Raw genomic sequence first — 72089 nt, 5'->3', positions numbered from 1 at the left:
AACCCTCAACCCCTCCCATCTATCTCTTAACACCATCCAGTCCCATCCTTCAGCTACCCTCAACCCCTCCCATCTATCTCTCAACACCATCCAGTCCCTTCAGCTACCCTCAACCCCTCCCATCTATCTCTTAACACCATCCAGTCCCTTCAGCTACCCTCAACCCCTCCCATCTATCTCTTAACATCATCCAGTCCCTTCAGCTACCCTCAACCCCTCCCATCTATCTCTTAACACCATCCAGTCCCATCCTTCAGCTACCCTCAACCCCTCCCATCTATCTCTCAACACCATCCAGTCCCATCCTTCAGCTACCCTCAACCCCTCCCATCTATCTCTCAACACCATCCAGTCCCTTCAGCTACCCTCAACCCCTCCCATCTATCTCTTAACACCATCCAGTCCCTTCAGCAACCCTCAACCCCTCCCATCTATCTCTTAACACCATCCAGTCCCTTCAGCTACCCTCAACCCCTCCCATCTATCTCTTAACATCATCCAGTCCCTTCAGCTACCCTCAACCCCTCCCATCTATCTCTTAACACCATCCATATTGGATTTCTATTTGCCATATATTTTTCAACTGTACTGTGATGTTTCACAAACGTTCTGAACCTTTCTATTCTCATAGTTTCTACAGATTGTAAATGAATGATACACATTTTTTGCTGCAATTATTATTATGTTATTGATCGATTTGACTATGACTTTTCACATCACCAAGCAGCAGTGCTATTTGCTGAGTTATCCCCAGGTAAATGTTGCCATAGCAAAGGAGTTGAATACTTATTGACAAGGCATTTCAGTTTTTAATTCATTTTAAAAAAACATTTCGAAAAACGTCATTCCAATGTCACATTATGGGGTATTGTGTGGAGGAGGCCAGTGACAAAACTATTCTAAATCGAAACCATTTTAAATTCAAGATCAAACAACAAAATGTGGAAAACAATCAAAGGGTCTGAATACTTTCTGAAGGTTCTGTATGTATCTGATATATATATGACAGAATGTACAGAGAGAGACAGACAGTACAGAGACACACAGAGACACAGAGACACACAGAGACACAGAGACACACAGAGACACAGAGACAGACAGTACAGAGACACACAGAGACACAGAGACAGACAGTACAGAGACACACAGAGACACAGAGACACACAGAGACACAGAGACAGACAGTACAGAGACACACAGAGACACAGAGACAGACAGTACAGAGAGAGACAGAGACACAGAGACAGACAGTACAGAGACACACAGAGACACAGAGACAGACAGTACAGAGAGAGACAGAGACACAGAGACAGACAGTACAGAGACACACAGAGACACAGAGACAGACAGTACAGAGACACACAGAGACACAGAGACAGACAGTACAGAGAGAGACAGAGACACAGAGACAGACAGTACAGAGACACACAGAGACACAGAGACAGACAGTACAGAGAGAGACAGAGACACAGAGACAGACAGACAGACAGACAGTACAGAGACACACAGAGACACAGAGACAGACAGTACAGAGACACACAGAGACACAGAGACAGACAGTACAGAGACACACAGAGACACAGAGACAGACAGTACAGAGAGAGACAGACAGTACAGAGACACACAGAGACACAGAGACAGACAGTACAGAGACACACAGAGACACAGAGACAGACAGTACAGAGACACACAGAGACACAGAGACAGACAGTACATACAGACAGTACAGAGACACACAGAGACACAGAGACAGACAGTACAGAGACACACAGAGACACAGAGACACACAGAGACACAGAGACACACAGAGACACAGAGACAGACAGTACAGAGACACACAGAGACACAGAGACAGACAGTACAGAGACACACAGAGACACAGAGACACAGAGACAGACAGTACAGAGACACACAGAGACACAGAGACAGACAGTACAGAGAGAGACAGAGACACAGAGACAGACAGTACAGAGACACACAGAGACACAGAGACAGACAGTACAGAGAGAGACAGAGACACAGAGACAGACAGTACAGAGACACACAGAGACACAGAGACAGACAGTACAGAGACACACAGAGACACAGAGACAGACAGTACAGAGAGAGACAGAGACACAGAGACAGACAGTACAGAGACACACAGAGACACAGAGACAGACAGTACAGAGAGAGACAGAGACACAGAGACAGACAGACAGACAGACAGTACAGAGACACACAGAGACACAGAGACAGACAGTACAGAGACACACAGAGACACAGAGACAGACAGTACAGAGACACACAGAGACACAGAGACAGACAGTACAGAGAGAGACAGACAGTACAGAGACACACAGAGACACAGAGACAGACAGTACAGAGACACACAGAGACACAGAGACAGACAGTACAGAGACACACAGAGACACAGAGACAGACAGTACATACAGACAGTACAGAGACACACAGAGACACAGAGACAGACAGTACAGAGACACACAGAGACACAGAGACAGACAGTACATACAGACAGTACAGAGACACAGAGACACAGAGACAGACAGTACATACAGACAGTACAGAGACACAGAGACACAGAGACACAGAAACAGACAGTACATACAGACAGTACAGAGACACAGAGATACAGAGACACAGAGACACACAGAGACACAGAGACACAGAGACAGACAGACAGTACAGACAGATAGACAGTACAGACAGACAGACAGACAGACAGACAGACAGACAGACAGACAGACAGACAGTAATGAATCATACAGACAGACAGACAGACAGACAGACAGACAGACAGACAGACAGTACAGAGACAGACAGACAGACAGACAGACAGACAGACAGACAGACAGACAGACAGACAGACAGACAGTAATGAATCATACAGACAGTCAGACAGACAGACAGACAGTACAGAGACAGACAGACAGACAGACAGACAGACAGACAGACAGACAGACAGACAGACAGTAATGAATCATACAGACAGACAGACATGAATCATACAGACAGACAGACAGATGGACCACAGCGGTGTATGAAGGGTTTCTACACAAAGATACACTGAGGATAATGAACGCATGATCTCATGCTCAAACAATTACCTCTATCTAACCGAAAGAAAATATTAAAAGCATCTATCAATGGTTTGAAAAAAGCTATGCAACGCAAACAATGTCACAGCATGAATGCAATGCAAACATATGTAAGAATCTATAGATGGTTCACCTTTCCCCTGCTAGCAGCAGACTGCTGTGGTTCCGTCCCCTTAATGTAGATCGACCAACCAGAAATCAGACCAGATTTAGATTACGAATGCCGAGAGGATCTGGTCCCGAACGAACGAGGGAGTGATGGAGAAATAGACCATTTGAAAAGCGAGACTCTCTGTTTCTCTCCGTGGAATGATGGAGGCTGGATGAACAACATCATGCACAGGCCCAAACCATCAGCATCAGGGAGAGATTATCTCCGTCACGAACGGAAAGAGGAGAGCAGGGAGGGGAGGGGGGTTAGACACAGACTGGAAAGGAGGGAGAGCTAGAGAGGCTGAGAGAGGCAGGACAGGATGGAAGGTTGGGAAGGGAGGGGGGGGGGTAAAAGTGAGTGGGAGGGAGAGGCATTGAGAGTGTGTCATAGTGGTTCTGTTGGGGGATGGGTTTCCTCTTTTACAGAATGCTGCAGCAATGAGCACTGAAGCAGAATGACCACAGAGAGACAGAGGAGAGGCAGAGAGATAGATAGACAGCCAGAGGAGGCAGACAGAGGAGACAGTCAGAGGAGAGACAGGGAGACAGATAGACAGAGAGGAGGCAGACAGAGGCGAGAGACAGAGGAGAGAGGCAGAGGAGAGAGGCAGAGGAGAGAGACAGAGGAGAGAGGCAGAGGAGAGAGGCAGAGGAGAGAGGCAGAGGAGAGAGACAGAGGAGAGAGGCAGAGGAGAGAGGCAGAGGAGAGAGGCAGAGGAGAGAGGCAGAGGAGAGAGGCAGAGGGAGCTAGAAGTAGAAAATGTGATTTTTCCCTGTCTTCTTAGATACAGAACCAGGAGAAAGGAAGGGAGACATTAGATTTGAAAAAAAGATGAGCGATTTATGTGTGTAAATCACTGTGTTGAGAGTATAAAACACTCCTTAATTTCTTCATTATTCTGTCCATCTTTTGGCTGAAGAGCGAGAGTGGTTAACTGTCCTGTGATGGATCATCGATCACACACTGTGATGACACACACGCACTGCTGTGACCTTGGATGAGCCGGCCCTGAGGACAGAATTCTAATTAGGATTCAGGTCTGTCCCTGGTTACCACACAGGGAGAATGAGCACAGACTGTGCTGTCTCCTCTTTATCTTGATATATGTTGTCAAAAATGACAACCTCGTCAACCTTGAACCAGCACTGTGAGTGGGTGTGTGATGTGGGGGGGGGGGGGGGGGGAAGCAGGGATGAGATGGAGGGAGGAGAGATGAGATGGAGAGAGGGAGGAGCGATGAGATGGAGGGTGGAGAGATGAGATGGAGGGAGGGAGGAGAGATGAGATGGAGGGAAAAGGAAGCAGAGATGAGATGGAGGGAGGAGAGATGAGATGGAGAGAGGGAGGAGCGATGAGATGGAGGGAGGGAGGAGAGATGAGATGGAGGGAGGGAGGAGAGATGAGATGGAGGAGAGATGAGAAGGAGGGAGGGAGGAGAGATGAGATGGAGGGAGGGAGGAGAGATGAAATGGAGGGAGAAGGAAGCAGAGATGAGATTCAGGGAGGAGGAAGCAGAGATGAGATGGAGGGAGGAGAGATGAGATGGAGAGAGGGAGGAGCGATGAGATGCAGGTAGGGAGGAGAGATGAGATGGAGGGAGGGAGGAGAGATGAGATGGAGGAGAGAAGAGAAGGAGGGAGGGAGGAGAGATGAGGAGGGAGGGAGGAGAGATGAGATAGAGGGAGGGTGGAGAGATGAGATGGAGGAGAGATGAGAAGGAGGGAGGGAGGAGAGATGAGAAGGAGGTAGGGAGGAGAGATGAGAAGGAGGGAGGGAGGAGAGATGAGATAGAGGGAGGGTGGAGAGATGAGATGGAGGAGAGATGAGAAGGAGGGAGGGAGGGAGGAGAGATGAGATGGAGGAGAGAGGAGAAGGAGGGAGGGAGGAGAGATGAGAAGGAGGGAGGGAGGAGAGATGAGAAGGAGGGAGGGAGGAGAGATGAGATGGAGGAGAGATGAGGAGGGAGGGAGGAGAGATGAGAAGGAGGGAGAGAGGAGAGATGAGAAGGAGGGAGGGAGGAGAGATGAGATAGAGGGAGGGAGGAGAGATGAGATAGAGGGAGGGAGGAGAGATGAGATGGAGGAGAGATGAGAAGGAGGGAGGGAGGAGAGATGAGAAGGAGGGAGGGAGGAGAGATGAGAAGGAGGGAGAAGAGGTGAGATGAGATAGAGGGAGGAGAGATGAGATAGAGGGAGGGAGGAGAGATGAGAAGGAGGGAGAAGAGGTGAGATGAGATAGAGGGAGGGAGGAGAGATGAGATAGAGGGAGGGAGGAGAGATGAGAAGGAGGGAGGGAGGAGAGATGAGATGGAGGAGAGATGAGAAGGAGGGAGGGAGGAGAGATAAGAAGGAGGGAGAAGAGGTGAGATGAGATAGAGGGAGGGAGGAGAGATGAGATAGAGGGAGGGAGGAGAGATGAGATAGAGGGAGAAGGAAGCAGAGATGAGATGGAGGGAGAAGGAAGGAAAGGGTACCTAGTTAGTTGTACAGCTGATTGCATGCAACCAAATTGTGTACTCCACATTTAACCCAACCCTTCTGAATAAGAGAGGTGGATGCAGGATTAATCTGATTACTGGAGGGCACAGAGTTACATAACCACATTGAGATCTAAGGAGGGAGATGCATCAATGGTCAGTTTGTGTCACGAGGGAGGAGAAAAATTAGAATGTTCCCAGCTTTCCTCCTCTAATACTCTCCAACTCCTCTAATAATACTATCCACCTCCTCTAACAATACTCTCCACCTTCTCTAATAATACTCTCCAACTCCTCTAATAATACTCTCCTTCTCCTCTAATAATACTCTCCACCTCCTCTAATAATGCTCTCCACCTCCTCTAATAATACTCTCCATCTCCTCTAATAATACTCTCCATCTCCTCTAATAATGCTCTCCTTCTCCTCTAATAATACTCTCCACCTCCTCTAATAATGCTCTCCACCTCCTCTAATAATACTCTCCATCTCCTCTAATAATACTCTCCACCTCCTCTAATAATGCTCTCCACCTCCTCTAATAATACTCTCCACCTCCTCTAATAATGCTCTCCACCTCCTCTAATAATACTCTCCATCTCCTCTAATAATACTCTCCACCTCCTCTAATAATGCTCTCCACCTCCTCTAATAATACTCTCCACCTCCTCTAATAATACTCTCCACCTCCTCTAATAATACTCCCCACCTCCTCTAATAATACTCTCCAACTCCTCTAATAATACTCTCCACCTCCTCTAATAATACTCTCCAACTCCTCTTATAATACTCTCCACCTCCTCTAATAATACTCTCCACCTCCTCTAATAATACTCTCCACCTCCTCTAATAATACTCTCCATCTTCTCTATCAAAACTCTCCATCGTTCCTCTAACAATACTGTCCATCTCCTTTAAAGAAGCAATAATACTGTCCTTCATTAAACTAGTTGAGTATCTGGAGTATCAGCATTTGTGGGTTCAATTACAGGCTCAAAATGGCCAGAAACAATTAACTTTCTTCTGAAACTCGTCAGTCTATTCTTGTTCTGAGAAATGAAGGCTATTCCATGCGAGACATTGCCAACTAAAGATCTCGTACAACGCTGTGCACTACTCTCTTCACAGAACAGCGCAACCTGTCTCTAACCAGAACAGAAAGAGGCCAAGTACCTTAGAGTGTCTAGTTTGAGAAACAGATGCCTCACAAGTCCTCAACTGGCAGATTTATTAAATAGTACCCGCAAAACTCCAGTCTCAACGTCAACAGTGAAGAAGCGACTCTGGGATGCTGCCCTTCTAGGCAAAGTTCCTCTGTCCAGTGTCTGTGTTCTTTTGTCCATCTTAATATTTTATTTTTATTGGCCAGTCTGAGATATTACCTTTTCTTTGCAACTCTGCCTAGAAGGCCAGCATTAATTCTGGTTAGAGCCAGTTTGCGCTGTTCTGTGAATCCGGCCGGTCAAACCCTCCCCTAACCTGAATGACGCTGGGCCAAACCCTTCCCTAACCTGGACGACGCTGGGCCAAACCCTCCCCTAACCCGGACGACGCTGGGCCAAACCCTCCCCTAACCTGGACGACGCTGGGCCAAACCCTCCCCTAACCCGGACGATGCTGGGCCAAACCCTTCCCTAACCTGGACGACGCTGGGCCAAACCCTCCCCTAACCCGGACGACGCTGGGCCAAACCCTCCCCTAAACTGGACGACGCTGGGCCAAACCCTCCCCTAACCCGGACGATGCTGGGCCAAACCCTCCCCTAACCTGGACGACGCTGGGCCAAACCCCCCCTAACCTGGACGACACTGGGCCAAACCCTCGCCTAACCTGGACGACGCTGGGCCAAACCCTCCCCTAACCCGGACGACGCTGGGCCAAACCCTTCCCTAACCTGGACGACGCTGGGCCAAACCCTCCCCTAACCCGGACGATGCTGGGCCAAACCCTCCCCTAACCTGGACGACGCTGGGCCAAACCCTCCCCTAACCTGGACAACGCTGGACCAAACCCTCCCCTAACCCGGACGACGCTGGGACATTTGTGCGCCGCCTCATGGGTCTTCCTGTCGCGGCCAGCTGTGACACAGCCTTGGATTGAACCCGAGTCTGTAGTGACACCTCACTGCGCCACTCGGGAGGCCCCACCATGTTTCACTTTAATATCTGTTGTTGTAAATTGGAGATATAATCAATTATATACTTCTGGGTTGCAAGCCCACCATTAAAATATGAAATAGAACATTGTTCAGGCTCGACTTAGATTCAGGTGAATACTTTAGGAACGCTGAGTCATTGACTGCCTGGCTGAACCAGATGGGTTTCTTTTGACAATGAAGCAGTGGACTACAGACATATTGTCCCAGATTTCCTTTGATATCGCTTTGAACCTAGAAGAAGAACTATAGACGGGAAAAGGCGAGAAGGAGTCCACCGAGATTGGTTAAAGTAATGTCTAGTTGGTCCGAAAAGTATGGCAAGTTACCTTGTGAGTGTCTTTTCATAACTGCCTAGTTGGTTAGCTAGTTAGCGGCGTTTTACACAGCTGCTAAACTGCAATTATCATAAACCATCATTATCTAGCTAGCTAGCTAATGGCATTTAAAAAAAAGATCTACTTTATCAATCAGATGGATAGCTAACGTTATTCATGTTCAACTTTCATCTAAAACCGCCTGATACAGCCAGTTGCTAGTAAAGTAAGATGAATAAGTCAGAAGCCAGCTAAAAAAAAGATTAATAAGATTGTTGCTTTTTACCACCACACATCACGTACACGTAGAAAAGAGACAATCACCTTCAAGCAGATCATGTTAGTTTTCAGGCCGAGGAGTGATAGCAGTTACTTGTTTGTAGAACCGCTGTCTTCGCCAGATGTTGTCCTCGGTCAGCTCCAGAGTCGTCACCTGAACGAACGTCACAGGCAAATGATTTGGAGTCTGTATGTAGGCAGCAACCTCTCTGTACTAGGGATGGCAGTTAACAGTCTGATGGCCTTGAGATAGAAGCTGATTTTCTCGGTCCCAGATTTGATGCACCTGTACTGACCTCGCCTTCTGGACGATAGTGGGGTGAACAGGCAGTGGCTCGGGTGGTTGTAGTCCTTTACGATCTTTTTGGCCTTCCTGTGACATCGGGTGCTGTAGGTATCTTGGAGGGCAGGTACAATTTTGCACGCCCAATTTTTCAGTTTTTGATTTGTTAAAAAAGTTTGAAATATCCAATAAATGTCGTTCCACTTCATGATTGTGTCCCACTTGTTGTTGATTCTTCACAAAAAAAAACAGTTTTATATCTTTATGTTTGAAGCCTGAAATGTGGCAAAAGGTCGCAAAGTTCAAGGGGGCCGAATACTTTCGCAAGGCACTGTAGTTTGCCTCAGGTGATGTTTTTTGCAGGCCGCACCACCCTCTGGAGAGCCCTGCGGTTGTGGGCTGTGCAGTTGTCATACCCGGCAGGATGCTCTCAATTGTGCGTCTGTAATAGTTTGTGAGTGTTTTAGGTGGCAAACCAAATTTCTTCAGCCCCCTGAGGTTGAAGAGGCGCTGTTGCACCTTCTTCACCACACTGTCTGTGTGAGTGGACCATTTCAGTTTGTCTGTGATGTGAACTCCGAGGAACTTAAAACTTTCCACCTTCTCCACTGCTGTCCCGTCGATGTAGATAGGGGGGTTTTCCCTCTACTGTTTCCTTAAGTCCACGATCATCTCCTTTGTTTTGTTGATGTTGAGTGAGAGGTTATCTTCCTGACACCACACTCCGAGAGCCCTCATCTCCTCCCTGTAGGTGTTGGTAATCAAGCCTACTACTGTTGTGTCTTCTGCAAACTTGATGATTGAGTACAGGAGGGGGCTGAGCACACACCCTTGTGCCCCCGCTGTTGAGGATCAGCGAAGTGGAGAGTCCATGACCCATTTGCACAGGGCGGGGATTTGAGACCCTTGAGCTTGAAAGGTACTATGGTGTTGAATGCTGAGCTATAGTCAATGAACAGCAGTCTTACATGGGTATTCCTCTTGTCCAGATGGGATAGGGCAGTGTGCAGTGTGATGGCGATTGCATCGTCTGTGAACCTATTGGGGCGGTAAGCAAATTGAAGTGGGTTTAGTGTGACAGGTAAGGTGGAGGTGAAATGATCCTTGACTAGTCTCTCAAAGCACTTTAGGATGACAGATGTGAGTGCTACAGGGCCATATTCATTTAGTTCAGTTACCTTTGCATTCTGTGTACAGGAACAATGGCGGCCATCTTGAAGCATGTGGGTACAACAGAATGGGATAGGGAGAGATTGAATATGTCTATAAACACACGAGCCAGCTGGTCTGTGCATGCTCTGAGGACGTGGCTAGGGATGCCGCCTGGGCAGCCTTGCGAGGGTTAACACGGTTAAATATCTTCCTAACGTCGGCCATGGAGGAGGAGAGTCCACAGTCTTTGGTAGCGGGCTGCGTCGGTGGCACTATATCATCGTCAATGCGGGCAAAGAAGGTGTTTAGTTTGTCTGGATGCAAGACGTCGGTGTCCGTGACGTGGCTGGTTTTCTGTTTGTAGTCCGTGATTGTCTGTAGACCCTGCCACATACGTCTCGTGTCTGAGCCGTTGAATTGTGACTCTACTTTGTCTCTATACTGACATTTTGCCTGTTTGATTGCCTTGCAGAGGGAAGAAATGCTCTGTTTGTATTAGGCCATATTCCCAGCCTTGCCATGATAAAATACAATGGTATGCGCTTTCAGTTTTGTTCAAATGCTACCATCTTTCCAAGGTTTCTGGTTAGGGTAGGTTTTAATAGTCACAGTGGGTACAACATCTCCTATACACTTCCAGGTAAACTCACTCACCGAATCACTCACCGAATCAGCATATATTATCGATATTATTCTCTGAGGCTGCACGGGAACATATCCCAGTCCACGTGATCAAAACAATCTTGAAGCATGGATTCCAAATGGTCAGACCAGCGTTGAATAGTCCTAGGAAAGGGAGGAGAAAAATTTAGTATTGGTCAGAGTTGCCAAAATCAAGGGCGGGGGAGGGCCTTCTATGCATCGCGGAAGTTAGTGTAACAATGGTCCAGTGTTTTTCCAGCGCGAGTGCTACAGTCGATATACTGATAGAATTTCTCAAATGAGCTTTGTTAAAATCTCCAGCTACAATAAATGCAGCCTCAGGATATGTGGTTTCCAGTTTGCATAAAGTCCAGTGTAGTTCCTAGAGGGCCATCTTGGTATCCGCTTGCAGGGGGATATACACAGCAGTGACAATAACCAAAGATAATTCTCTTGGGAGATAATACGGTCGGCATTTGATTGTGAGGAAATCTAGATCAGGTGTACAAAAGGACTTGAGTTTCTGTATGTTGTTACAATTACACTGTGAGTTGTTAATCATTATACATACACCTTCCTGGAAAGGAGTTTATTCATGTCAGCGCGATGCACTGAGAATCCAGGTGGCTGTACCAACTCCGACAGCGTATCCCGAGAGAGCCATGTTTCCATCAAACAGAGTATGTTACAATCCCTGATGTCTCTCTCAAGCAACCCTTGCCTGATTTCGTTGACTTTGTTATCTAGGGACTGGACATTAGCGAGTAATATACTCGGAAGCGGTGGGTGGTATGCGCATCTCTGAAGTCTGACTAGAAGACCGCTCCAGCTCCTCTCTCCACCGGCGGCGTTGTTTTAGGTCGGCCTCTGGAATCAGTTCAAATGCCCTGGGAGGTGCGGACAAAGGAACAACTTTGGGAAAGTTGTATTCCTGCTCGTAGTGCTGGTAAGTTGACGTCACTCTGTTATCCAATAGTTCTCCCTGGCTGTATGTAATAACACTTAATGATCTGTTTATGTTTCCAGAATCACTTTTGGTAAGCCATAAATGTAACAGCAAAACTTCTCCCACCCAACGACTAACCCTATGCTCTCCTTTTCTATTGAACACAACAGTCATAAAGCCACAGGCTTCTACATACCTACATACCATCTACATACCTACATACCATCTACATACCTACATACCTTCTACATACCTTCTACATACCTACATACCTTCTACATACCTACATACCATCTACATACCTACATACCTTCTACAAACCTACATACCATCTACATACCTACATACCTTCTACATACCTACATTCCATCTACATACCTACATACCTTCTACATACCTACATACCATCTACATACCTACATACCTTCTACATACCTACATACCTTCTACATACCTACATACCTTCTACATACCTATACACCTACATACCTTTGACATACCTACATGCCGTCTACATACCTACATACCTTCTACATACCTACATACCTTCTACATACCTACATACCTTCTACATACCTACATACCTTCTACATACCTACACACCTACATACCTTTGACATACCTACATGCCGTCTACATACCTACATACCTTCTACATACCTACATACCTTATACATACCTACATACCTTCTACATACCTACATACCTTGACGCTCCTGAAGCAGCTTGGAGGCTGCTTAGTTCAAGTTGAGCGCTTTTCCCCCCCCGCTTTTTCTCTGTTCCATGAAAACTCTGTCTTGTCCTGAAGGAGTGTCCATTCACTGTTGTAGCTGACAGGTTTGTTTTGTTTTAATTCCCTAAAAAAATAGTTGCATGTCTCCTCCACATTGCCCACAAAACAAATCACTTTGTTCGTCCTCCTCCATTTCAATGGTGGGAACACTTTGTCTCCTAACACATTTCCCCCCCCAAAAAAATTCCTTTGCACTTAACGTAATTTTCCAAAGGCAGGCACTTCCTGTCCTGGTGCCACACCTAATAAAGTCATATTGTTTGTTGACCCTTTGGGAAAAGTCATTTTGCGGCCCCTTGTGTCCTTGTCCACAGAATCCACTGCTGTGTGCGTTCCACCTCCATTGCAGTGTTTGCTGGGGTGAAACTAAAGGTTTTAACATGCAACTGTGTCAGCGTATTAGCCTGACATACACTACAAAACTATGTGGACATCTGCTCATCCATCTCATTATAAAATCATGGGTATTAATATGGAGTTGGTCCCCTTTGCTGCTATAAGAGCCTCCGCTCTTCTATAAAGGCTTTCCCGTAGATGTTGGAACATTGATGCGGGGACTTGCTTCCATTCAGCCACAAGAGCATAAGTGAGGTCGACCACTGCTGTTGGGTGATTAGGCCTGGCTCGCAGTCTGCATTCCAATTCATTCCAAAGGTGTTCGATGAGGTTGAGATCAGGGCTCTGTGCAGGCAAGTCAAGTTCTTCCACACAGATCTCGATGAAACATTTATGTATGGACCTTGCTTTGTGCACGGGGTCATTGTCATTCTGAAACAGGAAAGGGCCTTCCCAAAACTGTTGCCACAAAGTTGGAGGCACAGAATTATCTAGAATGCCATTGCATGCTGTAGCAATAAGATTTCCCATCACTGGAACTAGGGGGCCTAGCCCGAACATTGAAAAACAGCCCATGACCATTATTCCTCCTCCACCAAACTTTAGAGTTGGCACTATGCATTGGGGCAGGTAGTGTTCTCCTGGCATCCGCCAAACCCAGATTTATCCGTCAGACTGCCAGATGGTAAAGCGTGATTCATCACTCCAGAGAATACATTTCTATTGCTCCAGAGTCCAATGGCGGTGAGCTTTACACCACTCCAGCCGACGCTTGACATTGCGCAAGGCTTGTGTGCGGCTGCTCGGCCGTGGAAACCCATTCATGAGGTGTCCAACGAACAGTTATTGTGCTGACGTTGCTTTTTGGAACTCAGTAGTGAGTGTTGCAACGAAGACAGATGAGTTTTACGTGCTTCAACACTCGGCGGTCCCGTTCTGTGAGCTTGTGTGGCCTACCACTTTGCAGATGAGCCGTTGTTGCTCTTAGACGTTTCCACTTCACAATAAACAGCACTTACAGTTGACCGGGGAAGCTCTAGCAGGGCAGAAATTTTACGAATTGACTTGTTGCATCCTACGATGGTGCCACGTTGAAAGTCACTGAACTCTTCAGTATGGCCCATTCTACTGCCAATGTTTGTCTATGGAGATTGCATGGCTGTGTGCTCATTTTTTTTTTACACCTGTCAGCAACGACTGAAATAACCAAATCCACTAATTTGATGGGGTGTGTATATTTACTGCAGTGTCCAAATCAGTGGAGGCTCCTCAGAGGAGGAAGGGGAGGACCATTCTTCTCAGTGAATTTCAGAAAAATAAATATAGTGAATCATTACAATAAGAAGTTATCCTGTTTAGATAAAACTATAGTAGATATATTCATGTCACCAAATAATTGATTAAAACACACTGTTTTGCAATGAAGGTCTACAGTAGCCTCAACAGCACTCTGTAGGGTAGCACCATGGTGTAGCAGGAGGACAGCTAGCTTCCGTCCTCCACTGGGTACATTGACTTCAATACAAAACCTAGGAGGCTCTTGGTTCTCACCCCCTTCCATAGACTTACACAGTAATTATGACAACTTCCGGAGGACGTCCTCTGACCTATCAGAGTTCTTGCAGCATGAACTGGCATGTCGTCCACCCAATCAAAGAATCAGAGGATTAATTTAGTACTGTAAGGATAAGCAACAGCTAGCTAGCAGTGCATAAAATGTGGTGAGTTGTTGACTCAAAGAGAAAGGCAATAGTTGAACAGTTTTGAACAGGTTAATTTTTACAAAAATGAACGAGAACCAAGAGAGAGAGAGAGAGAGAGAGAGAGAGAGAGATATGTTGTTAAAAAAATGTTCACTTAGCTAGCAAACACCCAGGTCAAACAGAGAGGGATGCTATGTTAGCTAGCTGGCTATGGCTATCCAACAGAGAGGGATGCTATGTTAGCTAGCTGGCTATGGCTATACAAAACTGGAACTCTTCCAAGTCAAGGTAACCTTTAACTTGTATTAATTTATTGCAACCGGGGCTCACCGGGCTCAACTGCTAAACTGCTTGCTGTTGACTGTACACTGTACTGCATGATTGTAGCATGTTTACTAACTCGTTAGTTCTAGTAGCTATAACATTAATATGGTGACAACGATACGGGCAATGTGTAGCGGTTAACAGTTATGATATGAAGGTTTGCCTTTTTCGTCGGGTCACAGACAGCTGATGTTTAGTACACTGAATTCCACAAATTAAGGGAAAAGGTGAGAGGAGGAGAGCATGTAGATGCGAGAAGGAATTGTACAAGGATCAAAAGGGATCACATGTTTTATATGTGGCTGCTATGAAAGCGACCTGTGTTTTTATTTATTTATTATATAATTTGTGTGAGATTGAGGGCATCTAGTATTTATTTTACCAGGGGTGTATTCATTCTGCCAATTCTGTTGAAAAATGTTTCTTAAATGGAAGCAAACGGAACAAAACGGGAATAGACATACCTGAATTTGTCCAATAGAAACTCTCATTTGCAACTGTTGGACTAATGATTACACCCTATATCAACTAGATGCAGGCAAGAGTGTGCAAGGCGCTATTGAATGTGTCAATGTCTGTTACCTTGATTACTGTCACGCCTTCTCCTGCTCCCTCCCTTCGGCGCTCGATGTCACCGTCTACTAACCACCACACCTGGCAACCATCATTGCGCACACCTGGCAAGCATTATTGCATACACCTGGCAACCGTCATTGCGCACACCTGGCAACCATCATTGCGCACACCTGGCAACCATCATTACATACACCTGGCAACCATCAGTACATACACCTGGCAACCATTATTACATACACCTGGCAACCATCATTACATACACCTGGCAAACATCATTACATACACCTGGCAACCATCATTAAATACACCTGGCAACCATCATTGCATACACCTGGCAACCATCATTGCGCACACCTGGTGTAACAGATGTGAAACGGCTAGCTTAGTTAGCGGTGCGCGCTAAATAGCGTTTCAATCGGTGACGTCACTTGCTCTGAGACCTTGAAGTAGTAGTTCCCCTTGCTCTGCAAGGGCCGCGGCTTTTGTGGAGCGATGGGTAACGATGCTTCGAGGGGTGACTGTTGTTGATGTGTGCAGAGGGTCCCTGGTTCGCGCCCGGGTATGGGCGAGGGGACGGTCTAAAGTTATACTGTTACACTGGCAACCATCATTGCGCACACCTGGCAACCATCATTACATACACCTGGCAACCATCATTACATACACCTGGCAACCATCATTGCGCATACCTGGCAACCATCATTACATACACCTGGCAACCATCATTGCGCACACCTGGCAACCATCATTGCATACACCTGGCAACCATCATTACATACACCTGGCAACCATCATTGCGCACACCTGGCAACCATCATTACATACACCTGGCAACCATCATTACATACACCTGGCAACCATCATTGCGCATACCTAGCAACCATCATTACATACACCTGGCAACCATCATTACATACACTTGGCAACCATCATTACATACACCTGGCAACCATGATTGCATACACCTGGCAACCATCATTACATACACTTGGCAACCATCATTACATACACCTGGCAACCATGATTGCATACACCTGGCAACCATCATTGCGCACACCAGGCAACCATCATTACATACACCTGGCAACCATCATTACATACACCTGCTCCCCATCATTAAGCACACCACCCTGATTACTCTCCTTTCATATAGCTCTCACCAACCTCAGGCAGTATTGGTTCTGTTTTCATGTCCAGACGCTTCTCTTGTTTTTTGTAACTCTCCATCTCCTTTGTTATTAAACTCACCATCTGCACTTACTCCCGGATTCTTTGCTGCCCTTCTTGACACCAGGCCATCCTCCAAAAGTCTTCGCCTCACTGTGCGTGCAGATGCACTCACGCCTGCCTGCTGCCATTCCTGAGCAAGCTCTGTACGTGTGGTGCCCCGATCCCGCAGCTGAATCAACTCTAGGAGACGTCCTGGCGCTTGCTGGACTTTCTTGGGCGCCCTGAAGCCTTCACAACAATTGAACCGCTCTCCTTGAAGTTCTTGATGATCCGATAAATGGTTGATTTAGGTGCAATCTTACTGGCAGCAATATCCTTGCCTGTGAAGCCCTTTTTGTGCAAAGCAATGATGACGGCACGTGTTTCCTTGCAGGTAACCATGGTTGACAGAGGAAGAACAATGATTCCAAGCACCACCCTCCTTTTGTAGCTTCCAGTCTATTATTCAAACTCAATCAGCATGACAGAGTGATCTCCAGCCTTGTCCTCGTCAACACTCACACCTGTGTTAACGAAAGAATCACTGACATGATGTCAGCTGGTCCTTTAGAGGCAAAGCTGAAATGCAGTGGAAATGATTTTTGGGGGATTCAGTTCATTTGCATGGCAAAGAGGGACTTTGCAATTAATTGCAATTCATCTGATCACTCTTCATAACATTCTGGAGTATATGCAAATTGCCATCATACAAACTAAGGCAGCAGACTTTGTGAAAATTAATATTTGTGCCATACTCAAAACTTTTGGCCACAACTGTACACCACAGGTGTTGTAAAAGGGTGCCGTGAAACATTGCTCAAAACCACATCGACACTTGTTTACTAAATATTCTGGAGAATTTGGCTACAATAGCAGTACAAAAGTATTAAATTAATTGCGATAGATTTTGAGTACCAGCCGCGCACGGTGCGGGCCACGGTCCTGCCAAGGAGGCTCAGAAGAAGAAGTGAAATTAGAAAACCATGACAACCGTGCCCATGATAACATCCTCTTTATTGACAGTTTTCCCCCACATGGATTCCATAGAAGAAGACAACAGATTTCATGGTCATTTTGGTCAACCTGTTGTTTAGCCATAAGTAACCATTGTTGTCAACATCATCATCAATGCTAAATATATATATATCATACACAATAAATACAGCACAACCCAAGGCATTGAGACAAGACACATCAAACACCACCAACAACAGAGTATCTGAATAGCATATTTATAAAAGAGAAACTTAACATAGTATGTGGTGCAGTGTGAGAGAGAGAGAGAGAGAGAAAGAGAGAGAGAGAAAGAGAGAAAGGTGGGAGAGGGGGAGAGAGAGGTGTGTGTTTTGGAATGTTTCGTTTCTATATCAAGTAAAACTTTGCACAAACTGAAACTAAACTTCAGAGTCAGTAAATGGTCTGGCACGGTGTCATGTTGCAGTTTCAGCGAGCTGGAGTCTTCAGGACATCTAAACAAGCAGTCTGATATGTAAAGGATCATCACATCTGCCTCTCTCTAGTTGGAAGGATAAATACTACAGTAGATCATTACTGGGTTATAACAGAGTCAGTGCAGGAAGTCGATACAAGGAAGCGGGTTTGAAATACAAGATGCTAATTTTGTCCAATCAGGAACTGAATATCAAATCACTTCCTGAATTGGCACTACCCCTTTGCTCTAAGAGATCCAAGGGGTGCAGACGTGTGTCATGCTGGATAAAGACGGATAAAGACAGAGAGAGAGAGAGAGAGAGAGAGAGAGAGAGAGAGAGAGAGAGAGAGAGAGAGAGAGAGAGAGAGAGAGAGAGAGAGAGAGAGACAGAGAGAGAGAGACGGATAAAGAGAGAGAGAGAGAGAGACGGATAAAGAGAGAGAGAAAGAGACGGATAGAGACAGAGAGAGAGAGAGAGAGAGAGACAGAGAGAGACAGAGAGAGAGAGAGAGACGGATAAAGAGAGAGAGAGAGAGAGAGAGAGAGAGAGAGAGCGAGAGAGAGAGAGCATTGTACTAGATGAATATTCAACGGTACCATGCTCCTCTAGCAGTTCATAATTTACTGTATTCCTACTGTAATGCATGTTCTTTACTGTATTCCTACTGTAATGCATGTTCTTTACTGTATTCCTACTGCAATGCATGGACTTTACTGTATTCCTACTGTAATGCATGGACTTTACTGTATTCCTACTGTAATGCATGTTCTTTACTGTATTCCTACTGTAATGCATGGACTTTACTGTATTCCTACTGTAATGCATGGACTTTACTGTATTCCTACTGTAATGCATGGACTTTACTGTATTCCTACTGTAATGCATGGACTTTACTGTATTCCTACTGTAATGCATGGACTTTACTGTATTCCTACTGTAATGCATGGGCTTTACTGTATTCCTACTGTAATGCATGGACTTTACAAGTTCAACCAAAACAAGGTTCAGGAAGCTTAGACTGAGGGAAGAAAAATATCAATAAACCAATGATTCCTTAATGACTCTTTTGGTCGTGTTTGATTTGTTTCATGGCCAGTGTATATATAATGACACTGGTTTTAGTCCATCAACCTCTTCTCTGTTCCTCTGTAATCTCACCGATGTAGAAACACAACAAAACAAGCAGATTAATCAAATAAAAAATTGGATCAAAATTACAAAGAAGAATTTGTACCAAAATAAAATTTTAAAAAGTGCAAACTGTTGCGCGGAGGAGCAATCATTGTTTGGCAGAATTATTGTTACGATTATTTATTTACTAAACTCAAAAACAAACATTTGAATAGTTCCATACATAGCATTACCAAATATTTGTCTATATATTTGTTCATAGTGACATCTATAAAGCACAGACAAATACATTCTCTCAGATTTTAATATTAATATTATCAACATTGTAATCAATTTTTTTTACAATTTTATTTTTAAAATCTTTTTCCACATTTTGTGTTCAAGTTTTTCTTCATGTACTGTCTTTTTTCCCCAGTTACAATAACTAACATCTAGTCCCTCCCCCCTCCCTGTTCCCTTCCGTTTTTGTGTTTAGGTAACTCTCTACCACCTCCCTCATTTACTCAGCACACAGACATATGCACGAACAAACACACAGGAAGGAGTGTGGCATTGTGGGTACTGTAGTTTTCAGGCACCACACTCTCGAGTCTCTCCCCGCTGACTCTCTGTGGAGAGAAAGAGAAGACAGGAAACATTAACGAGTGGAAGGTAGCTGCACCGCCACCGTCACCGAAACCCAATTCTGTTACTTCTATTTTTATCCAGTTGCTGAGTAGAAAGTGTAGGTCGAGAACAAAAAAAACGGAGAATCCTAATTGGGTTCATCATGTATAATTATCGTGTGATATCAAAATCAAATCAGATTTAATTTGGCACATGCTTTATGAGGATCTGGGAACCCATGGCTAATCTTTTCAGTCTCCAGAGGGGGAAAAGGTGTTGTCGTGCCCTCTTCACGACTGTCGTGGCGTGTTTGGAGCATGATAGTTTGTTGGTGACGTTGACACCGAGGAACTTGAAACTCTCGACCCTTGCTCCACTTCAGCTCCGTCGATGTTAATTGGGGCCTGTTCGGCCCACCTTTTCCTGTAGTCCACGATCAGCTCCTTTGTCTTGATCACGTTGAGGTAGAGGTTGTTGTCCTGGCACCACACTGCCAGGTCTCTGACCTCCTCCCTATAGGCTGTCTCAACGTTGTCGGTGATCAGGCCTACCACTGTTGTGTCGTCAGCCAACTTAATGATGGTGTTGGAGTCATGCTTGGCCACGCAGTCATGGGTGAACTGGGAGTACAGGAGGGGACTCAGCACGCACCCCTGAGGGGCCCCAGTGTTGAGGAACAGCGTGGCAGATGTGTTGTTACCTACCCTCACCACCTGGGGGTCGGCCCGTCAGGAAGTCCAGGATCCAGTTGCAGAGGGAGGTGTTTAGTCCCAGGATCCTTAGCTTAGTGATGAGTTTGGAAGGCGCTATGGTGTTGAACGCTGAGCTGTAGTCAATGTGGGTCTTTTTGTATTGTTTAAATGATAAAGCTTAAATTAAAACACAGAGTTTAAAGATTTTTTTTGTATGAATTTAAATAATATCATATAAAATCAATATTAAAATATTAATCATAACATCTCAAAATCAATACCTCATAATAACACTTCATAAAGATCAATAGTGCATCGTCACTGTCTAATAACTAAAAGTAATATAATGATGTGACTCACCCGTCGCCAGCTGCCTCCACACTTCCTCTTTCCTCCTCCCCCTCACATCTGATTGGCGAAGGAGGTGGGGGCCTGTCCGTACTCTCCGCCCTCCTGGTTGTACCCCTGCTGCTGCTGGTTGTATTCTGGCTGGTAGCCACCGTGGGAACCGGCGTACGGGTCCTGCTCGTACCCCGCTTGCTGACCGTACGAGTCTGGGGCGGGCTGCTTCTCCTGGGGAGGAGGGGCGCGCATGAAGGGGGCGATGATGCCGGTCTCCTTAAAGACGAACCACAGGTTTCCTCCCCACAGCACCAGGTTCATGAAGCCAAAACACTGGGAAGAAGAGAGAGAGAAATGCTGAGATTACTATGAAGTACTGTAGATACTGGGAGGGAAGAGAGGGGGGAGAGAGACAGAGAGGAGAAGGGAGAGAGAGATAGAGAGGGGTAAGGGGAGAGAGAGAGGTGGAGGGGAGAGAGAGAGAGGGGGGGAGGGGAGAGAGAGTGATAGAGAGGGGGAAGGGGAGACAGCGAGAGAGAGAGAGAGAGAGAGAGAGAGAGAGAGAGAGAGAGCAAGAGAGAGAGGGGGAGGGGAGAGAGAGAGCGATAGAGAGGGGGAAGGGGAGAGAGACAGCGAGAGAGAGAGAGAGTAGGAGGGGAGAGAGAGAGAGGGGGGAGAGGGGGAAGGATAAAGAGAGAGGGAGAGATATCTAAAAGATACACTATACTGTACAGTGCATTCTGAAAGTATTCAGACCCCTTGACTTTATCCACATTTTGCCTTATTCTAAAATTAAAAACAAAAATCCTCATTAATCTACACAAAATACATCACAATGACAAAGTGAAAACAGGTTTTAAGAAATGTTTCCAAATTAAAACAAAAATAAAAAACAGAAATACCTTATTTACATAAGTATTCAGACCCTTTGCTATGAGACTCGAAATTGAGCTCAGGTGCATCCTGTTTCCATTGATCATCCTTGCGATGTTTCTACAACTTGATTGGAGTACACTGCTGTAAATTCAATTGATTGATATGATTTGGAAAGGCACACACCTGTCTATATAGGATCCCACAGTTCACAGTGCATGTCAGAGCAAAAACCAAGCCATGAGGTCGAAGGAATTGTCCATAGAGCTCCGAGACAGGATTGTGTTGAGGCACAGATCTGGGGAAGGGTACCAAAACATTTCTGCAGCATTGAAGGTCCCCAAGAACACAGAGGCCTCCATCATTCTTAAATGGAAGCAGTTTGGAAACACAAAGACTCTTCCTAGAGCTGGCCGCCCGGCCAAACTGAGCAATCGGGCAGAAGGGCCTTGGTCAGGGAGGTGACCATGAACCAGATAGTCACTCTGACAGAGCTACAGACTTCCTCTGTGGAGATGGCAGAACCTTCTATAAGGACAACCATCTCTGCAGGACTCCACCAATCAGGCCTTTATAGTAGAGTGGCCAGACTGGAGACACTCCTCAGTAAAAGGCACATGACAGCCCGCTTGGAGTGACAGCTCGCCAAAAGGCACCTAAAGGACTCTCAGACCATGAGAAAAACATGTTTTCTGGTCTGATAAAACCAATATTAAACTCTTTGGCCTGAAAGACAAGCGTCACGTCTGGAGGAAACCTGGCACCATCCCTACGGTGAAACATGGTGGTTGCAGTATCATGCTGTGGGGATGTTTTTCAGTGGCAGGGACTGGGAGACTAGTCAGGATCGAGGGAAAGATGAACGGAGCAAAGTACAGAGATGCTTGATAAAAACCTGCTCCAGAGCGCTCAGGACCTCAGACTGGGGTGAAGGTTCACCTTCCAACAGGACAACCACCCTAACCACAAAGTCAAGACAACGCAGGAGTGGCTTCAGGACAAGTCTCTGAATGACCTTGAGTGTCCCAGCCAGAGCCCAGACTTGAACTCGATAAAACATCTCTGGAGACCTGAAAATAGCTGTGCACCGACGCTCCCCATCTAACCCGACAGAGCTTGAGAGGATCTGCAGAGAAGAATGGGAGAAACTCCCCAAATTCAGGTGTGCCAAGCTTGTAGCGTCATACCCAAGAAGATGCGAGGCTGTAATCGCTTTCAATGGTGCGTCAACAAAGTACAAAGGGTTTGAATACTAAATATACTGTAAATGTAATATTCCCAGGGGGTTTATACATTTTTTTTTTGCTTTGTCATTATGGGGTATTGTGATGTGATTATGGGGTATTGTGATGTCATTATGATGTATTGTGATGCATTATGGGGTATTGAGTGATGAGCGGGAAAAAAAACACACTTTGATCCATTGTAGAATAAGTCTGTAATGTAACAAAATGTGGAAAAAGCGTTCCAAACGCACTGTATGTTGAAGTGGGTGGGACTCAAGCTTCATCCCTGTCTCACCCCACAACCCTGTAGAAAGAAATGTGTGTGCTTTTGCCAATTTTAACCGCACACTTGTTGTTTGTGTTGTTGTTTGTGTTGTTGTTTGTGTTGTTGTTTGTGTTGTTGTTTGTGTTGTTGTTTGTGTTGTTGTTTGTGTTGTTGTTTGTGTTGTTGTTTGTGTACATTGATTTTATAACGTTGTATGTTTTTACACCACTTTCCATCAAAATTATTCAATTTGTTTTGTTTAAATCAACAGAGCATGAGAAAACATAGCTTTTTTTTTGGTTGTGTTTGTCAATAAGGGTCTGCAGGGTGTACACATGGTCTGTTGTACGGTATTTTGGCGAGAAGAAAATGTGACATTTGTTCAGGACATTTTGTCGATGCTGTTGATGATACTGCAGAGGATTTTTCAGATATTCCTGCTGACAGATATTCCACGGTAATTGTTGTGGTCAAATTTGTCTCCACTTTTGTGGATTGGGGGGGGGGGGGATCAAGCCTTGGTTTCAAATATTAGGGAAGGTGCCAGAGCTGATCCATTTTAGAATAAGGCTGTAATGTATCAAAATGTGGAAAAAGTCAAGGGGTCTGAATACTTTCCGAATGAACTGTATATACACAAGTTTGTGTACAGCACCAGAACATTATTCCTCCTCCACCAAACTTTACAGTTGGCACTATGCATTCGGGCAGGTAGCGTTCTCCTTGCATCTGCCAAACCCAATTTGGCGGATGCGTGTGTGGCTATTTCAGCCACACCCGTTGTTGACCCGAGTATAAAATCGAGCACACAGCCATGCAATCTCCATAGACAAACATTGGTAGTAGAATGGCCTTACTGAAGAGCTCAGTTACTTTCAATGCGGCACTGTCATAGGATGCTTCTTTTTCAACAAGTCAGTTTATCAAATTTCTGCCCTGCTAGAGCTTCCCCGGTCAACTGTAAATGTTGCTATTGTGAAGTGAAAACGTCTAAGAGCATCAACGGCTCAGCTGCGAAGTGGTAGGCCACACAAGCTCACAGAATGCGAGCGCTGAACGTGTAAAAATCATCTGTCCTCGGTTGCAACACTGTCACGTTCTGACCTTAGTTCCTTTGTTATGTCTTTGTGTTAGTTTGGTCAGGGCGTGAGTTGGGGTGGGTAGTCTATGTTCTTTTTTCTATGTTGGGTTTATGTGTTTGGCCTGGTATGGTCCTCAATCAGAGGCAGGTGTCGTTCGTTGTCTCTGATTGAGAATCATACTTAGGTAGCCTTTTCCCACCTGTGTTTTGTAGGTGATTATTTTCTGTTTTAGTGTTTTACGCACCTTTCAGGACTGTTTCGGTTTTCGTTTATTTTCACGTTGTTATTTAGTATTTTCAGTGTTCAGTAAAATAAATCATCATGAACACATACCACGCTGCGCATTGGTCCGACATTTCATACTCCTCGTAGGAGGAGGACGAAGAACACCGTTAAAAACACTCACTACTGAGTTCCAAACTGCCTCTGGTAGCAACGTCAACACAATAACTGTTTGTCAGGAGGCTCATGAAATGGGTTTACATGGCCGAGCAGCAGCACACAAGCCTAAGATTGTGTAAAGCTCGCCGCCATTGGACTCTAAAAGCAGTGGAAACGTATTCTCTAGAGTGATGAATCACACTTCACCATCTGGCAGTCTGACGGACTAATCTGGGTTTGGCGGATGCCAGGAGAATGCTACCTGCCCCAATGCATAGTGCCAACTGTAAAGTTTGGTGGATGAGGAATAATGGTCTGGGGATGTTTTTCATGGTTCAGGCTAGACCCCTTAGTTCTAGTGAAGGGAAATCTTAACGCTGCAGCATACAATTACATTCTAGATGATTCTGTGCTTCCAACTTTGTGGCAACAGTTTGGGAAAGGCCCTTTCCTGTTTCAGCATGATAATGCCCCCATGCACAAAGCGAGGTCCATACAGAAATGGTTTGTCGAGATCGGTGTGGAAGATCTTGAATGGCCTGCACAGAGCCCTGACCTCAACTCCAACGAATGCCAAATTGGAACGCCGACTGCGAGCCAGACCTAATCGCCCAACATCAGTGCCCGACCTCACTAATGCTCCTGTGGCTGAATGGAAGCAAGTTCCCCACAGCAATGTTTCAGCGTCTAGTGTAAAGCCTTCATAGAAGAGTGGAGGCTGTTATAGCAGCAAAGTGGGGACCAACTCCATATTAAAGCCTTCTCAGAAGAGTGGAGGCTGTTATAGCAGCAAAGGGGGGGACCAACTCCATATTAAAGCCTTTCCAGAAGAGAGGAGGCTGTTATAGCAGCAAAGGGGGGACCTACTCCATATTAAAGCCTTCCAAGAAGAGTGGAGGCTGTTATAGCAGCAAAGGGGGACCAACTCCATATTAAAGCCCATGATGTTGGAATGAGATGTTTGATGAGCAGGTGTCCACATACTTTTGGTTTATGTAGTTTAATTACACTGCAAAAAATTACTTGTTACTTTTATTTCTTATCCTTATTTGTATTATTTTTTGACAACGTTGCTGGTTAGGGGCTCGTAAGTAAGCATTTCACTGTGAGGTCTACTACACCTGTTGTATTCAGCATTTCACTGTGAGGTTACTACACCTGTTGTATTTAGCATTTCACTGTGAGGTCTACTACACCTGTTGTATTCAGCATTTCACTGTGAGGTCTACTACACCTGTTGTATTCAGCATTTCACTGTAAGGTCTACTACACCTGTTGTATTCAGCATTTCACTGTGAGGTCTACTACACCTGTTGTATTCAGCATTTCACTGTGAGGTCTACTACACCTGTTGTATTCAGCATTTCACTGTGAGGTCTACTACACCTGTTGTATTCAGCATTTCACTGTAAGGTCTACTACACCTGTTGTATTCGGCATTTCACTGTAAGGTCTACTACACCTGTTGTATTCAGCATTTCACTGTAAGGTCTACTACACCTGTTGTATTCAGCGCATGTGACTAATACAATTTGATTTGTATACAGACCTAGGGGGCCTATATACGCTACATTACATAGTTATGTCATAGCTACAGTATGCAATGGTTTAAAAATTGAGAACAAGCTGACTCATGATATTAACAAGGCTCCAGGGAGATCTCTCATTCCATTAACAAGGATCCAGGGAGATCTCTCAGGACATTAACAAGGATCCAGGGAGATCTCTCAGGACATTAACAAGGATCCAGGGAGATCTCTCAGGACATTAACAAGAATCCAGGGAGATCTCTCAGGACATTAACAAGAATCCAGGGAGATCTCTCATGACATTACCACGGATCCAGGGAGATCTCTCATGACATTAACAAGGATCCAGGGAGATCTCTCAGGACATTAACAAGGATCCAGGGAGATCTCTCAGGACATTAAAAAGGATCCAGGGAGATCTCTCAGGACATTACCAAGGATCCAGGGAGATCTCTCATGACATTAACAAGGATCCAGGGAGATCTCTCAGGACATTATCAAGGATCCAGGGAGATCTCTCATGACATTAACAAGGATCCAGGGAGATCTCTCAGGACATTAACAAGGATCCAGGGAGATCTCTCAGGACATTAACAAGGATCCAGGGAGATCTCTCAGGACATTAACAAGGATCCAGGGAGATCTCTCAGGACATTAACAAGGATCCAGGGAGATCTCTCAGGACATTAAAAATGATCCAGGGAGATCTCTCATGACATTACCAAGGATCCAGAGAGATCTCTCAGGACATTAAAAATGATCCAGGGAGATCTCTCATGACATTAAAAAGGATCCAGGGAGATCTCTCAGGACATTAACAAGGATCCAGGGAGATCTCTCATGACATTAACAAGGATCCAGGGAGATCTCTCAGGACATTAACAAGGATCCAGGGAGATCTCTCAGGACATTAAAAAGGATCCAGGGAGATCTCTCATGACATTAAAAAGGATCCAGGGAGATCTCTCAGGACATTAACAAGGATCCAGAGAGATCAAAAAGATGTGGGAGATGTCAACAATCCCACATGAGAGGGTTATTATTAAAAACATGGATTCTGCTGATTAATCATTCATATCAAATTTCTCTTTTCAATGTTTCAATGTTTCAATGGTATTGTTTCTAATTTCAATGAATGTAATATAACATCTCTGTTATAATGAATGTAATATAACATCTCTATTATAATGAATGTAATATAACATCTCTATTATAATGAATGTAATGTAACATCTCTGTTATAATGAATGTAATATAACATCTCTGTTATAATGAATGTAATATAACATCTCTGTTACAATGAATGTAATATAACATCTCTGTTATAATGAATGTAATATAACATCTCTGTTATAATGAATGTAATATAACATCTCTGTTATAATGAATGTAATGTAACATCTATGTTATAATGAATGTAACGTAAAACAATATTATTGTACTGCAACCGAACACAGCAGAGACACTCACAAGGTAAGATCACTGCTACAATAAACTGCTATAGCGTTGAAGAAGAACCTAGCTGTTAAAACCGAGACACTCACGACGGAGGTGTTGAGTCCAGACATGACGGGGTCGTGAACTTCACGACAGCGGTTCCCTTCCTCGTCGCAGGCTGAGATCAGATCCACCACTTTCTCAGGGTCCGTGGACGCCTTGACATCCGACAGGCCCTTAGCCCACGCAGCGGAGCTGACCAACCACATGAAGGTGAACACACACGTCACGCCAAAATCCTGCGGCGGAAAGTGGAAACACACACACAGGAAACGAGGAAACGAGGTCAAAACTCATACAATGACATATAGAACACCCGATCAAGATGGCCGCCACGATCAGCACATTCTAAAGCTATACAGGTCTGTGACATCAGACACTAGCGACGTATAGGATCTCTACGGTAAATACACACAGGAAGACGGGATGAAGTCGAATGTTCAAAATCGACGGCTACAAACGGTGAACATTAATGTGAGGAAATAAAAAAAGAGATTAAAGTGCAAATATATTTTAATTTACCCTTTAACTGTAAATGCAACAACACACACACATCCAACTCCCCCCCCCCCCCCCCCCCCCCGCCAACCCCACTCACGATGAGTGGTCCCTTGTTGTTCTCTCGGTACTTCTCCAGGGCGAAGACGTAGACGCTGAGGGCAGCCATGGAGTAGAGGAAGGCAAACACACCGATGGTGACGAAGAACTCTGCCGAGGAAGAGTAGTTACCAACCAGGAAGAGACGCTCGGGGGGACCCCCTTTACAGGTTGGGGCGTCAAAGTATACTTGGTGAAGCCTGAAGAAAGAGAGGAAGATGAAGATGGAGACAGAGGAGCAAGAGATTCTCAATCAATCAATGAAAACACATATACACTACTTGACCAAAAGTATGTGGACACCTCTTCAAATGAGTGGATTTGGCTACTCCAGCCACAACCGTTGCTGACAGATGTATAAAATCGAGCACACAGCCATTCAATCTCCATAGACAAACATTGGCAGTAGAACAGGTCCGTACTGAAGAGCTCAGTGACTTTCAACGTGGCACCCGTCATAGGATGCCACCTTTCCAACAAGTCAGTTGGTAGCGTGTAACTCGTAAAAATCGTCTGTCCTCCACTCACTACCAAGTTCCAAACTGCCCCTGGAAGCAACGTCCGCTCAAGAATTGTTCATCGGGAGCTTCATGAAATGGGTTTCCGTGGCCGAGCAGCAGCACACGAAGATCACCAAAGCCCATTTTCACATCAGCAGCTGTCACAAAGTGCTTTCATTCTGACATTCTGTATCATGACATTCTGGCATTCTGTATCATGACATTCTGTATCATGACATTCTGTATCATGACATTCTGACATTCTGTATCATGACATTCTGACATTCTGTATCATGACATTCTGACATTCTGTATCATGACATTCTGACATTTTGTATCATTACATTTTGTATCATGACATTCTGACATTTTGATTCATGACAGTCTGACATTCTGTATCATGACATTCTAACATTCTGTATCATGACATTCTGACATTCTGTATCATGACATTTTGTATCATGACATTCTGACATTTTGATTCATGACAGTCTGACATGACAGTCTGACATGACATTCTGACATTCTGTATCATGACATTCTGTATCATGACATTCTGGCATTCTGTATCATGACATTCTGTATCATGACATTCTGTATCATGATATTCTGACATTCTGTATCATGACATTCTGACATTCTGTATCATGACATTCTGGCATTCTGTATCATGACATTCTGACATTCTGAAATGGTTCATCCACACAGATAGCGTGGTGAAGAAGGTGCAACAGCGCCTCTTCAACCTAAGGAGGGTGAAGAAATTTGGTTTGTCACCAAAAAACTTTTACAGATGCACAATCGAGAGCATCCTGTCGAGCTGTATCACTGCCTGGTACGGTAATTGCTCCGCCCACAACCGTAAGGCTTTCCAGAGGGTAGTGAGGTCTGCACAACGCATCATCGGGTGCAAACTACCTGCCCTCCAGGACACCTACACCACCCGATGTCAAAGGAAGGCCAAAAAGATCATCAAGGACAACAACCAACCAAGCCATTGCCTGTTCAACCCGCTATCATCCAGAAGGCGAGGTCAGTACAGGTGCATCAAAGCAGGGACCGAGAGACTGAAAAACAGCTTCTATCTCAAGGCCATCAGACTGTTAAACAGCCACCACTAACACTGAGTGGCTGCTGCCAACATACTGACTTAAATCTCTAGCCACTTTAATAATTAAAAATGTATGTAATAAATGTATCACTAGTCACTTTAAACAATGGCACTTTATATAATGTTTACGTACCCTACATTACTCATCTCACATATATACTGTCCTCTATACCATCTACTGCATCCTGCCTATATGCCGTTCAGCCATCTCTCATCCATATATTTATATGTACACATTCTTATTCATTCCTTTATTCGCCTACCTCCTCATGCCTTTTGCACACAATGTATATAGACTCTCCTTTTTTCTACTGTATTATTGACTTGTTAATTGTTTACTCCATGTGTAACTCTGTGTTGTCTGTTCACACTGCTATGCTTTATCTTGGCCAGGTCGCAGTTGCAAATGAGAACTTGTTCTCAACTAGCCTACCTGGTTAAATAAAGGTGAAATATATATATATTTTTTTATATATTTTTTTATATTACACTTGTGTGTATAAGGTAGTTGTTGTGAAATTGTTAGAATACTTGTTAGATATTACTGCATTGTCGGAACTAGAAGCACAAGCATTTCACTACACTCGCGTTAACATCTGCTAACCATGTGTATATGACCAATGAAATGTGATTTGATTTGATTTCTGTATCATGACATTCTGACATTTTGTATCACAACATTCTGACATTTTGTATCATGACATTCTGACATTCTGTAACATGACATTCTGTATCATGACATTCTGACATTCTGTATCATGACATTTTGACATTCTGTATCATGACATTCTGACATTCTGTATCATGACATTCTGACATTCTGTATCATGACATTCTGACATTCTGTATCATGACATTCTGACATTCTGTAACATGACATTTTGTATCATGACATTCTGACATTCTGTATCATGACATTCTGTATCATGACATTCTGACATTCTGTATCATGACATTCTGACATTCTGTATCATGACGTTCTGACATTCTGTATCATGACATGCTGACATTCTGTATCATGACATTCTGACATTCTGTATCATGACATTTTGACATTCTGTATCATGACATTCTGACATTCTGTATAATGACATTCTGTATCATGACATTTTGACATTCTGTATCATGACATTCTGACATTCTGTATCATGACATTCTGACATTCTGTATCATGACGTTCTGACATTCTGTATCATGACATGCTGACATTCTGTATCATGACATTCTGTATCATGACATTCTGACATTCTGTATCATGACATTCTGACATTCTGTATCATGACATTCTGACATTCTGTATCATGACGTTCTGACATTCTGTAACATGACATTCTGTATCATGACTTTCTGACATTCTGTATCATGACATTCTGACATTCTGTAACATGACATTCTGTATCATGACATTCTGACATTCTGTATCATGACATTCTGACATTCTGTATCATGACATTCTGACATTCTGTATCATGACGTTCTGACATTCTGTATCATGACATGCTGACATTCTGTATCATGACATTCTGTATCATGACATTCTGACATTCTGTATCATGACATTCTGACATTCTGTATCATGACATTCTGACATTCTGTATCATGACGTTCTGACATTCTGTAACATGACATTCTGACATTCTGTATCATGACGTTCTGACATTCTGTAACATGACATTCTGTATCATGACTTTCTGACATTCTGTATCATGACATTCTGACATTCTGTAACATGACATTCTGTATCATGACATTCTGACATTCTGTATCATGACATTCTGACATTCTGTATCATGACATTCTGACATGCTGTATCATGACATTCTGTATCATGACATTCTGACATAGTACAGTGAAGGTAGTTTGGTGAACAACACTCACTGAGATCTGAAGACTTGCGTTAACTCCCTGACTTAATGCCTATGCTTTAGATCAGTGGGCTAACACAGTCTTGGCGGTAAGGAGACAACCAGTCTGTCACATTAGCAGCAAAACACAGGAGGTGTCTCAAATGGTACCCTATTCCCTACATAGTGCACTATTCTTTGAACAGGTCCCTATGGTGAACAGGTCCTTATGGTGAACAAGTCCCTATGGTGAACAAGTCCCTATGGTGAACAGGTCCCTATGGTGAACAGGTCCATATGTTGAACAGGTCCCTATGGTGAACAAGTCCCTATGGTGAACAGGTCCCTATGGTGAACAGGTCCCTATGGTGAACAGGTCCCTATGGTGAACAGGTCCCTATGGTGAACAGGTCCCTATGGGGAATAGGTCCCTATGGTGAACAGGTCCCTATGGTGAACAAGTCCCTATGGTGAACAGGTCCCTATAGTGAACAGGTCCCTATGGTGAACAGGTCCCTATGGGGAATAGGTCCCTATGGTGAACAGGTCCCTATGGTGAACAGGTCCCTATGGTGAACAGGTCCCTATGGTGAACAGGTCCCTATGGTGAACAGGTCCCTATGGTGAACAGGTCCCTATGGTGAACAGGTCCTTATGGTGAACAGGTCCCTATGGTGAACAGGTCCCTATGGTGAACAGGTCCCTATGGTGAACAGGTCCCTATGGTGAACAGGTCCTTATGGTGAACAGGTCCCTATGGTGAACAGGTCCCTATGGTGAACAGGTCCCTATGGTGAACAGGTCCCTATGGGGAATAGGTCCCTATGGTGAACAGGTCCCTATGGTGAACAGGTCCTTATGGTGAACAGGTCCCTATGGTGAACAGGTCCCTATGGTGAACAGGTCCCTATGGGGAACAGGTCCCTATGGTGAACAGGTCCCTATGGGGAACAGGTCCCTATGGTGAACAGGTCCCTATGGTGAACAGGTCCCTATGGTGAACAGGTCCCTATGGTGAACAGGTCCCTATGGGGAATAGGTCCCTATGGTGAACAGGTCCCTATGGTGAACAAGTCCCTATGGTGAACAGGTCCCTATGGTGAACAGGTCCCTATGGTGAACAGGGTGCCATTTTGGACGTAAAACATAGACACATTTAATGCTAGTCAACCTAAAAACCCAGAGAACTTGACTAACCTGAAAGGATACTCGAATTCCACTTCTATACTCAGGTCGCTCTCGGTCCTGTTTTTACACTCCACACTCATCTTGAACATCCCGGAGTAACTCCCACATGTTGAGAATGCAAAGATGGCAAAGATCTGCAGGAAAGGAGAGAATAGAAGGACAAAAACAGAGTTAAAATAATGGCCCTATAATCGTCTCACTTTACACTAGCCTGTGAATTTCAGTTACGTGATTAAGGGTCATATAACATAAAGTAAATCACAGTTTATGGTAACAAGAGAAACACATATGTCATAATAATAATAATACATGTAGTAAAATACTTATCCTTTTCCCTACATAGTGCACTACTTTGAACCAAGGCCCTGGTAGAAAGTAGTGCACTATAAAAGGGAAAAGTGTCCCATTTGAGGCCTACACCCGAGGCCTATGGCCAAGCAACCACTATCATTTCACAAACCCCCCAGTAGATGTATTAAATCCAGTAGATCCACCCCCCCCCCCAGTAGATGTATTAAATCCAGTAGATCCACCCCCCCCCAGTAGATGTATTAAATCCAGTAGATCCACCCCCCCCCTCCCCAGTAGATGTATTAAATCCAGTAGATCCACCCCCCCCCAGTAGATGTATTAAATCCAGTAGATCCACCTCCCCCCCAGTAGATGTATTAAATCCAGTAGATCCACCCCCCCCCCCCCAGTAGATGTATTAAATCCAGTAGATCCACCCCCCCCCCCCCCAGTAGATGTATTAAATCCAGTAGATCTACCCCCCCCCCAGTAGATGTATTAAATCCAGTAGATCCACCCCCCCCCCAGTAGATGTATTAAATCCAGTAGATCTACCCCCCCCCAGTAGATGTATTAAATCCAGTAGATCTACCCCCCCCCCCAGTAGATGTATTAAATCCAGTAGATCCACCCCCCCCCCCCCCGTAGATGTATTAAATCCAGTAGATCTACCCCCCCCAGTAGATGTATTAAATCCAGTAGATCTACCCCCCCCCCCCCCAGTAGATGTATTAAATCCAGTAGATCCACCCCCCCCCCAGTAGATGTATTAAATCCAGTAGATCTACCCCCCCCCCCCAGTAGATGTATTAAATCCAGTAGATCTACCCCCCCCCAGTAGATGTATTAAATCCAGTAGATCCACCCCCCCCCAGTAGATGTATTAAATCCAGTAGATCCACCCCCCCCAGTAGATGTATTAAATCCAGTAGATCCACCCCCCCCCCGTAGATGTATTAAATCCAGTAGATCTACCCCCCCCCCCAGTAGATGTATTAAATCCAGTAGATCCACACCCCCCCAGTAGATGTATTAAATCCAGTAGATCCACCCCCCCCCCCCGTAGATGTATTAAATCCAGTAGATCTACCCCCCCCCCCCCCCAGTAGATGTATTAAATCCAGTAGATCCACCCCCCCAGTGGATGTATTAAATCCAGTAGATCTACCTCCCCCCCCCCCAGTAGATGTATTAAATCCAGTAGATCTACCCCCCCCCACAGTAGATGTATTAAATCCAGTAGATCCACCCCCCCCCAGTAGATGTATTAAATCCAGTAGATCCACCCCCCCCCCCAGTAGATGTATTAAATCCAGTAGATCTACCCCCCCCCCAGTAGATGTATTAAATCCAGTAGATCCACCCCCCCCCCCAGTAGATGTATTAAATCCAGTAGATCTACCCCCCCCCCCCAGTAGATGTATTAAACCCAGTAGATCTACCCCCCCCCCCCCAGTAGATGTATTAAATCCAGTAGATCTACCCCCCCCCCCCCCCCCCAGTAGATGTATTAAATCCAGTAGATCCACCCCCCCCCCCAGTAGATGTATTAAATCCAGTAGATCCACCCCCCCCCCCCCCCCAGTAGATGTATTAAATCCAGTAGATCCACCCCCCCCCCCCCCCCAGTAGATGTATTAAATCCAGTAGATCCACCCCCCCCCCCCCCCCCCAGTAGATGTATTAAATCCAGTAGATCCACCCGCCCCCCCCCCCCCAGTAGATGTATTAAATCCAGTAAATCCACCACCCCCCCACTAAGAGATGAGGTTAGTGTAGCATGTGATGTCGTAGGACAGGCCAGATCGGATTGGATGGAGGAGAATCTAGCTGCTTTTACATCTCACTGCCATCTGTCGCATCCTCCTATTGGTGTGTGTGTGTGTGTGTGTGTGTGTGTGTGTGTGTGTGCGTGGGAGGGAGGGAGGGCGTACGCGGCGCCCACTCATTCACGACTCCAAGTGACAATGTTCAGATAATCTCACCCGCTATCCTCCCTCCTCCTGAAGGACATAGGCTCTGGTAAAAAAAAAATGAAAAAATAGTGTAACTAACAAGAGAACATTGGAGCCATTTCAGAAGCAGACACTGTGATGTCATGGCGACTGGTCCAGGGTGTCGTGACTGCCGACGGCCACCGGACGGCGCTATTACTCTTGTCAATGTGTGGTTGTCACATTTACTGAGTACGCCTGATACTATCTGAAGCCACTGCCTTCGTATTTCCAGGATGTGTTCAGCTTCTTCACTCCTATTCAGAAGACACATCTCGGATCATTTTATTTAACCTTTATTTAACTAGTCAAGTCAGTTATGAACCAATTCTCATTTACACCGACCAAACCCAAACCCGTACGACGTTGGGCCAATTGTGCGCCGCCCTATGGGCCTCCCAATCACAGTCGATTGTGATACAGCCTGGAATCGAACCAGGGTCTGTAGTGACGCCTCTAGCACCGAGATGCAGTGCCTTAGACCTCTGCGCCAATCGGGAGACAGATATGAATCTCATATAAGATGTACTGATGTCGCCTTATAGGAGGAGAGGTCCCATAGCACAAACAGAAGTGGAATGGTGCTGCTTTCCAATAGCTGTTCCATTATTGATTTTCAAAAAGTCTCAGATTATGGACCTAGTGGTGTTCCTGGTCAGAGACTAACTCTGGACCTAGTGGTGTTCCTGGTCAGAGACTAACTCTGGGCCTAGTGTTGTTTCTGGGTAGAGGCCAACTCTGTTTGGTATTTGGTATTTTATTAGGATCCCCATTAGCTGTTACAAAAGCAGCAGCTACTATTCCTGGGATCCACAAAAAAACATGAAACATAATACAGAACATCAATAGACAAGAACAGCTCAAGGACAGAACTACATACATTCTTTAAAAAGGCACACGTAGCCTACATATCAATTTATACACACAAACTATCTGGGTCAAATAGGGGAGAGGCGTTGTGCCGTGAGGTGTTGCTTTATCTGTTTTTTGAAACCAGGTTTGCTGTTTATTTGAACAATATGAGATGGAAGGAAGTTCCATGCAATAAGGGGACTGTGAAAAGACGCCTGGTGGTGTGTCTGGTGGGGTAAGTGTGTGTGTCAGAGCTGTGTGTAAGTTGACTATGCAAACAATTTGGAATTTCCAACACATTGTTTCTTATAAAAACAAGAAGTGATGCAGTCAGTCTCTCCTCAACTCTTAGCCAAGAGAGACTGGCAGCATAGTAATAATATTAGTCCTCTGATGACAATGAAGAGCAAAACGTGGCTCCCTGTTCTGGGCCAGCTGCAGCTTAACTAGGTCTCTCCTTGCAGCACTGGACCACACGACTGGACAATAATCAAGATTAGATAAAACTAGAGCCTGCAGAACTTGCTTTTCGGAGTGTGGTGTCAAAAAAGCAGAGCATCTCTTTATTACGGACAGACCTCTCCCCATCTTTACAACCATTGAATCTATAGGTTTTGACCATGACAGTTTACAATCTAAGGTAACACCAAGTGATTGAGTCTCCTCAACTTGTTCAACAGCCACACCATTCATTACCAGATTCAGCTGAGGTCTAGAACTTAGGGAATGATTTGTACCAAATACAATGCTCTTAGTTTTAGAGATGTTCAGGACCAGTATATTACTGGCCACCCATTCCAAAACAGACTGCAACTCTTTGTTAAGGGCTTCAGTGACTTCATTAGCTGTGGTTGCAGATGCGTATATGGTTGAATCATCAGCATACATGGACACACATGCTTTGATTAATGCCAGAGGCAGGTCATTGGTAAAAATAGAAAAGAGTACAGGGCCTAGAGAGCTGCCCTGCGGTACACCACACTTTACATGTTTGACATTAGAAAAGAGTAGAGGGCCTAGAGAGCTGCCCTGCAGTACACCACACTTTACATGTTTGACATTAGAGAAGCTACTATTAAAGAAATCCCTCTGAGTTCTATAAGATAGATAGCTCTGAATCCACGATATGCCAGAGATTGAAAAGCCATAACATACGTTTTTTTAACAACAGGTTATGGTCAACAATATCAAATGATGCACTGAAATCTAGCAGTACAGCTCCCACAATCTTCTTATTATCAATTTCTTTCAACCAATCATCTGTAATTTGTGTCAGTGCAGTACATGCTGAGTGCCCTTCTCTACAAGCATGCTGAAAGTCTGTTGTTAATTTGTTTACAGAGAAGTAGCATTGTATTTGGTCAAACACAATTTTTTCCATAAAGTTTGCTAAGAGCTGGCTGCAAGCTTATAGGTCTGCTGTTAGAACCAGTAAAGGTTGCTTTACCACTTGAGCGGAATTACTTTGTCTTCCCTCCAGGCCTGAGGACAAAGACTTTCCTCTAGGCTCAGATTAAAGATATGACAGATAAGAGTGGCTATAGAGTCAGCCACCATCCTCAGTAGGAGTGTCTATAGAGTCAGCCACCATCCTCAGTAGGAGTGTCTATAGAGTCAGCCACCATCCTCAGTAGGAGTGTCTATAGAGTCAGCCACCATCCTCAGTAGGAGTGGCTATAGAGTCAGCCACCATCCTCAGTAGGAGTGTCTATAGAGTCAGCCACCATTCTCAGTAGGAGTGGCTATAGAGTCAGCTACCATCCTCAGTAAGAGTGTCTATAGAGTCAGCTACCATCCTCAGTAGGAGTGGCTATAGAGTCAGCTACCATCCTCAGTAAGAGTGTCTATAGAGTCAGCCACCATCCTCAGTAAGAGTGTCTATAGAGTCAGCCACCATCCTCAGTAGGAGTGGCTATAGAGTCAGCTACCATCCTCAGTAGGAGTGGCTATAGAGTCAGCTACCATCCTCAGTAGGAGTCGCTATAGAGTCAGCTACCATCCTCAGTAGGAGTGGCTATAGAGTCATCTACCATCCTCAGTAGGAGTGGCTATAGAGTCAGCTACCATCCTCAGTGGGAGTGACTATAGAGTCAGCTACCATCCTCAGTAGGAGTGACTATAGAGTCAGCTACCATCCTCAGTAGGAGTGGCTATAGAGTCAACTACCATCCTCAGTAGGAGTGGCTGTAGAGTCAACTACCATCCTCAGTAGGAGTGACTATAGAGTCAGCTACCATCCTCAGTGGGAGTGACTATAGAGTCAGCTACCATCCTCAGTAGGAGTGGCTATAGATTCAGTAGGAGTGGCTATAGAGTCAGCTACCATCCTCAGTAGGAGTGGCTATAGAGTCAGCTACCATCCTCAGTAGGAGTGGCTATAGAGTCAGCTACCCTCCTCAGTAGGAGTGTCTATAGAGTCAGCTACCATCCTCAGTAGGAGTGGCTATAGAGTCAGCTACCATCCTCAGTAGGAGTGGCTATAGAGTCAACTACCATCCTCAGTAGCTTTCTATCTAAGTTGTCAATGCCAGGAGGTTTGTCATTATTGATCGATAACAAAACAAAAAAAATCCACCTCTCCCACACTAACTTTACAAAATTCAAACTTACAATGCTTTTCTTTCATTATTCGTTTTTTTATGTATGAATAAAATTGCTCACTGTTCTTGGTGGCATTTCCTGCCTAAATTCGCCCACTTTGCCAATGAAATAATAATTAAAATAATTGGCAAAATGAAATGGCTTTGTGATGAATAATCCATCTGATTGGATGAAAGATGGAGTTGACTATCTTTCTGCCCATAATTTCATTTAATGTACTCAAAAGCTTTTGCTACATCATTGATCTTAGCTTCATAATACAGGTTCTTCTTCTTTTTGTCAGTCAGCCAGCCACTCCTGTTCCCCCCATCTCTTTCAACCATACAGTTTTTCAATTCCTCATCAATCCATGGAGCCTTGACAGTTCTAACAGTCCGTTTCTTAACAGGTGCATGTTCATCAATAATTGGAAGAAGCAATTTCATAAATTCATCAAGTGCAGTGTCTGGATGCTCCTCATTAATCACATCAGACCAACAAACATTTTTAACATCATCCACATAAGAGTCACAGAAAAATATTTTGTATGATCTCTTATACACTATTTTAGACCCAGCTATTGTAAACGTGTCTTTCCTGTATATAGCAACTATATTGTGATCAATGCATCCAATGGGTACGGATACAGCTTTAGAACTGTTGTTCCTAGTTAGAGACTAACTCTGGACCTAGTGGTGTTCCTGGTCAGAGACTAACTCTGGACCTAGTGTTGTTCCTGGTCAGAGACTAACTCTGGACCTAGTGTTGTTCCTGGTCAGAGACTAACTCTGGACCTAGTGTTGTTCCTAGTTAGAGACTAACTCTGGACCTAGTGTTGTTCCTAGTTAGAGACTAACTTTGAACCTAGTGTTGTTTCCTATCAGAGACTAACTCTGGACCTAGTGTTATTCCTAGTTAGAGACTAACTCTGGACCTAGTGTTGTTGAGAGAGAGAGAGAGACGGGCAACCAGTGAAGAACAAACACCATTGTAAATACAACCTATATTTATGTTGATTTATTTTCCCTTTTGTAAACTAACTATTTGCACATCGTCACAACACTGTATGTAGACATAATATGACATAATATGACATAATATGACTTAATATGACATAATATGACATAATATGACATTATATGACATTATATGACTTAATATGACATAATATGACTTAATATGACATAATATGACATTATATGACTTAATATGACATAATATGACTTAATATGACAATATGATATTATTTTGGAGTGTAATGTTTACTCTGAATTTTTTATTGTTTATTTCACTTTTGTTTATTATCTATTGCACTTGCTTTGGCAATGTTAACATATGTTTCCCATGTTAATAAAGTCCCTTAAATTGAAATGGAAATGTAATTGACGGGCCAGAGAGAAGGAGAGTGGGAGGACAAGAGAGAGGGGGAGATTGGAGTTAGAGGTGGTCAGAGAGAGGAGGAGAGAGACAGAGAGAGAGGGGGTGAGAGAGAGAGGGGGAGAGAGACAGCGAGAGAGAGAGACAGAGAGAGAGGGGGGAGTGAGACAGAGAGAGAGGAGAGCGACAGAGAGAGAGGAGGAAAGAGACAGAGAGAGAGGGGGTGAGAGAGAGAGGGGAGAGTCAGAGAGAGACCGAGCGAGAGGGGGAGATTAGAGTTAGAGGGGTCAGAGAGAGGACGAGAGAGACAGAGAAAGAGGGGGGGAGACAGAGAGAGAGAGAGGAGGAGAGAGACAGAGAGAGAGAGAGAGAGAGAGAGAGAGAGAGAGAGAGAGAGAGGGAGATGACCTACCCATTCTAGAGCTTTGACAAAACCCAGGGGAACATTGATTTACCCATTCTAGAGCTTTGATAAAGCTCAGGGGAATATTGACTTACCCATTGTAGAGCTTTGATAAGGCCCAGGGGAACATTGACTTACCCATTCTAGAGCTTTGACGAAGCCCAGGAGAACGTTGACTTACCCATTCTAGAGCTTTGATGAAGCCCAGGAGAACGTTGACTTACCCATTCTAGAGCTTTGATGAAGCCCAGGAGAACATTGACTTACCCATTCTAGAGCTTTGATGAAGCCCAGGAGAACATTGACTTACCCATTCTAGAGCTTTGATGAAGCCCAGGAGAACATTGACTTACCCATTCTAGAGCTTTGATGAAGCCCAGGAGAACGTTGACTTACCCATTCTAGAGCTTTGATGAAGCCCAGGAGAACATTGACTTACCCATTCTAGAGCTTTGATGAAGCCCAGGAGAACGTTGACTTACCCATTCTAGAGCTTTGACGAAGCCCAGGAGAACGTTGACTTACCCATTCTAGAGCTTTGATGAAGCCCAGGAGAACATTGACTTACCCATTCTAGAGCTTTGACGAAGCCCAGGAGAACGTTGACTTACCCATTCTAGAGCTTTGATGAAGCCCAGGAGAACATTGACTTACCCATTCTAGAGCTTTGATGAAGCCCAGGAGAACATTGACTTACCCATTCTAGAGCTTTGATGAAGCCCAGGAGAACATTGACTTACCCATTCTAGAGCTTTGATGAAGCCCAGGAGAACGTTGACTTACCCATTCTAGAGCTTTGATGAAGCCCAGGAGAACATTGACTTACCCATTCTAGAGCTTTGATGAAGCCCAGGAGAACGTTGACTTACCCATTCTAGAGCTTTGACGAAGCCCAGGAGAACGTTGACTTACCCATTCTAGAGCTTTGACGAAGCCCAGGAGAACGTTGACTTACCCATTCTAGAGCTTTGATGAAGCCCAGGATAACATTGACTTACCCATTCTAGAGCTTTGACGAAGCCCAGGAGAACGTTGACTTACCCATTCTAGAGCTTTGATGAAGCCCAGGAGAACGTTGACTTACCCATTCTAGAGCTTTGATGAAGCCCAGGAGAACATTGACTTACCCATTCTAGAGCTTTGACGAAGCCCAGGAGAACGTTGACTTACCCATTCTAGAGCTTTGACGAAGCCCAGGAGAACGTTGACTTACCCATTCTAGAGCTTTGATGAAGCCCAGGGGAACTTTGAGGACTCTGAACTGTCCGCCTGCAACCAACTGGAGAAGAAAGAAAAATAACAACGATGATTCCAAATCATAACAAAACAGCCATTCATCATTGATCGGTTTAATATAATAACGAAGCACTACACAGACAGCAGAAGTAGAGAACAACTGTACTAATGTAGGCCTACTGAAATGATACAGATATAAGTGGGTCTAATCAAGCGTCTATTAACATTGCAACCTGTTAATCAGGAAATGCCACTATATTCATCATCATCAACACCACCCCAACATCAACATACAGTTGAAGTCGGAAGTTTACATACAACTTAGCCAATTACATTTAAACTCAGTTTTTCACAATTCCTGACATTTAATCAGAGTAAAAATTCCCTGTCTTAGGTCAGTTAGGATAGTCACTTTATTTTAAGAATGTGAAATGTCAGAATAATAGTAGAGACAATGATTTATTTCAGCTTTTATTTCTTTCATCACATTCCCAGTGGGTCAGAAGTACACTCAATTAGTATTTGGTAGCATTGCCTTGAAATTGTTTAACTTGGGTCAAATGTTTCAGTTAGCCTTCCACAAGCTTCCCACAATACGTTGGGTGAATTTTGGCCCATTCCTCCTGACAGAGCTGGTGTAACTGAGTCAGGTTTGTAGGCCTCCTTGCTCGCACACGCTTTTTCAGTTCTGACCACACATTTTCTATGGGATTGAGGTCAGGGCTTTGTGATGGCCACTCCAATACCTTGACTTTGTTGTCCTTAAGCCATTTTGCCACAACTTAGGAAATATGCTTGGGGTCATTGTTCATTTGGAAGACCCATTTGCGACCAAGCTTTAACTTCCTGACGGATGTCCTGAGATGTTGCTTCAAAATATCCACATAATTTTCCCGCCTCATGATACCATCTATTTTGTGAAGTGCACCAGTCCCTCCTGCAGCAAAGAACCCCCACAACATGATGCTGCCACCCCCGTGCTTCATAGTTGGGATGGTGTTCTTCAGCTTGCAAACCTCACCCTTTTCCTCCAAACATAACGATGGTCATTATGGCCAAACAGTTCAGAACAGAACAGAGGACATTTCTCCAAAAAGTACAATCTTTGTCCCATGTACAGTTAGTTGCAAACCGTAGTCTGGCATTTTTTATGGCGGTTTTGGGGCAGTGGCTTCTTCCTTGCTGAGTGGCCTTTCAGGTTATGTCAATATAGGACTCGTTTTACTGTGGATATAGATACTTTTGTACCCGTTTCCTCCAGCATCTTCACAAGGTCCTTTGCTGTTGTTCTGGGATTGATTTGCACTTTTCGCACCAAAGTACGAGACAGAACGCGTCTCCTTCCTGATCGGTATGGTGTCTGCGTGGTCCCATGGTGTTTATACTTGCGTACTATTGTTTGTACAGATGAACGTGGTACCTTCAGGCGTTTGCATATTGCTCCCAAGGATGAACCAGACTAGTGGAGGTCTACACAATTTTTTTTCTGAGGTCTTGGCTGATTTCTTTTGATTTTCCCATGATGTCAAGCAAAGAGGCACTGAGTTTGAAGGTAGGCCTTGAAACACATCCACAGGTACACCTCCAATTGACTCAAATTATGTCAATTAGCCTATCAGAAGCTTCTAAAGCCATGATATAATTGAATTTTCCAAGATGTTTAAAGGCACAGTTAACTTAGTGTATGTAAACTTCTGACCCACTGGAATTGTGATACAGTGAATTATAAGTGAAATAATCTGTCTGTAAACAATTGTTGTAAAAATGACTTGTGTCATGCACAAAGTAGATGTCCTAACCGACTTGCCAAAACTATAATTTGTTAACAAGAAATGTGTGGAGTGGTTGAAAAACGAGTTTTAACGACTCCAACCTAAGTGTATGTAAACTTCCCGACTTCCACTGTATGTGAAAACGGCGAGTTTCTATGTTTTGTAGTAAAATAAATAGAGGAAGATACATGTTTCCAATGACATTATCAACCAATTAGAGGACAATTAGTAGGCAGTTACTAGGCAATGCCTATTCACAATTGGTTAAAATCACACGATGCGCACTGATGACGTCATTGGAAAAACTTATCTTCCTCGTTTTTCTCACATATGTGAATGTCGGGGGTTGGTGCTGGAGATGATTATTACGAAGCTGATATTTTAAATGTCCCTTGAAGAAGCGATCACAGAAGACACACAGTAAACACATCATTTTGTTTTTTTGTCACCATCATCTCTATAAGCCTACAGCGGTAATATATGATTCTCAACAGAGAGTCTGTATACCGATAGAGAGAACACAATGACTGATTATTAAACCCATATGATGTTTCTCATGGCCATAACGGTGCATCTATCTATATATCTTATAGGCCATATGAAATAACGTTTCTCTACATGGTAGCCTACGTACAACAGACACACAGACAATCATTGTTTTCCTATGATGAAAGAATGATTCACCCACCCATCCACCCGCCCACATCATCATCCAGAGTAAAGATGTGGGACTAATGAAGTGTCTATTATCATTACAACATAGGCCTATTAGCAACAGGTCAGAGTGGGGATGAAGGCAATACACTGAGTTCACAAAAACATTATGAACACCTGCTGTTTCCATGACAGCCTGACCAGGTGAATCCAGGTGAAAGATATGATCCCTTACTGATGTCACTTGTTAAATCCACTTAAAATCAGTGTAGATGAAGGGGAGGAGACAGGGTTAAAGACAGATTTTTAAGGCTTGAGATAATTGAGACATGTATTGTGTATGTGTGCCATTCAGAGGGTGAATGGGCAAAACAAAAGATTGAAGTGCCCTTGAACTGGGTATGGTAGTAGTTGCCAGGCGCACTGGTTTGAGTGTGTCAAAAACTGCAACGCTGTCGGACTTTCTCACATTCAACAGTTTCCCATGTTTATCAAGAATGGTCCACCACCCAAAGGACATCTAGCCAATTTGACATCAACTGACATGGGCCAGCTTCCCTGTGGAATGCTCTCAACTCAATATCAGGAAGGTGTTCTTAGTGTTTAGTGCATATTGCATTTTCATGCATTATTTATTTTCACCATCATCTGCATATGTCTACAGCCTTTACATGAATTGTATGTTATTCTCAATAGTAGGCCTATTCCGTCTCATCATGTGTTCAGATTACAATAAGATATATTGTATATTCGGTGAGGAGGCTGTGGTATGTATGACGTTGCACCTTTAATGAAATAGACAACATGATGATTGGATATTTGCTTTGCGTCTGTGGGTTTTAATATTTTATAAAAATGTCCACATATCGGCTATAAAACATGGTATATAGCCTAAATATTTGAGCACAGATGGGCCAACTATCGAAATGTTTGAGTACAGAGAGTGAGGTGTGAATACGCGAAGTCATGTTAACGTCGACCCCGGGGAGACTGGGCCTGGTAAAAGGTGCGGCTTGGATTGGACATGACACCATTACGCTTTAAACTCCTGTGGTATATAGCTAGTGATGCTCAGTCAGAAACCACGAGCATTATCATGCGAACAATTACCAATAATAACTACCGATTGTTACCCACTCAAACGTATCATTTAATTGCTTCGTTCGTTTTAAATGATGATAGAATCCAACTAGAAGCAATACGGTGTTAATATGACGAAAATGCAGACACCCATTTCATGTTTTAACACTTGAGGGCATTGGACAGTCATTTTACTAAAACGATTTATTCAGTTCTTAAATTCACCCAACGAATATCGAGAGAAATATCCCTGCTATAGGCCTACATGATGTATCAGATAGCATTCCAGGCATCCTAAAAGAAGAATCACTAGTCTATACAGCCATGTAGGGAATAAAGGTGAACTGCCATTTTACAACGCAATCTGAAATGAAATGACAGCTGCACATAGCCTTTACCAGGCCCGCTTTATAAGCGGATAATATAATGCCAGGATTGCAGAATTAAAAAAATATATTTTACTCATATGAACAAATACATATTTGGACGACAGATAGACAAAGATATTTCGGTCCATAATTTATCTGTGCGTACATGTATATGATGGGGATACCGTTATATCACCATCCATAGTCCACCAATGACTGTATCTGACATAATATTAAAGAATAACATTACATACTTATCATTTTACCCGGCATAGCCACAAGATAGTGTGTTTAATTTGACACAAACGCATAAACACCCATTCCCTCAGTAATTATAAGGATGTGCTGTATTTCAGTCAACAAACAGCGTCTGCATCATAAGGGGGGGGGGGGGGGGGGGCTTTCCGCGGATTTACCTGATAATTCTAATATCCCAGATAACTACATAGCAACGCTCATAACCGGTTCGTACAGTTGATATTTAAACAGCAGTAAATGTCCGTTATGTTTCTAGATGTTCAGAGCCCCTACCTGATTCACAATATCCATCCTGGCCGCCTTGCTCGTTGATAAGAGAAATTGCGGAGCAGGGGGAGGGAGCCGTAACAACCGGAAAAGCCCTCGGTAGGGGGAAGGAGACTGGAACAGCGCTATGCGTCACTGTGGAAGGTGTAGTAGATGGCGTGTGATACGGAAAAAACAGAAGCGCATTACACAAACTGCCAACGACGGTCAAACAGGACCAGACACACACTGGTAGAGAAATACTTAGATATAGGATCAAATATTTTTTGTACATTTATTTTTATATTAAATGTAAAGGAGAGCCAGACCATCCAATGAAATAGACCTATTTAGTTTGTTTGGAAGCCTGCTATGGTCTGCCTTTATGACGCTGGTATTTTGCCGCTATTTATTTTCCCAAAATGTAGAATTGTACCATTCACTTTCCATGCAGTAAACCAACGCGCTGCTTTGCCCGCGGTGCTTAACTAATTGTCTATGTGTGTGCCAATAGTGAGACGACATGTTACTATTATTTACCCTTGGCTGTCTCACATCACTGGGATGTAACCAACTGGGCCTGAACCCACGTCTCTTTTCTTCCGCCGGTGTGTCACACGACTATAGGCATTCACTCGAAAAGCTCACACAACAAATCTTCAGGTTTCAGGCAATGTTATTTATCAAACCAGCAAGTGAGCTATCTACAACGTAAAATGGTTATTTGGCTGTGCCCATTAGGAGAACCCTTTTAAATAACAATTTCTGGTTCCAGATAAAACCCCCTTTGGGTTACGTGTATGACCCTTTCAACAGAGGGTTCTACATGGAACCCAAAAGGGTTCTACTTGAAACCAAAAAGGATTCTCCTGGGAACCAAAAATAGTTGTCTTATAGGGACATCAGATGTGTGTACATCAGAAGAGACAAGCTAATACAACACAATAGGTCTTTTACGATAACGTTGATTGTCTATTGACATGCAGCGCTAGAGAGGCGTCACTACAGACACCCTGGTTTGAATCCAGGCTGTATCACATCCGGCTGTGATTGGGGAGTCCCATTTAGTGCGTTTGGAAAGTATTCAGACCCCTTGACTCGTTCCACCGTTTGATATGTTACAGCCTTGTTCTAAAAAAAAACATTTTTTTTTTTTAGCAAATCTATTACAACTTAAAAAAAGAAATACCTTATTTACATACAGTACCAGTCAAAAGTTGGACACACCAGGGATTTGATTTATTTTTTTTACTATTTTCTTTTATTTAACTAGGCAAGTCAGTTAAGAACAAATTATTATTTACAATGACGGCCTACATTGGTGGTGGCTACTTTGAAGAATCTAAAATATATTTAGATTTGTTTAAAACCTTTTTTTTTGGTTACTACATGATTCCATATGTTTTATTTCATAGTTTTGATGTCTTCACTATTATTCTACAATGTAGAAAATAGCAAAAATAAATAAAAACCCTTGAATGTGTTGGTGTGTCCAAAGTTATGACTGGTAGTGTAAGTATTCAGACCCTTTGCTATGAGACTCGAAATTGAGCTCCGGCGCTTCCTGTTTCCATTGATCATCCTTGAGATGTTTTAGCAGGCACTAGTTTGCATCAAGCCTGTCTTGAGCATGTGGCCATAGATTATCGTCGAAATTGCTGCAAATATCCTCGTTGTTCATGCAACTAGGGAAAAAACCTCATGGCATAGCGAATCCAAGCCTGACATAGGTCTGAATTGAAATTGTTGCCATTGGACTCTGAATCACGTTTCACCATCTGGCAGTCCGACAGACGAATCTGGGTTTGGCGAATTGCATGCATCATGCATGGTCTGAAGGAAGGTGGGACGTTCATGGGGATGGCAGTCATACATCTTCCACCTGTATTGTAATCGTGTATTGTCTTTTACAGCATTGTATTGTACTCCTGTATTGTAGTGGTCCTGTACGTGTCTCCGTTCATAAGAGAATGGCACTGGCAACGCCAGAGTTGTGTGTTCGATTCCCGCTGGGGTCTCAAACCAAAATGTGTGGATTGTTGTCACTTTGGGATTGTTTTTATTTAACCAGGCATGTCAGTTAAGAACAATTTCTTAATTACAATGACAGCCTACCCCGGCCAAACCCGGGCCAATTGTGTGCCGCCCTATGGGACTCCCAATCACAGCCGGATGTGATTCAACCTGGATTCGAACCAGGGACTGTAGTGTCACCTCTTGCACTGAAATGCAGTGCCTTAGACTGTTGAGTGCTGAAGCGCGTAGCCTGTAATAATAATCTGTCCTCTGTTGCAACACTCACTACCGAGTTCCAAACTGTCTCTGGAAGCAACGTCAGCACAATAACTGTTCGTCGGGAGTCTTCATGAAATGGGTTTCCATGGCCGAGCAGCCGCACACAAGCCTAAGATGAGCAATGCCAAGCGTCGGCTGGACTGGTGTAAAATTGGACTCTGAATCACGTTTCACCATCTGGCAGTCCGACAGACGAATCTGGGTTTGGCGAATATATAGCGGCAACTGTAAAGTTTGGTGGAGGAGGAATAATGGTCTGGGGCTGTTTTTCATGGTTTGGGCTAGGCCCCTTAGTTCCAGTGAAGGGAACTCTTAACACTGCAGCATACAATGACATTCTAGACGATTCTATGCTTCCAACTTTGTGGCAACAGATTGGGGAAGGCCCTTTCCTGTTTCAGCATGACAATGCCCCGATGCACAAAGCGAGGTCTATACAGAAATGGTTTGTCATGATCGGTGTAGAAGAACTTGACTGGCCTGCACAGAGCCCTGACCTCAACCCCATCGAACAGCTTTGTAATGAATTGGAACTCCGACCACGAGCCAGGCCTAACCGCCCAACAAGACTAGGCCTAATCGTCCAACATCAGTGCCCAACCTCACTAATGCTCTTGTGGCTGAATGGAAGCAAGTCCCTGCAGCAATGTTCCAACATCGAGGCTGTACCACAACCGGCCGTGATTGGTATTTTTATTTATTTTATTTAACATTTATTTAACTAGGCAAGTCACTTAAGAACAAATTCTTATTTACAATGACGGCCTAGCAAACGGAAAAGGGCCTCTTGCGGGGACGGGGGCTGGGATTTAAAAAACACAACATGGTAACAACATGGTAACAACATGGTAACAACATGGTAACAACACAACATGACACCAACATGGTAACAACATGGTAACAACATGGTAACAACACAACATGACACCAACATGGTAACAACATGGTAACAACATGGTAACAACACAACATGACACCAACATGGTAACAACATGGTAACAACATGGTAACAACATGGTAACATGGTAACAACATGGTAACAACACAACATGACAACAACATGGTAACAACACAACATGACAACAACATGGTAACAACATGGTAACAACATGGTAACAACATGGTAACAACACAACATGACAACAACATGGTAACAACATGGTAACAACATGGTAACAACACAACATGACAACAACATGGTAGCAACAGAACATGGCAGCATCACAACATGGTAGCAACAGAACATAACAACAACATGGTAGCAACACAACATGGTAGCAGCACAACATGGTAGCAGCACAACATGATAACAACACAACATGACAACAACATGGTAACAACATGGTAACAACATGGTAACAACACAACATGACAACAACATGGTAACAACGTGGTAACAACATGGTAACAACATGGTAACAACACAACATGACAACAACATGGTAACAACATGGTAACAACATGGTAACAACACAACATGACAACAACATGGTAGCAACAGAACATGGCAGCATCACAACATGGTAGCAACAGAACATAACAACAACATGGTAGCAACACAACATGGTAGCAGCACAACATGGTAGCAGCACAACATGATAACAACACAACATGACAACAACATGGTAACAACATGGTAACAACATGGTAACAACACAACATGACAACAACATGGTAACAACGTGGTAACAACATGGTAACAACATGGTAACAACACAACATGACAACAACATGGTAACAACATGGTAACAACATGGTAACAACACAACATGACAACAACATGGTAGCAACAGAACATGGCAGCATCACAACATGGTAGCAACAGAACATAACAACAACATGGTAGCAACACAACATGGTAGCAGCACAACATGGTAGCAGCACAACATGATAACAACACAACATGACAACAACATGGTAACAACATGGTAACAACATGGTAACAACACAACATGACAACAACATGACAACAACATGGTAACAACACAACATGACAACAACATGGTAGCAACACAACATGGCAGCATCACAACATGGTAGCAACACAACATAACAACAACATGGTAGCAACACAACATGGTAGCAGCACAACATGGTAGCAGCACAACATGGTAGCAGCACAACATGATAGCAGCACAACATGGTAGCAGATCAACATGGTAGCAACACAACATGGTAGCAACACAACATGGTAGCAGAACAACATGGTAGCAATACAACATGGTAGCAACACATGGCAGCAACACAACATGGTAGCAGCACATAACATGGTACAAACATTATTGGGCACAGACAACAGCACAAAGGACAAGAAGGTGGAGACAACAATACATCACACAAAGCACCTACAACTGTCAGTAAGAGTGTCCATGAATGAGTCTTTGAATGAAGAAATGGGGATAAAACTGCTCAGTTTGAGTGCTTGTTGCAGCTCGTTCCAGTCGCTAGCTGCAGCGAACTGAAAAGAGGAGTGACCCAGGGATGTGTGTGCTTTAGGGACCTTTAACAGAATGTGACTGGCAGAACGGGTGTTGTATGCGAAGGATGACTGCTGCAATAGGTATGGACAATGACCCCAAGCATACTTCTAAATTTGTGGCGAAATGGCTTAAGGACAATAAAGTCAAGTTATTGGAGTGGCCATCACAAAGCCTTGACCGCCATCCTATAGAAAATGTTTGAGCAGAACTGAAAAAGCGTATGTGAGCAAGGAGGCCTACAAACCGGACTCAGTTACACCAGCTCTGTCAGGAGGAATGAGCCAAAATTCACCCAACTTATTGTGGGGAGCTTGTGGAAGGCTACACAAAACGTTTGACCCAAGTTAAACAATTTCAAGGCAATGCTACCAAATACTAATTGAGTGTATGTAAACTTCTGACCCACTGGGGATGTGATGAAAGAAATAAAAGCTGAAATAAATCATTCTCTCTACTATTATTCTGACATTTCACAATCTTAAAATAAAGTGGCTAACTGACCTAAGACAGGGAATTTTTACTGGGATTAAATGTCAGGAATTGTGAAAAACTGAGTTTAAATGTATTTGGCAAAGGTGTATGTAAACTTCTGACTTCAACTGTATGTTGATGTTGGGGTGGTGCTGATGATGATGAATATAGTGGCATTTCCTGATTAACAGGTTGCAATGTTAATAGACGCTTGATACTCGCTATGTGTCCATCTCATTGCAAAATCTTGGACATTAATATGGAGTTAGTCCCCCTTTAATTCTATAACAGCCTCCACTCTTCTGGGAAGACTTTCACTAGATTTAAAAAAAAATCTATATATATATTTAACCTTTATTTAACTAGGCAAGTCAGTTATGAACAAGTTCTTATTTACAATGACGGCCTATCCCAGCCAAACCTGGACAACGCTGGGCCAATTGTGCGCCGCTACATGGGTCTACCCCATCTCCCCATAGGTGTGATTACTACCTCTGAGGGTTTAGAGTTTGAGGTACTCACCTCATACAAGTACTTGGGAGTATGGCTAGACAGTACACTGTCCTTCTCTCAGCACATATCAAAGCTGCAGGCTAAAGTTAAATCTAGACTTGGTTTCCTCTATCGTAATCGCTCCTCTTTCACCCCAGCTGCCAAACTAACCCTGATTCAGATGACCATCCTACCCATGCTAGATTACGGAGACGTAATTTATAGATCGGCAGGTAAGGGTGCTCTAGAGCGGCTAGATGTTCTTTACCATTCGGCCCTCAGATTTGCCACCAAAATGCTCCTTAGAGGACACATCACTGCACTCTATACTCCTCTGTGAACTGGTGATAGAGGTGTTGTTCGGCTACCATGTTATGCTGTGTGTCACGTGTCCATGACTGTTCTGTTTCCACGTGCGGCAGCCTGAAGCACAGCCAGGACTGTTTTGATTCATTCATAATGTCGTCAAAAGGTATTGCTCCTCCACTAGAACCTGAACAGTCCGACTTCAGAAAATAAAATCTTGGCACATTAAGTGACGCTGTGTTTTCTGTTATTTTCTAGATAATTGAGTTTGATACAACACATTTTAATATTTTTGGTCCCTCAAGGCCTATATTCAAGGTCCTATATTCATGGTTCGCCACTGAAACAACATACATTGCAATATTGTCTCGTTAATAGTATATCTGACAATTAGCCTCCAAATACTTTGTCATTTTCCATTATGCATTTTATATATAGATGGGTCAATTTAAATATAAAAAGTTTCTGTTATTTTCTAGTTTTTTTTTTAAATACAAAGTATTGAAAGATTTTTGGTCCCTCTGAAGGCCTAGGTTCTATAGTCATGGTTCTCCACTGATACAAAGTGTTATGTTTGGGGCAAATCCAATACAACACATTACTGAGTACCACTAGCTGCATCATGTTATGGGTATGCTTGTAATCGTTAAGGGCTGGGGATTTTTTCAGGATATTTTTTTTTAATGGAATTGGAACTAAGCACAGTCAAAATCCTAGAGGAAAACCTGGTTCAGTCAGCTTTTCACCAGACACTGGTAGATTAATTCACCTTTCAGCAGGACAATAACCTAAAACAGAAGTCCAAATATACACTGGAGTTGCTTTCCAAGAAGACGGTGAATGTTCCTGAGTGGACGAATTACAATTTTCCCTTAAATCTGCTTGAAAATCTACGGCAAGACTCAAAATGGTTGTCTAGCGAGGGTCAACAACCAATTTAACAGATCTTGAAGAATTTTGAAAATAATAATGTGCAAATATTGTACAATCCAGGTGTGGAAAAATATTAGAGACTTACCCAGAAAGACTCACAGCTCTTAGAGACTTAGCCAGAAAGACTCCCAGCTGTAATCACTATTAGAGACTTACCCATAAAGACTCCCAGCTGTAACCACTCTTAGAGACTTACCCAGAAAGACTCACAGCTGTAATCACTCTTAGAGACTTACCTAGAAAGACTCCCAGCTGTAATCATTCTGAGAGACTTATCCAGAAAGACTCCCAGCTGTAATCACTCTTAGAGACTTACCCATAAAGACTCACAGCTGTAATCACTCTTAGAGACTTATCCAGAAAGACTCACAGCTGTAATCACTCTTAGAGACTTACCCAGAAAGACTCCCAGCTGTAACCACTCTTAGAGACTTACCCAGAAAGACTCACAGCTGTAACCACTCTTAGAGACTTACCCAGAAAGACCCCCTGCTGTAACCACTCTTAGAAACTTACCCAGAAAGACTCCCAGCTGTAACCACTGCTGATTCTAACATGTATTGACTCAGGGGTGTGAAAACGTATGTAAATAAACGTGTAAACCTGTTTTCACTTTGTCATCGTGAAGTATTGTGTGTAGATGGTTGAGAAAAAACAGTCCCGGGGCTATGAACACGTTCTGAAGGCTCTGTATAATAACGATCACTCACTGCAGGGTTTATGACGACATAAAAGGGACGGACTGGGACCAAAACCGGTCCGGGAATTTCTAACACACCGATAACAATAGTAATACTATACTACGCTATACTATTATAATAATTTACTATTACTCGTTACTACTGTTCTGCTAGTCTGCTTTCTTTCAATCATCTTTTAACTAGAATCCCTACTGTTGCTGCTGCGAGGAATGGATTAGGTAGTGCTGTGACAGACAGAACATTTCCACCTCCCATCCCCTAGGGGGCAGCAGAACAGAGCAGCCCACGGTAGCCAGGTGTCTGTAGCAAGACAACACTCATAACCTGAGTAACACCGGTTAGCAACAACTCAAGAAGAACTGACGTGATAAACATATAACAAACTACATGGATAACCATTTTGTTGACCATTTTGTGTTTATCGATATGACATTTGAATTAATTGTATTAGATTCATATAGAATTATAGAAATCTGAATAAAAACATTGATGCTTTTAGACAATGAGCAATGACATTTCAAATTAACGTTTGTTTTAGTCTATATGAGCTGATAAAACATGCAATTAAGTTATTAATGCCAGAATAAAATGAGCACTTTGTATTTTCAGCTGCTTATAAACCCTGCATGTCCAGGATAGAAATAAAAATACATTTAAAAAAGAAGAACATTTTTTTTTGCTTGAAATGAAATTACTATCATTATTAAAAACAGCAATCACAGTGCATTTAGACAGAGACTGTGTCCTAAATGGGACACTATTCCCTATTTGATACTACATTGGACCAGAGCCCTGGTCAGAAGTAGTGCATTATTTAGGGAATGGGGTGTAATTTGGGGCACAGCACAGCGACACCATGGAAAAACATCAAAAATAAAACAACAGACGTGATGTGATCTGTTTTCAAACAGAAAGCAACAGAGACGTTATATCTAACACAAAGAGAAGAATAACCGAGTGGTGGTTCAATTCAGGTTTTAATTCAGCCAATTCAGGTTTTAATTCAGCCAATTCAGGTTTTAATTCAGCCAATTCAGGTTTTAATTCAGCCAAATCAGGTTTTAATTCAGCCAATTCAGGTTTTAATTCAGCCAATTCAGGTTTTAATTCAGCCAATTCAGGTTTTAATTCAGCCAATTCAGGTTTTAATTCATCCAATTCAGGCTAGTTAATTCTAATTCAGGAATTGAAAAATTCTCATAGAAAACAATGCAGACAATTTTCAATTCATGAATTTAATTTAAATGGACTGAATTGAAAACTGAATTGAGCCCAACCGACCCTGGTAGTAGACGCATCACGACGACAAGACAACACTAACAACTTTGTTTTTCAAAAGTATTTCACAATTTCAGTTCTTTCATCAAATCAAAAATAATCTAAAGCTGAAAATGAAAAACATTGTACAGTATATCCATCAAGATAATGTGCATGTACAACATGATGCGCAGTACAAATATCTTAAAGGAGTCTGTTATTAGAGACCAACACAATTTGATGCAAATGTGTTCATGATCTGAGAGTGCTACTCACTGACTCACCCAGCAGACACACTGAGTCACACTCTCCCCCATCTCTCTCTCTCTCTCCTCTCTCTTCTCTCTTTCTCCCCATCTCTCATATTCTATTCTTCCATTAATGTGATCTTCTCCACACACACACACAACTCATCCTTAAGATCATCCACCTTCCCGAATCGGTTCCTCACCTCACCCACATATTTGTTTGCTTCCCAAATGCCCCCCTTATTCCCTACATCGTCCATAGTCCCTATGGGCCCTGGTCAAAAAGCAGTGCACTATATAGCGTGCCTTTGGGGAGGTCATCTCTCACGTCTTTCTGTCTCTTTTTTAAAAATCTTTCTCTTCTTTCACCTTTTTCTCTGTCGCTCCATCTAGTCCCTTTGGGTCCATCCTCTGTCTCACATCTCCACCTAGTCCCTTTGGGTCCATCCTCTGTCTCACATCTCCATCTAGTCCTTTTGGGTCCATCCTCTGTCTCACATCTCCATCTAGTCCCTTTGGGTCCATCCTCTGTCTCACATCTCCATCTAGTCCCTTTGGGTCCATCCTCTGTCTCACATCTCCATCTAGTCCCTTTGGGTCCATTCTCTGTCTCACATCTCCATCTAGTCCCTTTGGGTCCATCCTCTGTCTCACATCTCCATCTAGTCCCTTTGGGTCCATCCTCTGTCTCACATCTCCATCTAGTCCCTTTGGTCCATCCTCTGTCTCACATCTCCATCTAGTCCCTTTGGTCCATCCTCTGTCTCACATCTCCATCTAGTCCCTTCGGTCCATCCTCTGTCTCACATCTTCATCTAGTCCCTTTGGGTCCATTCTCTGTAAAGCCTAGAGGCCTATAATATATATCTGTCTATAGTCAAGATGGAGGGACTAAGGACACTGGACTGGACAACCTCTTGTCTGTCTGTCCAGCTCCATATCTGTCCTCCATCGATCTGTCCCTCAGTTTTCCTCTGTCTCCCTCGTGCCCAGTAAGTCTGGTCTGCTCCTGATCACAATAAACTCAATCAATCAATCACGATCGATCGATTGATTAATTGATCGACCGTCGTCCAGATCAGAAGGAAGTGACGCAGGTCATCTCGTCCGCCAGGTCTTCCTCGTCGCGGCCCGTTCTGATTGGCTCCTCGTCGCTGTACAGGGTTCCAAGGTCGGGATTGTTCAGGAAACCGCCACCCCCTCCACCCCTGCTTCCCCGACTCAGCAGGTCGCTGGCCGCACTCTCCATCTCGTCAATTGTCATGTGACACGCGTCAGCAATCTCCCGTTTGGCGAAGGCCACAAACTTGGGATCCTTGGCATACAGACCCAGCCCCTCTGAGATCAGCACCTACATGAGGAGAGACAGTGATTAGTTGGTTGGTTAGTTGATTTAAAAAATGTAACTTAACCCATTAATTTCTCATCAATAACCTGGATATAATGAATGCAGTCCAGACTCTATGGATGGTTAAATCAATATCGATATCTAAATACAGTGGGGCAAAAAAGTATTTAGTCAGCCACCAATTGTGCAAGTTCTCCCACTTAAAAAGATGAGAGAGGCCTGTAATTTTCATCATAGCTACACTTCAACTATGACAGACAAAATGAGAAAAAAAAATCCAGAAAATCACATTTTAGGATTTTTAATTTATTTATTTGCAAATTATGGTGGAAAATAAATATTTGGTCACTAACAAAAAGTTTCTCAATACTTTGTTATATACCATTTGTTGGCAATGACAGAGGTCAAACGTTTTCTGTAAGTCTTCACAAGGTTTTCACACACTGTTGCTGGTATTTTGGCCCATTCCTCCATGCAGATCTCCTCTAGAACAGTGATGTTTTGGGGCTGTTGCTGGGCAACACGGACTTTCAACTCCCTCCAAAGATTTTCTATGGGGTTGAGATCTGGAGACTGGCTAGGCCACTCCAGGACCTTGAAATGCTTCTTACGAAGCCACTCCTTCGTTGCCCGGGCGGTGTGTTTGGGATCATTGTCATACTGAAAGACCCAGCCACGTTTCATCTTCAATGCCCTTGCTGATGGAAGGAGGTTTTCACTCAAATCTCACGATACATGGCCCCATTTATTCTTTCCTTTACACGGATCAGTCGTCCTGGTCCCTTTGCAGAAAAACAGCCCCAAAGCATGATGTTTCCACCCCCATGCTTCACAGAAGGTATGGTGTTCTTTGGATGCAACTCAGCGTTCTTTGTCCTCCAAACACGACGAGGTGAGTTTTTACCAAAAAGTTATATTTTGGTTTCACCTGACATTCTCCTAATCTTCTTCTGGATCATCCAAATGCTCTCTAGCAAACTTCAGATGGGCCTGGACATGTACTGGCTTAAGCAGGGGGACACGTCTGGCACTGCAGTATTTGAGTCCCTGACGGCTTGGCGTGTTACTGATGGTAGGCTTTGTTACTTTGGTCCCAGCTCTCTGCAGGTCATTCACTAGTTCCCCCCGTGTGGTTCTGGGATTTTTGCTCACTGTTCTTGTGATCATTTTGACCCCACGGGGTGAGATCTTGCGTGGAGCCCCAGATTGAGGGAGATTATCAGTGGTCTTGTATGTCTTCCATTTCCTAATAATTGCTCCCACAGTTGATTTCTTCAAACCAAGCTGCTTACCTATTTCAGATTCAGGCCTCTCTCATCTTTTTAAGTGGGAGAACTTGCACAATTGGTGGCTGACTAAATACTTTTTTGCCCCACTGTATGTCTAAATGTGTAGTAATACTCACGGCTTCTACCAGGCTGTCAGCGCTGCCTCTCTTGTCGCTGTAGTGAGGGCTGAGCTGAGTGGGGACCCTTAGTGTGGTATAGGCCCTGTATGGTGCCTGGGAACCTCCTGAGGGACAAGGGGGCCCCGTGTACCACCCCGCAGGGCCAGGTCGGGAGGTGGCAGCCGTCACGTTGGCCCCTCCACCCGTCTTGTCCCCCCAGATCCCGGAGCCGCCGCTGCCCCCCGCCCCTTCCTCTTCGACCAGGATGAGTGGGGCATAGAGGAGTCGACCTCGGCGAGGGCAAGGGTTGGCCCAGGAGGCAGAGGAACCTGTTGAGGAACGGCTGCTGCTGCGACGGGACTCGTAACTGCCGTACGTCTGGAGGGAGAGAGAAGTACAGAGAGGTTGGAACATGTTACAGCTACACAACTGCACTTTCCAATAGTCCTCGTTACGTGTGTGTGTGTGTGTGTGTGTGTGTGTGTGTGTGTGCGCTTTAAGAGGGTGTGTGTATGTTACCTGTGTAGTGACCTGTGTGCGTGCCCGGCAGGGGGGAGAGTTCTGGTGGTAGGTTCCTGGGATGGGGAGGTCATCATTGCTGTCCTGCCTCCTCAGACATTGGATATTAAAGGAAGGCTTACGACCTGGGAGGAACCAGGAAGTAAACAAGGAGTCACATGGTGGAACCAGGAAGTAAACAGGAAGTCACATGGTGGAACCAGGTAGTAAACAAGAAGTCACACGGAGGAAGCAAGAAATACAAATTAAGTCACATGGTGGAACTAGGAAGTCACACGGTGGAACCAGGAAGTAAACAGGATGTTTACTTGCAAGAAGGAAACAGGAAGTCACATGGAGGATGTTTCTCAAATGGCACCCTATTTACTATTGTGAAATACTGTACTTTTGACGATGGCCCATAGGGACACAGCTTCAGATAGACATGGTTTACAACTGAATGTGGACAACTAAAATGAAGACGCAGTGTAGAGGCCAAGAGCGCAAAAGGTTCTGAACATTGCAGATAGAAATGTCATGAATAGAGATGACATGATTCCTTACTCTACATGAGTGAGAGGCACATTTGTTTTACATCACATAATTCTACCTGGTTGTTCCCCACCGTCATGCCCCATGTAAAGCAGCCCTGGTGTTGTGATGTTACCGGTAGGTGTGGCGGGGAGGAGGCGTCTCCTCGCGGTCCTCCGTCCATCTCCATAGCCATTCCCGTTGCCATAGTTATTACCGTAGGCAGCGTTGCTGGGGGCGTGGGCGTCGTACATGTGGTCATGCTGACCAGGGTACAGAGGAGGGTCGTCAGGGTAACGAAGTCTGGGTGGGAGGAATGGGATCGAGATTTAGATCAAGATTAAGATTAGGATCAAGATTAAGATCAAGATCAAAACAAAGATATAGTGATAATACACACTAGCACAATTTTAGCACCCACACATATATTCTCAAACACAGGCTCATATAAACACACACACACACACACACACACACACACACACACACACACACACACACACACACACACACACACACACACACACACACACACACACACACACACACACACACACACACACACACACACACACACACTACCTGTCACGAGGATCAAGGCTCTCGTTATCCTCATCGTAGTAACCTTCCTCTCCTCCGTAACTCTCCTCTCCTCCATCCATCCCTCCGTTACGACCTCGGACAGGAGAATACCTGTCTCCTCTGCTGTCTCTTCTACTGGAGAGAGGGAGGGATTGATTGACTGATTTTCACGGTCTGACCTTAGAGATCCTTATTATTCTCTATGTTTGGTTAGGTCAGACTGTGACTCGGGTGGGAAGGTCTATGTTCTCTATTTCTTTGTTTTTGGCCGTGTGTGGTTCCCAATCAGAGGCAGCTGTCTATCGTTGTCTCTGATTGGGGATCATATATAAGTTATCATTTTCCTTTCGGGTTTTGTGGGATCTTTGTGGGATCTTGTTTTCTGTTTAGTGTTTCTGCCTGACAGAACTGTGCTCTTTCGTTTTCACGTTTGTTATTTTGTTTGTGTTTTTTTAATATTAAAATCATGAACACTTTCCATGCTGCGCCTTGGTCCACTATTCATTCTACAAACAAGAGCCGTTACAGAAGATCCCACCAAAAACGGACCAAGCAGCGTGGCCAGGAGGACATGGGAGGACATCCTGGATGGAGAAGGACCCTGGACGCAGGCCGGAGATTATCGCCGTCCAAGGGAGCAGATGGAGGCAGTAAGAGAGGAACGGTGACGATAGGAGTAGTTAGGTCAACAATGGAAGCCCGAGAGATTGGCCGAGTCAGGGTTTAGACCTGAGCCAACTGCGCGTGCTTACCGTGGGGAACGTGTGACCGGTCAGGCACCGCGTTATGCGGTGATGCGCACTGTGTCTCCAGTGCGCATTCACAGCCGGGTGCGCTCTGGGCCAGCTCCCTGCAGTTGCCGTGGTAGAGTTGGCATTCAGCCAGGACGGATTGTACCGGCTCAGCGCTTCTTCAGCCCAGGATACTTGCGCCAGCTCTATGCACGGTATCCCCAGTTCGCCAGCACAACCCAGTGCGGCCTATGCCAGCTCCCCGCACTTGCCGTGCTACAGGGGGGATTCAGCCAGGACGAGTTGTGCCAGCTCTACGCTCCAGGCCTCCAGTGTGCCTCCACGGCCCAGCATATCCTGCGCCGGCTCTACGCACTATGCCTCCAGTGCACCTTCATAGCCCAGTAAGTCCTGTGCCAGCTCTCCACACTCACCGAGCTAAAGTTATTATCAAGCCAGGACGAGTTGTGGCAGCTCCACGTACCAGGCTTCCAGTCCGTCTCCTCAGTCCGGTGAGACCTGTTCCGGCTCCACGTACGAAACCTCCAGTGATGATCCATAGCCCGAAGCCTCCAGTGATGATCCATGGCACGAAGCCTCCAGTGATGATCCATGGCACGAAGCCTCCAGTGATGATCCATGGCACGAAGCCTCCAGTGATGATCCATGGCCCGAAGCCTTGAGTGATGATCCATGGCACGAAGCCTCCAGTGATGATCCATGGCACGGAGCCTGCAGTGACGATCCATGGCACAGAGCCTTCAGCGACGATCCATGGCACAGAGCCTTCAGCGACGATCTACGGTCCGGAGCCTCCAGCATCGGTCCCCAGTAGGGAGCCTGCAGCGTCTGTCCCCAGTCCGGAGTCTCCAGCGTCGGTCCCCAGTCCGGAGCCTGCAGCGTCGGTTCCCAGTCCGGAGCCTGCAGCGTCGGTTCCCAGTCCGGAGCCTGCAGCGACGGTCCCCAGTACGGAGCCTGCAGCGTCGGTCCCCAGTACGGAGCCTGCAGCGACGGTCCCCAGTCCGGAGCCTGCAGCGTCGGTCCCCAGTCCGGAGCCTGCAGCAACGGTCCCCAGTCCGGAGCCTGCAGCGTTGGTCCCCAGTCCGGAGCCTCCAGCGTCGGTCCCCAGTACGGAGCCTGTAGCGTCGGTCCCCAGTACGGAGCCTGCAGCGTCATTCCCCAGTACAGAGCCTGCAGCGTCGGTCCCAAGTACGGAGCCTGCAGCGACGGTCCCCAGTCCGGAGCCTGCAGCGACGATCTACGGTCCGGAGGTCCCGGCAACGATCCCTGCACCAGAGGCGCCACCGAAGTGGGGGGAGCCTCAAGCGGAGTGGGGTCTCCGTTCCGCACTGGAGCCCCCACCGAGAGTAGATGCCCACCCGGACCCTCCCCTATAGGGATCTTGTTTTCTGTTTAGTGTCTGTGCCTGACAGAACTGTGCACTTTCGTTTTCACGTTTGTTGTTGTGTTTGTGTGTTTTTTTTATATTCAAATCATGAACACTTTCCACGCTGCGCCTTGGTCCACTATTCATTCTACAAACGAAAGCCATTACACTGATAGACGGATTGACGGGCTGACTGACTGTCTGATTAATGGACTGACTGATGGACTGACTGGCTGGCTGACTACCTGACTGGCTGACTAGCTGACTGGCTGACTGATTAATGGACTGATTGACCGACTTCCAGACTGATTGACAGACTGATTGACGGACTGCCAGACTGGCTGGCTGATTGGGAGCAAGCTATGAAAACAGAAGAAACATGCTTAAACAGAGACAGAAGGAGATAAAGGTTCTGAGAGAAGGGTCAGTCTGGTAGTCAGTCAGAAACACGTAACATAGGATCGCATCGTAGCGTCTGCGACAACTAAGGAACATTGTTCTCGTACGCAGATTTCTCCTTCACTGATCATTTGGACAAATCACGTTTTCGTAAGTGTTCACATGTTTCGAATTTCAAATGGGGAGGGGCCGTTTGGCCCATTGGCCGAAAGTTTCAGTTTTTAAGGGGGTGGAGACTGTGGGAGAGGAGGCGGTTTTCTTGTTATTAGCTTTTCTCATATCTCTTCCCCTAAAGGAAAATCTGATGCAATTACCTGAGATTTTTTGTTTGTTCTGGCTTTCCCGAGACTAGTCAAGTGCCTACCTTGAATACTTGTTAGAATTCCTTCTGCTCATGGCCGGTTGGTCCACCAGTCCGTTCTTAATGGAAGAATGACGATGATGATGGTTGAGCGAGGACCTCATGTTGTCTCCTCGTCTCAGCTCATCCTGCTCCAGGCCTCCTCCGTTGGGGGTCTTGGAGAAGGAGGTGGAACCTCGGTGGGCCAGACCCCCGTTGGAGAGACTCTCCCTGGGCATACCTCCTCGTCCAGTAAGGGTGGTGACCATGGAGCCACGTCTGTCCTTACCCTCAGGGGCATAGCCATTATCAGTCTGTGGGGAGAGTGTTAGAGGGGATAAGTGGATCAAGGCAATGCTGAGAATCACATAATGACTAGTTATTTGTGTGATTTCTAGGTCAGTGATTATGTGCAGTCAATTTCAATTTCAAATATGTTCAAGGTTAGAGATAAAATCACAAGGTTAAATCATATTTTGCGGATCAGTTTGGACAGCCCTGTTTTACAGCTTGCTAGTGTCTGTCCCGTCTCAACACACGTTGACGTCATATAACATATAGTTGAAGTCAGAAGTTTACATACACTTAGGTTAGGAGTCATTAAAACTAGTTTTTCAACCACTCCACACATTTCTTGTTAACAAACTATAGTTTTGGCAAGTCGGTTAGGACATCTACTTTGTGCATGACACAAGTAATTTTTCCAACAAATGTTTACAGACAGATTATTTCACTTATAATTCACTGTATCACAATTCCAGTGGGTCAGAAGTTTACATACACTAAGTTGACTGTTACTTTAAATCGCTTAGAAAATCCCAGAAAATGATGTCATGGCTTTATAAACGTCTGATAGGCTAATTGACATAATTTGAGTCAATTGGAGGTGTACCTGTGGATGTATTTCAAGGCCTACCTTCAAACTCAGTGCCTCAAACTCAGTACCACGTTCATCTGTACAAACAATAGTATGCAAGTATAAACACCATGAGACCACGCAGCCGTCACGTACTTTGGTGCGGAAAGTGCAAATCAATCCCAGAACAACAGCAAAGGACCTTGTGAAGATGCTGGAGGAAACAGGTACAAAAGTATCTGTATCCACAGTAAAACGAGTCCTATATCGACATAACCTGAAAGACCGCTCAGCAAGGAAGAAGCCACTGCTCCAAAACCACCATAAAGCCAGACTACGGTTTGAAACTGCACATGGGGACGAAGATCGTACTTTTTGGAGAAATGTCCTCTGGCCTGTTGAAACAAAAATAGAACTGTTTGGCCATAATGACCATCGTTATGTTTAGAGGAAAAAGGGGGAGGCTTGCAAGCCGAAGAACACCATCCCAACCATGAAGCACGGGGGTGGCAACATCATGTTGTGGGGGTGCTTTGCTGCAGGAGGACTGGTGCACTTCACAAAATAGATGGCATCATGAGGTAAGAAAATGATGTGGATATTTTGAAGCAACATCTCAAGACATCAGTTAAAGCTTGGTCGCAAATGGGTCTTCCAAATTAACAATGACCCCAAGCATACTTCCAAAGTTGTGGCAAAATGGCTTAAGGACAACAAAGTCAAGGTATTGGAGTGGCCATCACAAAGCCCTGACCTCAATCCTATTGAACAACTTATTACAACTTATTGTGAGAAGCTTGTGGAAGGCTACCCAAAACGTTTGACCCAAGTTAAACAATTTAAAGGCAATGCTACCAAATACTATTTGAGTGTATGTAAACTTCTGACCCACTGGGAATGTGATGAAAGAAATTAAAGCTGAAATAAATCATTCTCTCTACTTGCACATCATCATCTGCTCATTTATCACTCCAGTGTTAATCTTCTAAATTGTAATTACTTCGCTACTATGGCCTATTTATTGCCTTACCTCCTCACACCATTTATGTATATAGATGTATATAGACTTTATTTTTTTTCTACTGTGTTATTCACTGTACGCTTGTTTATTCCATGTGTAACTCTGTGTTGTTGTTTGTGTCGCACTGCTTTGATTTATCTTGGCCAGGTCACAGTTGTAAATGAGAACTTGTTCTCAACTAGCCTACCTGGTTAAATAAAGGTGAAATAAATAAAATAAAAAAATGAATAAAATATATTCTAACACTTAACATTCTTAAACTAAAGTTGTGCTCCTAAATGACCTAAGAGGGAATTTTTAATAGGATTAAATGTCAGGAATTGTGAAAAACTGAGTTTAAATGTATTTGGCTAAAGTGTATGTAAACTTCCGACTACAACTGTATATATACACAGTGACCTTATAGGGAGACTCATCTTCCTCTGGCTCTTCCTCCATGCCCTCTTCCTCTTCCTCCTCCAGGTCAGCTGACATGGCCATCCTCATCTCCGGCCCCAGGTCCTGTAGTGTACGCAGACCCGCCTGACACAGCTGCACACGAAGAGAGAGGTGAGAACATTAATAAATATCTATACAGACCAATATGTATATATGTATATACATATATATATATATATATACAGTGGGGCAAAAAAGTATTTAGTCAGCCACCAATTGTGCAAGTTCTCCCACTTAAAAATATGAGAGAGGCCTGTAATTTTCATCATAGGTACACTTCAACTATGACAGACAAAATTAGAAAAACATTGTACGATTGTACACATTGTACGATTTTTTATGAATTTATTTGCAAATTATGGTGGAAAATAAGTATTTGGTCACTAACAAAAGTTTATCTCAATACTTTGTTAAATACCCTTTGTTGGCAATGACAGAGGTCAAACGTTTTCTGTAAGTCTTCACAAGGTTTTCACACACTGTTGCTGGTATTTTGGCCCATTCCTCCATGCAGATCTCCTCTAGAACAGTGATGTTTTGGCGCTGTTGCTGGGCAACACGGACTTTCAACTCCCTCCAAAGATTTTCTATGGGGTTGAGATCTGGAGACTGGCTAGGCCACTCCAGGACCTTGAAATGCTTCTTACGAAGCCACTCCTTCATTGCCCGGGCGGTGTGTTTGGGATCATTGTCATGCTGAAAGACCCAGCCACGTTTCATCTTCAATGCCCTTGCTGATGGAAGGAGGTTTTCACTCAAAATCTCACGATACATGGCCCCATTCATTCTTTCCTTTACACGGATCAGTCGTCCTGGTCCCTTTGCAGAAAAACAGCCCCAAAGCATGATGTTTCCACCCCCATGCTTCACAGTAGGTATGGTGTTCTTTAGATGCAACTCAGCATTCTTTGTCCTCCAAACACGACGAGTTGAGTTTTTACCAAAAAGTTATATTTTGGTTTCATCTGACCATATGACATTCTCCCAATCTTCTTCTGGATCATCCAAATGCTCTCTAGCAAACTTCAGACGGGCCTGGACATGTGCAGGCTTATGCAGGGGGACACGTCTGGCACTGCAGGATTTGAGTCCCTGGCGGCGTAGTGTGTTACTGATGGTAGGCTTTGTTACTTTGGTCCCAGCTCTCTGCAGGTCATTCACTAGGTCCCCCCGTGTGGTTTTGGGATTTTTGCTCACCGTTCTTGTGATCATTTTGACCCCACGGAGTGAGATCTTGCGTGGAGTCCCAGATCGAGGGAGATTATCAGTGGTCTTGTATGTCTTCCATTTCCTAATAATTGCTCCCACAGTTGATTTCTTCAAACCAAGCTGCTTACCTATTGCAGATTCAGTCTTCCCAGCCTGGTGCAGGTCTACAATTTTGTTTCTGGTGTCCTTTGACAGCTCTTTGGTCTTGGCCATAGTGGAGTTTGGTGTGTGACTGTTTGAGGTTGTTGATAGGTGTCTTTTATACTGATAATAAGTTCAAACAGGTGCCATTAATACAGGTAACGAGTGGAGGACAGAGGAGCCTCTTAAATAAGAAGTTACAGGTCTGTGAGAGCCAGAAATCTTGCTTGTTTGTAGGTGACCAAATACTTATTTTCCACCATAATTTGCAAATAAATTCATAAAAAATCCTACAATGTGATTTTCTGGATTTTTTTTCTCATTTTGTCTGTCATAGTTGAAGTGTACATAATGATGAAAATTACAGGCCTCCCTCATATTTTTAAGTGGGAGAACTTGCACAATTGGTGGCTGACTAAATACTTTTTTGCCCCACTGTGTGTGTGTATATATATATATATATATATATATATACACGTATAGTTAGTACTCTCGTATAGTTAGTACTCTACCGTATAGCTAGTACTCTACCGTATACTGTAGCTAGTACTCTACCGTATAGCTAGTACTCTACCATATACTGTAGCTAGTACTCCACCGTATAGCTAGTACTCTCGTATAGTTAGTACTCTCAGTATAGCTAGTACTCTACCGTATAGCTAGTACTCTACCGTATACTGTAGCTTGTACTCTACCGTATAGGTAGTACTCTACCGTATAGCTAGTACTCTACTGTATACTGTATCTAGTACTCTACCATATAGCTAGTACTCTACCATATAGTTAGTACTCTACCGTATAGCTAGTACTCTACCGTATAGCTAGTACTCTACTGTATACTGTACCTAGTACTCTACCATATAGCTAGTACTCTACCATATAGCTAGTACTCTACCATATAGCTAGTACTCTACCGTATAGCTAGTACTCTACCGTATACTGTAGCTTGTACTCTACCGTATAGGTAGTACTCTACCGTATAGCTAGTACTCTACCATATAGCTAGTACTCTACCATATAGTTAGTACTCTACCGTATAGCTAGTACTCTACCGTATAGCTAGTAGTATACTGTACCTAGTACTCTACCATATAGCTAGTACTCTACCATATAGCTAGTACTCTACCATATAGCTAGTACTCTACCGTATAGCTAGTACTCTACCGTATAGCTAGTACTCTACCGTATACCTAGTACTCTACCGTATACCTAGTACTCTACCGTATAGCTAGTACTCTACCGTATAGTTAGTACTCCACCGTATATACAGTATATAAAGAGCAGCTACTGACCGTATACAGAGGAAACAGTATGCAGCAGAGGAGACAGTATGCAGCAGAGGAGGCAGTATGCAGCAGAGGAGGCAGTATGCAGCAGAGGAGACAGTATGCAGCAGAGGAGACAGTATGCAGAGGAGCCGGTATGCAGCAGAGGAGGCAGTATGCAGCAGAGGAGGCAGTATGCAGCAGAGGAGACAGTATGCAGCAGAGGAGACAGTATGCAGCAGAGGAGACAGTATGCAGCAGAGGAGGCAGTATGCAGCAGAGGAGACAGTATACAGAGGAGACAGTATACAGAGGAGACAGTATGCAGAGACAGTATGCAGAGGAGCCAGTATGCAGAGACAGTATGCAGAGGAGACAGTATGCAGCAGCGGAGAGAGTATGCAGAGGAGACAGTATGCAGCAGAGGAGGCAGTATGCAGCAGAGGAGGCAGTATGCAGCAGAGGAGGCAGTATGCAGAGGAGACAGTATACAGAGGAGACAGTATGCAGAGACAGTATGCAGAGGAGACAGTATGCAGAGACAGTATGCAGAGGATACAGTATGCAGCAGCGGAGACAGTGTGCAGCAGAGGAGACAGTATGCAGAATAGACAGTATGCAGCAGAGGAGACAGTATGCAGCAGAGGAGACAGTATACAGCAGAGGAGGCAGTATGCAGCAGAGGAGGCAGTATGCAGAGGAGACAGTATGCAGAGGAGACAGTATGTAGAGGAGACAGTATGTAGAGGAGACAGTATGCAGCAGAGGAGGCAGTATGCAGCAAAGGAGGCAGTATGCAGCAGAGGAGGCAGTATGCAGCAGAGGAGACCGTATGCAGCAGAGGAGACAGTATGCAGCAGAGGAGACAGTATGCAGCAGAGGAGACAGTATGCAGCAGAGGAGACAGTATGCAGCAGAGGAGACAGTATGCAGCAGAGGAGACAGTATGCAGCAGTGGAGACAGTATGCAGCAGATGAGACAGTATGCAGCAGAGGATACAGTATGCAGAGGAGACAGTATACAGAGGAGACAGTATGCAGAGGAGACAGTATGCGGAGGAGACAGTATGCAGAGACAGTATGCAGCAGAGGATACAGTATGCAGCAGAGGAAACAGTATGCAGCAGAGGAAACAGTATGCAGCAGAGGAGACAGTATGCAGCAGAGGAGACAGTATGCAGCAGAGGAGACAGTATGCAGCAGAGGAGACAGTATGCAGCAGAGGAGACAGTATGCAGAGGAGACAGTATGCAGAGGAGACAGTATGCAGCAGAGGAGACAGTATGCAGAGGAGACAGTATGCAGAGGAGACAGTATGCAGCGCAACACAGATATACAGCACCGACCGATCCTCAGTTGAGTCATACCAAAGACACTAAAAATGGAACCCGATGCTTCGCTGCTTGGCACTCAGCATTAAAGAGCTGGATTGGGGGTATGGCCCTGTGATAAACTAGCGTCCTGTGTAGGGGGTGTACTCTACATCAAGCTGTCTCACTACAGAAACAAGATATAGACTAGCGTCCTGTCCCAGAATTTAAGGATTTCGGGTACTGGCCAGCCAGGCAAGTAGACTGCCACAATCTGTGACAAAGTAACATTTCACTGGCTTGCTGGGCTTCTTTGGCACATTGTCTACTATCCCAGTCTGAACAGTAGTAGCCTCGATCTAGCGTGCTAGCTTCATTTCCATCCTTGAAGCTGCCTCAACACTACAGAAATAAGAGATTGGCGTTCAGAGTACAGCAGCCTTTCTGGCTGCGACAAGAATACTAACCTGTAGAGCAGCAGAGGTGTTGTTTGGGTCGCCCTCTTCCAGATCTCCTTGCTCTTTTCTCTTCCTGAACTTCCTGAAGTAGTCCTGAATCAGGAAGGTTGCGTAGAACTTACCAACCGTCACATCCTCTTCTGTGGAGGGGAGGCGAGAGGACAGGAGGAGGAGAGAGAGGAAAAAAGAAGAGCGAAGAGAAGAGAGAGAGGACCGAAGAGAGAGGAGAAGAGAGAAAGAGAGAGGACAGAAGAGCGAGAGAGAGAGAAGACCGAAGAGAGAGAAGAAGAGAGGAAGAGAGAGGACAGAAGAGAGAGAGAGAGAGAGGACCGAAGAGAGAGGAGAAGAGAGGAAGAGAGAGGACCGAAAAGAGAGGAGAAGAGAGGAAGAGAGAGGACAGAAGAGCGAGAGAGAGGACCGAAGAGAGAGGAGAAGAGAGAAAGAGAGAGGACAGAAGAGCGAGAGAGAGAGAGGACCGAAGAGAGAGGAGAAGAGAGAAAGAGAGAGGACAGAAGAGCGAGAGAGAGAGAGGACCGAAGAGAGAGGAGAAGAGAGGAAGAGAGAGGACAGAAGAGCGAGAGAGAGAGAGAACCGAAGAGAGAGGAGAAAAGAGAGAACAGAAGAGCAAGAGAGAGAGAGAGGACAGAAGAGCGAGAGAGAGAGAGAGAGGACCGAAGAGAGAGGAGAAGAGAGGAAGAGAGAGGACCGAAGAGAGAACACACTGTGTTTACTTCCAGAATTGACTGAATTGAAATGGAATGGACCCGAACCATGGAGAATGTACACTGTGAGGAAGATGCATATACATACTGTATGTACTATTTAAATACTTGAGGTACTTTTGATTTATACTGAAGAAAAATATAAACGCAACATGTAAAGTGTTGGTCCCATGTTTTATGGGCTGAAATGAAAGCTTATTTCTCTTAATTTTTGTGCACACGCGTTTGTTTACATCCCTGTTGGTGAGCATTTCTCATATCAATATTGATATTCGCATATCAAGAAGCTGATTAAACAGTGCGATCATTACACAGGTGCACCTTGTGCTGGGGACAATAAAAGGCCACTCTCAAATGTGCAGTTTTGTCACACAACACAATGCCACAGATTTCTCAAGTTTTAAGGGGGCGTACAATTGGCAAGCTGACTGCAGGAATGTCCACCAGGGAATTGAATGTTCATTTCTCTACCATAAGCCGCCTCCAACATCGTTTTAGAGAATTTGGCAGTATGTCCATCCGGCCTCACAACTGCAGACCATGTGTAACCACGCCCACCCTGGACCCTCCACATCCTGCTGGATGTCCGACCGGTCACCCAGACAGCTGATGAAACTGAGGAGTATTTCTGTCTGTAATACAGCCCTTTTGTGGGGAAAAAATAATCATTTCGATTCGCTGGGCCTGGTTACCCAGTGGATGTACCTGGCTCCCAAGTGGATGATCCCCTGCCCAGTCATTTAAAATCCACAGATTAGGGCCTAATGAATTTATTTCAATTGACAGATTTTTCTTATATAAACTGTAACTCAGCAAAATCTTTGAAATTGTTGAATGTTGCGTTTATATTTCTGTTCAGTATAGATACATGTGCTCTGATACTATACAGGAACCATACGTTTTAGTTTTAAACGATTCGGTGTGATTTGATTTGATTAGAGGAACGGTTCAACGCAATTTGATTCGATGCACTGATGGCGGATATCGCTTGACTGGTGTGCAGGGTAGGAAGAGGTAGGAAGAGGTTGGTAGCTTTGGCATTATTCCATTGATCCCATTGTACTGGTAAAAGCTAAATGAAAGGTTGGCAGAGGTTGGCAGAGGTTGGCAGAGGTTGGCAGAGGTTGGCAGAGGTTGGCAGAGGTTGGAAGAGGTTGGAAGAGGTTGGCAGAAGTAGGAAGAGGTTGGCAGAGGTTGGAAGAGGTTCGCAGAGGTTGGAAGATGTTGGCAGAGGTTGGCAGAGGTTGGCAGAGGTTGGCAGAGGTAGGAAGAGGTTGGCAGAGGTAGGACGAGGTTGGAAGAGGTAGGACGAGGTTGGACGAGGTTGGAAGAGGTTGGCAGAGGTTGGAAGAGGTTGGCAGATGTTGGCAGAGGTTGGAAGATGTTGGCAGAGGTTGGAAGAGGTTGGGCAAGGTTGGCAGAGGTTGGCAGAGGTTGGCAGGGGTTGGCAGGGGTTGGCAGGGGTTGGCAGAGGTTGGCAGAGGTTGGCAGAGGTTGGCATGGGTTGGCAGAGGTTGGCAGAGGTTGGACGAGGTTGGACGAGGTTGGCAGGGGTTGGCAGAGGTTGGACGAGGTTGGCAGAGGTTGGACAAGGTTGGCAGAGGTTGGCAGAGGTTGGAAGAGGTTGGCAGAGGTTGGCAGAGGTTGGACGAGGTTGGACGAGGTTGGCAGAGGTTGGCAGAGGTTGGCAGAGGTTGGCAGAGGTTGGCAGAGGTTGGCACTACCCCATTGATCCCATTGTACCGGCCAATCTAAATGATGCACATATGAACCCTGAGTGATACACAGAGTTCAATCAACAACTAAAAGACTGAAACAAACCACCGTTGAACCACTCTGCTGTGATCCTGAACAAGTGGTCATCTGGGGTGGGGTGCAATAACCCCGTCCACATCCAAAATGGCACACTATTCCCTAGGTAGTGCACTAGGCTTGTTCCCTATTATCTAGGTAGTGGATATTTGACCGGCTGATCCAAAAAATAATGATGGGTTAGGATTAGGGTTAGGGTTGGGGTTAGGAATAGGGTTAGGGTTGGGGTTATTTTAAATCTGCCGGCTGTATACACTCCATGTAAATGCACTAGGCTCTGGCCAAAAGGTAGTGCACTACTATGAAGGGAGTAGGGTGCCATTTGAGCGTGCTTGGCCCCCCATCTCACCCTCGTGTGGGGGGATGACCTCGTCCAGAACCTTGGGCTTCATCCTTTTCCAGATCTTCTTTATAATGGTCCTCAACTCCTCGTTCTCCTGGTCCGGGTTACCTGGGAAATAACAAATTAGTTGATTCATTGGTTGAACAATTCATTGACCGATTGAATTGAATTGTTTGACAGACAGACAGACAGACAGACAGACAGACAGACAGACAGACAGACAGACAGACAGACAGACAGACAGACAGACAGACAGACAGACAGACAGACAGACTGA

General features: G+C 44.5%; 3 protein-coding genes across 4 annotated transcripts in view; all 3 read right to left on the bottom strand.

The window, feature by feature from the left end:
• LOC139417433 (LHFPL tetraspan subfamily member 4b) overlaps positions 1–3496 on the bottom strand; it is a 12896-nt gene extending 9400 nt beyond the window's left edge. Inside the window, exon 1 of the mRNA XM_071166716.1 lies at positions 3232–3496. The gene's annotated coding sequence lies outside the window, so the exon portion shown is untranslated. The remainder of the gene's footprint in view (positions 1–3231) is intronic.
• A 15684-nt stretch (positions 3497–19180) lies between these two features.
• On the bottom strand, positions 19181–45960 carry LOC139416962 (synaptophysin-like). Its single transcript, XM_071166176.1, has 7 exons — positions 45879–45960; positions 41451–41516; positions 32750–32874; positions 28099–28297; positions 27548–27739; positions 20666–20980; positions 19181–19615 (listed from the first exon to the last, which is right to left on the bottom strand). The coding sequence occupies exons 1-6, from the start codon at positions 45894–45896 to the stop codon at positions 20708–20710; spliced, it is 873 nt and encodes a 290-aa protein (XP_071022277.1). The 5' UTR covers positions 45897–45960; the 3' UTR covers positions 19181–19615; positions 20666–20707.
• Positions 45961–54050: 8090 nt separating this feature from the next.
• The window catches only part of LOC139416960 (calcium channel, voltage-dependent, L type, alpha 1F subunit), a 172451-nt gene continuing 154412 nt past the window's right edge, over positions 54051–72089 (bottom strand). Inside the window, exons 40-48 of one of the 2 annotated variants that reach the window (XM_071166172.1) lie at positions 71819–71920; positions 68945–69075; positions 64514–64645; positions 62262–62551; positions 59381–59515; positions 58878–59101; positions 58289–58413; positions 57788–58147; positions 54051–56385 (exon numbers count right to left, since the gene is read on the bottom strand). In XM_071166172.1, the coding sequence (XP_071022273.1) occupies positions 56113–56385; positions 57788–58147; positions 58289–58413; positions 58878–59101; positions 59381–59515; positions 62262–62551; positions 64514–64645; positions 68945–69075; positions 71819–71920 (1772 nt within the window). In that variant the 3' untranslated portion in view covers positions 54051–56112. The remainder of the gene's footprint in view (positions 56386–57787; positions 58148–58288; positions 58414–58877; positions 59102–59380; positions 59516–62261; positions 62552–64513; positions 64646–68944; positions 69076–71818; positions 71921–72089) is intronic. The other variant, XM_071166174.1, reaches the window with a different exon arrangement.

The sequence above is a fragment of the Oncorhynchus clarkii genome, chromosome 9 (assembly GCF_045791955.1).
Source record: "Oncorhynchus clarkii lewisi isolate Uvic-CL-2024 chromosome 9, UVic_Ocla_1.0, whole genome shotgun sequence".
NCBI classification, from domain to species: domain Eukaryota; kingdom Metazoa; phylum Chordata; class Actinopteri; order Salmoniformes; family Salmonidae; genus Oncorhynchus; species Oncorhynchus clarkii.
Note: the sequence above shows the minus strand (reverse complement) of the source record. Positions and strands in the feature narration are given on the sequence as shown.

Bases quoted from the DNA above. Each gene is read 5' to 3' on its own strand.
- LOC139416962 (XM_071166176.1), bottom strand. The intron at 27,740-28,098 runs GTGAGTGGGGTT...TTTCCGCCGCAG, and splicing joins ACAACAAGGGACCACTCATC to GATTTTGGCGTGACGTGTGT. The intron at 20,981-27,547 runs GTGAGTGTCTCG...TCTTCTTCCCAG, and splicing joins CTGGACTCAACACCTCCGTC to TGTTTTGGCTTCATGAACCT.